This window comes from Camelina sativa, chromosome 8 (genome assembly GCF_030686135.1).
Source record: "Camelina sativa cultivar CO46 ecotype springtype chromosome 8, ASM3068613v1".
In the NCBI taxonomy this organism is placed as follows: domain Eukaryota; kingdom Viridiplantae; phylum Streptophyta; class Magnoliopsida; order Brassicales; family Brassicaceae; genus Camelina; species Camelina sativa.
In genome coordinates, this window is record NC_141887.1 from 22,463,302 (window position 1) to 22,530,912 (window position 67,611).

Sequence of the window (67,611 nt, forward strand, 5' to 3'; positions counted from 1 at the left end):
CATTGATATTTTTTCTTTTATTTTAATATTATTTTTAAAATTGTGATCAAGTGTGGATTAAAATTTGTTTTTTATTTCTGGCCCAATGACAATCGAAAAGGACACGAGACAATTGTATATTTCAACTAAATTATCGGGAGTTTAGATTATGAATTGTTAACAAATATTATGAAGTGTGGACCATGTTGTTTTGGAAACAAATTATATTCTATGAAAACCGAAGCATCAGAATGTAATTGGTTATTTGAATTAAATCTTTACCCATCCCAATATTTCGGGTCAACTTTCAAAAAGATATATGTACACCAAAAGTTCAACTTCGTTCTCACTCAATCATTTAACTATTATTATCTATGTGGTGTATTATCTATGTGGTGTAGCCTAAGATTTCAGATTATATCCATATATATGTATACTGACATAATATAACGACCGTTACCTTTTGGTAACTCTACGTTTTTTTTACGGATAAGAGTTGCAAAAGGAAGTCTTCGAGTAAATCATTTCCTCTTTGTGGATGATACAATGTTTTTGGCCGATCAGATCCAAAATTTTGCAGAACTCTACAAATTTTTCTACAGAAATATGAGAAAGCATCAGATCAAACAGCTTCTACGGATCGAGAAAGAAGGAGGAGAAGGGAAATATTTGGGTTTACCAGAATTATTTAACCCGAAGAAAAATGACTTATTCAATATAATTGTTGACTGGATCAAACAGAGAGCTTTGAGTTGGTCTTCTCGTTTCCTCTCCTCAAGTAGGGAAGATCACTATGTTGAAATAAGTTCTAGCAGCAATATCTACCTACACTATGTCTTGCTTCCATCTCCGAAGCTCTCTTTGCAAATGTATTCAAGCTGCTCTCACTAGGTTTTGGTGGGAATCCAATACTTGGAAGAAAAAAAATGAGTTCAATTTCTTGGAAGAAAATGACTGAATCGTTTAAGACAAGGGGACTGGGTGTCAGATATATCCATACCTTTAATAGAGCATTGTTAGCAAAAATTAGTTTGGAGATCCTTCTATACCAAACTATCTTCCGGCTAAAGTCCTATTGGGTGTCAGATATATCCATACCTATAATTCAAATTCTACTGTTAAACATCTTCACTTCTTGACTATATGGTTCTCAACTCAGCGTCACATGAGTGGAGGAGCATTTATATGGGAAGAGTCCTCAGGAAACCTAGCAAAACTCATTGGTATGGGATCAACCACCCCGATCTGTAGAATTTCTGCCCTTTATCACCTATGGGTTCCCCTACTGAAGTCTCCCAAAACCTTACAGTTGCTAGTCTCCTACTCTCGGGCTGTAGAGAATAGAACAAAGATCTCATCCATCTCTTTCTTCTAGCTTATGCAAAAGAAATTTTATCCCTAAAACCAAGATACAAATGAGCTCTGGACATCTGGGCTTGGCTTCCTACATTAAATGGGATATATTCAGCTAAATCAGCCTACTATGAAGCTTTAAAACTCACAAAAATAGAGGATACACTTACAGTAGCCCCTTCCGTGAGTTCCTACAACTAGAAGAAAAACATCTAGTCCATCAGGAGTTTTCCTAAGACAAAGTTGCTACTTTGGAAAGCAGCTCAAAATGCTCTACCGGTTGGCGACAACCTATTCCACAAACAGGTGAGTGATTATGTAAGATGCCCTCATTTTAAAGTGATATAAGACTCGGTGGTGAGACTTGTACGGGGATTGAGATAGTGGCTTCACAAGCTGGCGGTCGCTTTTCTCTTGTTAAGAAAGATGGTCGATGACGAAGATGTGACACGATGGTGGTCGCTTCTCTATTGTGGGATCCTTAAAAGGGGAACTATTAGCGGAATGAAATACACCACGGAGATGTGATTGGTCTCTGATATAGCATACGAACATCGCACACAAAAGACAAAGAACAAGTTTATTCTTTCAAGAACACTCGAAGAGAAAAAGTAAGAAAATTCGACATTTTTATTTATTATCAAAGGTGAAAAATCGTACAACTGCTGTAGGGAGACTTTATAATAGTCATTCAGCTAGCCCTGAGGCCGGAAATAAATGCAAAAATAACGCAACAAAGGAAAAAAATAAAATCAAACATAAAACCATTTTTTTTGGTAAGAAAATAAACCAAATAGAGAAAATATTAAACATACTTCAACTCTCGTGATGCGTCTTACCTAGATGCGATCTAGGTCCAATAGATGTCCTCTTAGTCATTTCTTGTACTACTCTTTGAACTACTTCACAGCTCTTGTCTTGATCTTTACTATCTTGATTGCTCTTGAAGGTTAAACTTGTTTCGCAAGTCTGTTGCGGCTCCAATGTCTTCTTTTGACTTCTAGGGATTCCTCGACCTGCCAAAAGAGGTTTCATACCGGGGGACTGGTTTGTTCAAGGCTCATTTGGTAAAAGCCTTCAGCAAGCTCTTCCTTGAAAATGTGATCATATCCGTTGTGGTGGCATGAAGCTGGTACAGACCAGTTGACATCCTTCAGTTCTAGGGAGCTTACAATATCTTGCACAACTAAGGTAAACCTCTTTTTGAGCTGTTTAGGCTATGATCGTATCATGGACCCTTCTCGTACTTCTGGTACAAGATATTGTACAAAATCTGGTTTGGCGGTTTGGATGCTAGGATCGATGTCCACATCATGAAGGTGATGAATCTGTCCTAGAACTCCTCTTCCACTGTATTTTTTTCAAAGGAAGTCTGGAAATTAGCCCCCTCAAATCTGACTTTGATACATAAGCGGTTTCCTTTGTGCAGGTTGGTATATCTGCTGCAATTAACGCGATCTGCCTCCCTCCCACCAGAATAGGAGAAGGATCCCTTGCTCCCTGGATCTTCTGGTCCATTTAGACATCACAAAATCAAAAGATCTTCAATGAAAAACAGATCTCAGCTAGTGAGGCTGTCCTGATTGCTGATATATCATGGTTTTTAAGTGTTTTTAGCCATGATATAAGTCTTATTTATAGAGTCTTTTTGGTATTTTTAGAGTCTTTGGAGTCTTTATAAGATTTAGCATGGATGTGAGCATAATGGAGCTAAATAGGAGGATTTGGAGTATAATCAAGCATTGAGGCTGAGCTAAAAAGTTGGCAGACCAGTTCAAGAGTAAGCATCGATCGATGCTTCATATGTGTCGATCGATGCAGTGTCCACAAGACAAATCGGAAGCTTTCCCACAAGTTTTGAAAATTTACAGAACCGCCCCAATGTATTCCATATTTGCATCATTAGTCCCTAGACGTGTTTTAGGAAAATATATAGGATTTTTATGGTCATTGTTTAGACCTAAGCTTTATTTTTTCTCTGCAACTTTTGAGAGAAAACCCTGAGAGATTTTTAGAGAACTCTTGGAGAGAAGAATACGACTCCTTCAGAGAAGATTCAGAACTCCTTTTTCTTCTTCCTTTAATCTCTTAATTCTATCTATTTTATTCATAATTGATGTTCTTACAATTATGTCTGTGTAGATCTGCTTGTTAGGTTTAGGGTTTCTCATTAGGGATTTCATGGATTAGTAGATTGATTAATTGTTTGGATTCATTATCTTCCTTGTTCAGCACCATAGGTTGTTCTTAATGCTAGATCTTTGATTATTCATATGGATTTAGATCTTAGGATTATTGATTGATATGAGAATATAATTGATTTTCCTGACAAAAACCTTTGGTGAGCAAAATTACATTTTGCAAAGAGATTTGAATTAGTGATTTTTTGAACTTATCTAAACTTGATTTTATTGCTAGTTTTTAACTTGAATTTTGCAAAGAGATTTGGATTTTCGGGTTTTAAAACTTAGATAATATTTGCAGTGAGAACTGATTTATTTTACAATTGTGTTTTTTAGAGTTCAAGAACGGTGCTTAGTTATTGAATCTTGCTTGCTAAATTAATTGATCTGATTTTCCATGATTTCCTGAGAATTTCCCTAAGCCTAGCGTTTCATCCATCTGAATTTACATCTCTTTTATATTCTGTTTAATCTTGCAATTTAATTACAATATTTATGTTTAGCATAATTAAAAGATTATTAAATCTATTGTGTGAATCTGGAGTCTTTGTGGATTTGATCCCTAAGTACTACAATTGATTTCGCCATTGCCGGGGACTCTTTTGATTCACCATTAGATTAAAGTCTTTGATTTTGTCTAAATTTTTATTTTTCTATTTTACTCACACACTTTTGTTTCTTTTCTCTTGTGTGTTTCAGGTACATGCCTAAGCCTAGCACCAGAAAAAATGCTACTGGTCCAGTTGTTAAGCTTACAAACCAAGAGTTAGGACAACTAGAGCGTCATAACACAAAAGCAGCCAAGTCAGCGAAGATGGCCAATACAATCATATTGAGACCTGATGAGGCTGGAGTTTTGAGGGATCAAGAGGGTAATGTGCGCAATGAGCAAGACCAGAAACTTGATGCTGAAGGACAGTTATTCAGGAATAACTCGTCGTGACCGATGAGAATGCACATTGCGTCGACCGATGCAACGACGGCATCGATCGACGCAACCAAGAAGGCATCGACCGACGCAATGCCAGAGCCGATTTGGAAGGTCACAACCAGCAGATCCTTCAGGGCAGACGGGACAACAATGGAGAACTTTTCAAGACTCTTGTGGACTTCAACAGACCACACTTATTCTATGAGAACCGCTCCGCAATTGTCCCTCCTCCATTCCCAAGGAATGATTTTGAGTTGAAGTCTGCCTACTTTGCTCTTGTTAGACAAAGGCCATTCCAGAACTTGCCGCATGAGAAGTCTCTAGACCATATTGAGCATTTTGAGGATATAGTCACAAGCATCAAGGCTAATGGAGTCACAGAGGACTATATCTACTGCAAGCTTTTTCCCTACTCTCTTGCTGGGGAAGCATCTCATTGGCTAAGGCACTTGAAACCAGGATCTCTGAAGACCTGGAATGACATAAAGGTGGCATTCTTGAACTACTTCTATGATGATGCAATGTCAGATGAGCTGAGGATTAAGCTTTCCACCTTTAGACAAGGCCCAGCTAAATCTTACAAAGTTGCTTGGGTGAGGTTCAAAGCATACTAGAGGGATCGTCCGCATCATGGGTTCTCGGAGGTGCAGTTGATCAGTATCTTCTTCAGCGGTATTGACTGGAGGTATCAGATGGCTTTGGATGCAGCTAGTGATGGGAACTTCAAGACAAGGTATCCGGATGAAGTTGTACAATTGATTGAAAGGCTAGCATCAAGCAATAGCACCAAGAATGCAGACTTAGAGTGGAAAAGAGCACATGAAGGTCATGCTTCAAATCAGTTTTCTACGGTGAATGCTAAGCTGGATACAGTGCACAATCTTCTTGTGAGAAAGAAGTCTGCCCATTTTGCTGAAGATGTTGAGACTTTTGAGCCAAATTAATTGATCTGATTTTCCATGATTTCCTTAGAAATTCCCTAGGCCTAGCGTTTCATCCATCTGAATTTACATCTCTTTTATTTTCTGTTTAATCTTGCAATTTAATTACAATATTTATGTTTATCATAATTAAAAGATAATTAGATCTATTGTGTAAATCTGGAGTCTTTGTGGATTTGATCCCTAAGTACTACAATTGATCTCTTAATTTGAGATAGTTGCTCAGGGTTAAATTTGAGCATATCAATTGCCATCACTAGGGCAAAAGAATGGCAATCGACTCAACTCCCCCGATCTCACCTCCGGACGCCTTCTCAATCCCCATTGCAACCCCAAATCCTCCTAGATTTAGTGACTTGTTTTGCCGATGCGGCTTGAAAGCAAGATGGTAGAGCTGGATCGGGTTGGATTTTCAAAAACAAGTACAATCTCACAATCTGGAGAGGTTCATCCACGGTGTTGGATGTGGGATCGCCCCTGATGGCCAAAGCTTTAGCAACTTTAGCAGCGGTTGGTGCCATCGAATCAGATCGAAAGGTTGTCTCTCTTGCTTCGGACTCGCTCAACCTTGTCCAAGAACTCAATCGGAAGCTCCACATCAAGAAACTTCATGTGATTCTCCACGATCTCCTAGCTATCTCAAACTTTTTCGGTGTTTGCACTTTTAATTTTGCTCCCCGCAACTAAAATCACGATGCAGATGCATTAGCAAAAGAAGCTCTTTGGTTGTTTTGTACGGAAACCTAACTTAACCCATTAATAGCTTTGTCCAAAAAAGAAGCTTTCGGTTTGCTATGTTCCAAAGACTTTAAAAACTTGTTTATACATCAACAAAACGATGATCACCCAACATATTATTTGAACCATACCAATTTCTTTTCTTTTTTCAGTTTTTATAGAAATATTGTCGTTAAGTAAAGGTTAATTCATTATCAGTTAAAAAAAGAATATAATTTACAAATCGAGTACTAATTCTCGATCTCTCCTATAGCCGCACTACCCATGCCGTCAACCACGTATTGGCATGTTCGACCTTTTTATAATCCGAAATATGATCAAATAGATACAACTAATACACGAAATTTTATGTTATTTATTCAGCCAAAGGACATAAGTAGTATGACTCGCGCATACATCTCAATTCAATATAGAAACATATTATCCGAAAGAGAAATAACAACGTTGATTTTCTCATATATTGGATCTAATTCTTGCAATTTTTTTCTTGTAACAATTCATATGGGACAGGGCTGTCCTTCCGTATTTGAAAACCTGCAAATTGGCCAAATTAGTATTCACAATTTTTTTTCTTTTAAGTTCGACGAATTTGGATTTTTTTTCCACACTATCAAATTGACTTTAGATCTCAAGTTTGTGTTAAAAGTTTAAAACGATCTCATTAATTAACCAATTTTTCTGTTTTTTTAGACATATAATTTCTTACCACCAAGGCACCAAGTTGTACGTTCTTTAAAATTATAACCATATACTTTTAGAGAGAACCAGCTAATTTGAACAATTGAATCATATTTTAAAAGAAAAATTAGTCAACTCATCGGAACCTTCACATTTGTCTCCTAGTGCAAACCTTCACATTTATCTCCTAATGGAAACCCTATAAATACCCACTAAACACTTAACATTTCTCTCCACCAATCTCATACAAACTTAAACTCACTAATACTTCTTAAGCCTTTTCAACTCCCAAAACAAATGGCTCCAAGAACCTCCCTTGCACTCTTCCTTTCCCTCAACCTCCTCTTCTTCACTTACACCACTGCGACCACAGGGACTTGTCCTAATGATACCCTTAAGGTCGCTCTGTGCGCAAATGTTCTCAAGATAGTGAACATAACAGTGGGAAGCCCACCTGTACAGCCATGCTGCACTCTCATCCAAGGCTTGGCTGACCTTGAGGCCGCAGCCTGCCTCTGCACTTTGGTCAAGGCTAACGTTCTTGGAATCAACCTTAACCTTCCCATCGATCTCACCGTACTCCTCAATGTTTGCGGTAGAACAGCTCCAGCGAACTACCAGTGCTTGTAAGTTGAACACTTATAACTTACCTATAAAATGAATGAATCATACAGTTGATGTTTCGTTTTATTGACGTTGTCATGCAATAATAATGGATAGTGGGGTTGTGTGTGTGTAATCGGCAAGTTTGCACTCCTTTGCTTCATTGTTCCTCCATTTCTTCTTTGTAACTTTGTCTTCCGGATATGATTAATAAAGTATGAACCGATGTCGTTGTCTATATGCCTATCTTAAAAACCAAGGTGACATTATACTGTAATACTATATATATCACTACAAAACATGCCCTTATTAGTATTCCGTTGTAAACATTAAGACATGTACAAACAGACCATTGCTGGCAAAAACGAATCTGATTAATAAAAGTATCAAACTAGAGAAGATATTTCTGCAGAACTGGATATAAGAACTATATATATTGTGATGTTAAAGAAGTATACATAGAACATAGTATTCAAAAATATATTAGAAGTTAAAGTATTAAAGTAACTATACTAAAAGCGAAAAATCATAAATCATACGGTAATCGACTTTTGGCTTGACTTGGGACATAATCATTCAATCTTTGCAGAAATCAAAAAAATTTGTAAAATGAAATTGATACCTTTGCGAGACAAGCCGTCCTATCAACTAAACCTTTCGAGTGATGAATGATGGATAAAGAACCATCTTTTTGAAACATGATTTACCCGTTGTCAATAGAAAGAACACAGACAATCTTTTGATACTTTCCTGGCTAAGTACTTAGCCACGAAGACAGATGTATGAATTGTATTTGTATGGTGAAGTCTAGAGATTCCAACTACATATTTGGACGCAGAACACAATTTTGCTTCGTTGATATTGCAATTTCCCATTTACAAAATAAAATATTAAACTATACGAAAGTTACTATGAAATTGTTGTCACATCTCCCTTCATCTTCTTCTATTATAACAATTTAACTAATTTTTACTATGACACAAAATTAAAATTAAAATTGTCATTATATGTAAGCAAAAAGGAACTGTGAAATTTGTCTATTAATTATGGTTTATGGGTCGGCAAATACAGAAACCATTTTGAAAGTTTAAAATAGCAAATTATGTAAATAATTATAAAATTTTAAAAATTAGATAAATTGAAATGAAATTGTAACTAATTTTAATGAGATTTCCCAAACATATAAAAGACAAAAATATTTTATTTTAAAAATACCATAAGGATTCGTTAATCTGGTCCGTGAGTATTGGATTTGTTAATGCACACGTACGTACACGTGAACTATACATACATACACTAATCAGAGATTAATTAAATCTGCATCAAATTTCAAAAAGCCATGTATGGGCTAGAGTTGTTATAGAATCGTCACAAAAAGTTATTAACTATAAATAGTAAGCGTTATTTGAAATCAGCTATGTACTCTGAACTCTAAACTTCGTTAATAGAGTTTACAAAATTGCAAATCTAACTGTTTTCCGTTCGAATCTTGATTTTTACCCAAGAACAAGAGTATGTTAATTTTAGAATATTATAGCTGTAGCGAGTTTAGATTATAAGATTCATAATCAAAAGTAATTTGTAATGAGAAAATTGACGATCCTTATTTTTGATATAAAATTTTAGAAGTCATTTTTTTTTGGGTAAATCATTCCTTTTCTCATTTCACTAAGATAGGGTTCATTACAACAATAAGATCATCTTTAGCCAGATCATTAACAAAAAAAGAAAAGAAAATTAGTATATCATGTAGAATCTCTTGGATCTCCCAATTGAGTGATTAGACTAAAGTCAACGAGTCTGAAGCAAAGAAGATGTTGGTGAATTTGGATTCACTCACAACTCTCATTGTCGTCAGAGTTGCTAGAGCTTTGTTTGTTTGAAGATGTGAGATTTTCAACACATATGACTTTTTATTCTGATTAAATTTCTTTATAAATTAACTTTTGTCATAATTCCATAAAAATCTCACATAAAATTAATACTAATATTTTTGAGTTGGCGGACTATATATTGGTTTTATTTCAGTTAGCCTGTGTTAGACTATAACACTATATTAAAATGCATAGATTTCCGACTCAAAACCAATTGACAGTTATTAGATTACACATCTATGTTTTTATATATTAATGTAAGTCTTTGTCTCAACTGATATTAGATTTACTAAAACGTCAATTTTCTTTCTTAATTTATCTGTAATTTCAGTATTTATCCTATGAATCTTGATTTTTTTCTTGATTTTTCTGATTGTTATATCTGTTAATTCTTTTTCTTGAAGATTAAAATTTGTTATTTTTTAGTTTATCTTTAATTTTACGGATTTTGAATTTCTTTTTTTTTGTTTTGAATTTTTTTCTGACTCGATAAACTCGTTGATATTTTTTTCTCTTATTTTAATATTATTTTAAAAATTCTGATCAAGTGTGGATTAAAATATGTTTTTTTTTTAATTTCTGGCCTAATGAAAATCGATAAGGACACGAGACAATTGTATATTTCAACTAAATTCTTGGGAGTTTAGATTGTGAATTGTAAACAAATATTATGAAGTGTGGACCATGTTCTTTTGGTAACAAATTATATTCTATGAAAACCTTTACCCGTCCCCAATATTTCGGGTCAAACTTTCAAAAAGAAATATATGTACACCAAAAGTTCAACTTCGTTCTCACTCAATCACTTAACTATTATTAATTATGTGGTGTAGCCTAATTTGTTTGCCACGAGACCGTGAAGGTTAACTCGCCGGACCAACTCACTTTTGGGGACAGAGATCATTCGCTAGTCCGATCATATTCTATGAGAACTAGCTATTAAGTACTAAATTCTAAGCTAACATGCACAAATAATTTAAGTACTTCTATGACAAACAATTTATTTTCAAGCTATAAATTTCAAGAAAATTCAAGCAAGAAAATCCACACAATCCTTGTGAAGCAAGAAAGTTATTCAAGCAACTTAGGATTATTTTTACATGCATGCAATCATTTTTAACCCCCAAAAATCTTAGTGAAATTATTCTGAAGAATATTCACCTTTTCTTGTATTTTTACTCCATTTTTCATCATTTCTTTTTCGTGCATGTCATCCATTTTCATCAAGAAATTTATGCAAGAAAATTACTGCATTTTATCTCATCAAGTGAACATAATCTTTCATCATGTTCACCGATTATAACTCCCAAAAAATTTGCATGCACACCCATCTTCTCAAAAATTAAACATGCAAGCTCACACAACCAAAAATTATGCAAGATTAGTTTTGCATCTCAAGAACTCATGATTTTCTGATTTCATCGTTAGATCTATGCATGCATGTTCAATTTGAACCTTCTCAAGACCACATGCATTCAACTAGGTTAATGCATGTCGATCTACTCAAGTTATTAAGCTTGTTATCATGAATCTATCAAAGAAAACATGCATCAAAGAAGCAAACAATACACAAGGATGGATACATGAGCTTTAGAGCTCATGCATCATCTGAAACACACAACCACAACTCACAGTTATTTTAGCAGCACTTGATTGTCTTGGACTTCACCACACCGTAGATCTGACAGCTCCTCTTCTCCTCCTTAGCCTCTTGCTTGAATCACCCTTCTCCTTGTCTCTCCTTAGATCAAAATCTGTTAGACTCTTTCTCTAAAGAATCAATCGAAATTTTGAGAGAGTTTTGGTATATTTTTGGAGTTCTAGGGTCGCAAATGAGAGATAAAAGGGGGTATTTATAAGCCTTTTAGCCGATTCTCAAGTGGGACAAATGTCCACTTTGTTGCATTGATTTTGACAAGTGAAAAAATCTTGGCTGCATGTGGCGCGTGCATTCCACTCACCGGCAGAAGAGGCTTAAGATTTTGACACGTGGCATCGCGGCTAAGGATGGACCCTTCAGTTTCCCTTCGTCCTTCCCGCGTCCGAAGCTCTCGTCCGGAGTCCACGTTTCCATCCCCTTTGTTCGTATCAACCAAACCCTCGTCCATGATCGGTCCCCTCGTCCAAGACGTACGGTCCTCTCGTCCGTAGTCTATCCCAGCGTCCGAGACGTACGGTCCTTTCGTCCATAGTCCGTCTCCGCATCCGTGACATACGGTATGTCCCGCGGTGACTCCCAACCATCCTTTGGTCCGCTGGCCGGTACGTTGGTACACGGCCATTACGTTCTTATGGTCCATTTCTCGTCCTTTCCTTATTATTTTCTTGGCTATTCTCTCCTTTCCTTCATTTTTAACCTTTCCATTACCATTCCCCAACGTCCGTCGTCTAATTTCCTTGATGGCCCGATGGTCCACGTCCGTCTTTTGGCCATTGGCCGTTCCCGCGTCCAAATGACTTCTCCCACAAGTTACTCGGTCGTTTGTCGAGGTTTTTCTTTCTTTATCTCCCTGGGTTCGTCACGTGTCCTTTTAAGTGTTTTTCTTGTCCGGTTTGTATCCCTTGATGAGGGTCACTACAGGGTCCCCCTACTGAAGTCTCCCAAAACCCTACAGTTGCTAGTCTCCTAGTCACGGGCTCTAGAGAATAGAACAAAGATCTCATCCTTCTATTTCTTCTAGCTTATGCAAAGGAAATCTTATCCCTAAAACCAAGCAACAAATGGGCTCCGAACATCTGGTTTGGCTTCCTTCATTAAATGGGATATATTAAGCTAAATCAGGCTACTATGAAGCTTTAAAACTCACAGAAATAAAGGATACACTTACACTAGCCCCTTCCCTGAGTTCCTACAACCCAGAAGAAAAACATCTGGTCCATCAAGAGTTCGCCTAAGACAAAGTTGCTACTTTTGAAAAGCAGCTCAAAATGCTCTACCGGTTGGCGACAACCTATTCCACAAACAGGTGAGTGATTCTGTAAGATGCCCTCATTTTAATGTGATACAAGATTCAGTGGTGAGACTTGTACCGGAATTGAGATAATGGCTTCACAAGCTAGTGTTTGCTTCTCTCTTGTTAAGAAAGATGGTCGATGATGAAGATCTAACACGATCGCGGTCGCTTTTCTATTGTGGGATCGTTAAAAGGGGAACTATTAGCGGAATGAAGTACACCACGGAGATGTGATTGGTCTCTGATATGATATAGGAAACGAACTCAGCCTTGTGGAATCACACACAGAAAACAAAGAACAAGCTTATCCTCTCAAAAACACTCTAAGAGAAGAAGTAGTAACATTTAAGCAAACATATAACTGCTGTAGGGAGACTTTATAATAGTCCTTCAACTAGCCCTATAAGTATCGATCCATAGCTAATTCCTACTACACGGGATAAAGTGATTTAATGGAGTCGAATTCTGGTAGGATCGGTGGAAGAGGCTGTAAATAGTAACATTTAAGCAAACATATAAAAGATAAAATTAATTTTTTTTTAAATACCATATATATGGTGTAGGGCGGATTTTTATCTAGGTGATTCTTTAATCTGGTCCGTTGGGTATTGGATTTGTTAATGAGAGATTAATTAATTCTGCCTCAAATTTCAAAAAGCCATGTGTGATTAGCTATGTTAATTATAAAATAATCACAAAAAAAGTTATTAACTATAAATAGTAAGCGTTATTTAAAATTAGCTTTGTACTCTGAACTCTAAACTTGGTTAATAGAGTTTACAAGATTGCAAATCTAACTGTTTTCCGTTCGAATGTTGAGTTATACCCAAGAACCGGTTCATCCTCAAACGATGAACGAACATGAGTATGTTAATTTTAGAATATTAATGTGTTATATGTGAACTGTTATGTATAGCTGTAGGAGTTTAGATTATATATATTTATATATTAGGTTTTATAAGATTCATAACCAAAAGTAATTTGTAATGATCATTGTTTTTGATATAAAATTTTAGAAGTCGTTTATTTGTTTTTTCTTCTTTTGGGTAAACATTATTTTTCTCATTTTATTTAGATAGGGGTCATTACAACAAAAATGGCATCTTTAGACAGAGCATTAGTTTGGCGATTGAGATCTTTCGGGAGAAAATTGAAAGAGGAAAAAAAGAATTAGAATATAGGGGAAAGATGTCGTGTAGAATTCAATGAATTTTTTTTAACTTTCATCTTACGATTGAGTGATTTGCTAGGGTTAACGAGTCTCAAGCAAAGAAGATGTTGATAAATTTCAATTCAATCACAACTCTCACTATCACTAGAGTTGCTAGAGCTTCGTTTGTTTGTGGATGTTAGATTAACACATATAACTTTTCTAACTATTTATTCTGATTAAATTTCATCACAAAATAAATTTTAATACAGTTGAGTAAAAATTTCACATCAAAATTGATACTATTATTTTGAGTTGGCATGTTTTATTTCAGTTAGCATGCGATAGACTATATCACTATGGGTCTGAATGGTGACTACAGTTGGGGCGGTCAAATCTATCAGCGATTTAGTCCGCTGCGTACCAACTTTATTTATACATAAAAATAGTTCACAGTTGGTCCGCAACAGTTTCCTTTCTGTATCTTTTAATCGCATTATTGTAGACTAAACTTGTGAATGGTAAATAAAAAGCGGTTTAATCCGCTGACGGATTTGTGCGCCTTGACCGGTGCAACCATTCACGCCCTATATTAAAATATTCGGATTTTTAATTCAAAACTAATTAACAGTTAATTGATTGAATCTCTATATTACATTTAGTCTTGTCTCGACTGATATTAGATTACTAAAACGTCAATTTTTTTAGTTTATCTTAATTTCAACAATTATTCTATGAATCTGAAATTTTTTCTTGACTTTTAATTTCTGACTCGATAAACCTGTTGATTTTGTTTTCTTGTTTTTAAATCATTTTAAAATTCTCACTAAGTGAGGATTAAAATTTGTTTTCTTTCATTTTTTAGTTCTGGCTCAATGAGAATCGGAAAGACACCGAAACCTTCATATATTTGAACTAAATTCTTGGGAGTTCAGATTCTAAACTGTTAACGTGTTAATTAAATCTTCACCCATCCCAACTATTTCGGGTCAACTTTCAAAAAGAAATATATGTACCCCAACATTTCAACTTCGTTTATACTCAATCACTTGATTATTATTATTATCTAGATATGTAGTGTAGCCTAAGATTTCAGATGAAACCATATAATATCCATATAAGCATGTAGTGACATGAAATATTTTATCAATTCGAAAGATTTCAGATGAAAATATATATACATTATAATCTCCTATAATCAAATGGTGACATATAAAGTGGGAGAGGTGCATGAATTTTCTTGGACTGTAGGTAAAAGTAATTGGTCTTCCACATAGAAGAGTGTGAATACGCAATTTGAGTTAGGTTTTGGGGATGGTGAAGAAATCCAGTTCTGGACCGATAAATGGTTGACTACCACACCCTTGGTAATATGTCATATATTGGAAGTTGATGGGGAGGTTTGAGCCCGATCGAGACTTATGGAGAGATGAGACGAGCTGAGAGCTAGCACGTATTCTGCCATATATATCAGAGAACACATAGTTACAGTTTGTAGCAAAAGTGTTAGAACATGTCACAGGGGCTAAGGACTTAATATCGTGGGGGAAATGTTCAGATGGGGATTCACGGTGACGTTAGCCTACTCATTTATAACACGTGATAGCTAACCTAGGCAGGAGATGGGGAAGTTTTTTCATCGAGTATGCAGAGTTGTGGCTCCAAAGTGAGTGAGACTGTTTCTTTGGTTGGTGGTTCACCAATGACTAATGTGGAGAGACATAAAAGACACTTATGTGACACAATGTGACGTCTGTAAAAGTGGGACTTAATTGCATGTGTTACGAGATTGCCCGACTATGGAAGGGATATGGACCAGACTTATGCGTGCGAAAAACTGAAACGATCGGACCTATTTTTTTGTTTTTAATATAATATTATATTTGTAATTTCATATTCACTAACAACCTAATCCCAATCGACATAACAACAAAAATAAACAACAACATTAAACCAGAAACTCCAATAGAAACAAGAACCAATAAACCAATAACAAAAATCCAGCATTACTATAATAACGTTATCAAGTCACAGAACAATGAAAACAGCAGCTTAAACAACTGTTCTATTCTAGACTGTACATTATATTCTAGCAACCTAACATCAGCATAGAACAAACAACCGAGCCTTTAAAATATCCTGCTCTTCATTGTTTTGATTTCAGAAAAAATTTGAATACATACCTTAAGTTTAGTAGGAAATTTAAAATCTATACAAAAAAATTTAAGTCTTTGAAATGTACTTTATATATTGCACAAAATTACTATTTTGTCTTTAATTAAAAATTAATTAAATAATTAAAAATAAATATAATATAACTAAATTAATTCATTTGACAAAATTATTTCTAAAAACATTATGAAAACTAGATATTCAAAATTTTGCTAAATTTTTTTAGAAAATGATGAATAAATTCATTATATATAATATTATTCAATAACTAAAAGATTAAAATTCAGATAAAATAAATAAAATATTCCCTTAAGTAATAACTAAAACATCTGGTATTATTTAAATTATTATATAAATTAAAATAAAATTAATTAAAATTATTCTTTTTGGATTTGTATTTAGTAAAATTTCAGATAATATTAGTTTTCAATATATATATATATATATAATTCACTAATAATTATTAAGTTTTTGTCATTCAATAAAAAATTTTGAAAAATAAATAAATATATTTCGATATAATAAATATTTTACTGAGAATTTGAATATAAGTTACATATTTTAATTTATTTTCAAAAATATTAAGTTTAATAACGTAATCAAATATGTGAGCTTTCAGAAAATAAATCAACAAGTCAAAAAAATCGACTATGTAACAAATCAATTAATAAAAAAAAAGTCGGCTTTTTACTATAAGTCAATAAAGAAAAAACATAAATCAGCAGGAATAAAATATAAGTCGAGAGTTCAAAAAGTCAAACATATTGATAAGTCAACGTAAAATGAAATAAGTCAACAAAAATTAAACTTCAATCAACAATTCAAAATATCAACATTATTAATAAATCAGTGTAAAATGTAATAAGTCAACAATGAATAAACAAATAAACAGAAAAAAAATATATAAATCCATGAACAAAAAAATAAGTCAACAGTTAAAAAAATCGACTATGTTATAAATCCACTATCCATAACATAAGTCAACTGTTTTAATATAAGTCGATGACAAAGATAATTAAGCCAACAGAAAAAAAAAACGATTGTTCAAAAATTCGACATTATAAATAAATCAACATTGATTAAAATAACTATAAGACATTAATATATATATATATATATATATATTAATTATAAATTGTATAATCTTGAATTATTTATTTTTAAATAAATTTAGATCTAAATAATATCAACAAAAATATTTAAATTCTTTTTTTTATTCAAAATTTTAAGATCAAAAATTGATTTATGTAATCATTATTTAAAATACAATAAATACATTTTTCTTATAATTTATATTTATTAATCATTTATCCCGAATTTAACAATTTTAAAAAGTAATTTATTTTTATATTTGAATTATCTTAAAATTTATATTTAGTTTTTATTTTTTTATTTTTTTATTTAATTGTTAAAAATATTTTTTAATAACAGGGTATATCTGTCCATTTTCATTTCAAAATGTGTAGTTTTCATATAACTATAGTATTGAGTATAATTTTCAAATTTCTTTAAGAATTTAGTATATTCTTAAAAATGTCCTTTGATTTCACGATCATATTTTGTCTATCTGAACCAAAAGCACAAATGAGATGTGTGAGTATTATCATAAATACTTTGTAAGGTGATCCACCCATCTATTAGGCTATATACACAAGCGAAAATACAAGCACAAATAATACACAAAGGAAAACAAGCAAATAAGAGAACTCTGCACTCGTACGTCGACTCTGTGCACTTGCGTCGACCGATGCAACATCCTTGCGTTGAACGATGCAACATCCTTGCGTCAACCGATGCACTCCTTGCATCGACCGATGTAATTCTTCCAAAGCCCTAGATGCATCGACCGATGCACTTCTTGCATCAACCGATGCAACGCCTCCTGCATCACCGTTAAATCTCTAACTGCGTTGGCCAATGCACTCCTTTCATCAATCAATGATGTCACGCGGAGCGTAACCGAAAAATTATCTACTTTGTCTCCTCTTGGCTCGGTGAAGCCAGAAACGATCTCCAAAAGCCACAAAACTCATGACAAACACTCACACACAAGCACATAAGCATTGGTCACAAACCAAGCATCTAATCGCTTAGATCAGTCATGATCACAAACTCACCTTTGAGAATGTCGAATCTGATCCATAAACCCACGAAATCTGCCTCCTAGTAAGCTCCACTCACTTCCTTTGCCTCAGTTCTCCACTCACAGGGGCAGATATCTCCAAAAACGGCTTAGAACTCACCAAGAAAGCTCTCAGGAACTATTAGAAGTTTTTCTCTCTTTTTTTTCCTCTTGGGAACGACAAAAGTGGACAAAACCCCTCTAAATGTCGAGCTCCTCCTTTTATATTCATCCTTAGGGTTTTCCAAACCTAAAATGCAATAAAACGAGAATTTTAACTTAAGTCGTCCCGCATAAGTGAACCTTGCATCGACCGATGCACAACCTGCATTGAACGATGCACATCGCAAACCAGGATATTTGGTTCACGGGCGTTACAATTCTTCTCCACCAATACAGATTCGTCCCCGAATCTCAAAAAACCATCAGGCAAAGACTCCTGTGAACCGTCTTTACAGCCTGCACTCTATTCGACCGATCTACGAAGGTTACCTCTAGGCGATAGACTCACGTTTCAGGCATTATTTGCCCTCGACTTTTAGATTTTCCTCTACTCATAGATCTCAACCTTGAGTTTTTATAGGCTCCTCATCAGGCCTTAGCCTGCATGCCATAATATATAAGGGAAGTTCAATATTCGTCTCTCGGGTTGTCATCCTATAGCGCGCCCCCAGATCGTCATCTAAAGTCGATATACCAACCATACTCTCAACCCACAAAGTCTTAGACTATGATGGTAGTAGGAGAACAAAAGCTCTCCAAAGAGTCGTTCAGGATGATCGACATAGCACGAAAGCCCTAGGTTTTACGCGCCGTCCTCGCACTTGCATCGACCGACGTACAAAGTGCATCGACCGATGCACATGCCGAGCATCTTTTTTCCCCAAAGCTTCTCGCCGGATCTTTGTTCCTACAACCACAAAACTCGATCCCAAGCCACAAGAAAGCTTCCTAACATCCCAAATAACATTCTAACAAGCCAAACAACACATAAACAAGCAGATCAGAGAAATCTCCAGCTTAGATGAGACGGCCCGACCCGTTTTTTTTTTAATAATAGATAATAGTAATAATAAATATTCTACAACTAGTGGTCCCATACCCACTAGCCACCTAACCACAATCACACCAAACAGCATAAATCATAAACAATATCAATATCCAATAAATAACCCATAAATAATAACCAGTAATAATTCCAATCATCAACTAATGATCCAATCAACATAGACCAGAGAACCAGCAATCCTAAACAACATTCTAGGACTCAACTCTAGCAATCTAACAGAAGCCAGACAACCAAGCGAGCCACTAGAACATCCTCCTCTTCATTGCCTTGATTCGACGATCACACTTTGCCTTTACCTGCACCATAAACACAAATCGAAAATGCACGAGTATTTTATAAACACTTAGTAAGGCAATTCTCCCATCTACTGGGCTATACACACAAGCAATAGAGACATCTCTAACCATCAACCAACAATCAACAATCAACAATAACAAACCAGGACTCTGCATCGACCGATACCAGATGGGGTTGCATCGACCAACACAAGGTTGCATTGACCGATGAAAGTTACACGCACACTGCATTGACCGACACATGCTCGACATAGCACGAAACCCCTAGGTTTTACGCGCTGTCCTCGCACTTGCATCGACCGACGCACAAAGTGCATCGACCGATGCATATGCCGGACATCGTTTTTCCCCGAAGCTTCTCGTCGGATCTTCGTTCCTACAACCACAAAACTCGATCCCAAGCCACAAGAAAGCTTCCTAACGTCCCAAATAACATTCTAACAAGCCAAACAACACATGAACAAGCAGATCTGAGAATTCTCCAGCTTAGATAAGCCATGGTCATTCACTTACCTTTGCCAAGACGATTCTGAACCTCAAACAAGCAAGCAAACACTTCCAGGAAGCTCCTACAACGATCCCAGCTACAGATCTCTACAGTAACAGCTTCCAATCTCCAGAAATCCTCAAGAACACTCAAGAACATTTTTCTCTCTACTTTTACTCCCAAAAACGGCTAAACACGACTAATGAGACAAATATTCGAGTTAAGGGTTTTTCCCTAACCCCAAAATGCAGCGTTTTACTTAATTCGAACCGCACAAAACCGACCATGCATCGACCGATGCATCACCAGCATCGACCAATGCACATCCCAAACCGGGATTCCGGTTTGCGGATGTTACAATTCTCCCCCACAAACATAGATTCGTCCTCGAATCTCGAACAACCATCAGTCAAGGACTCCTGTGCAACCGTCTCCACGGCCCGCACTCCTCCGACCGATTTATGAAAGGTCACCTCTAGGCGATAGACTCACGTTCCATACATTATTTGCTCTCGACTTTTGGACTTTCCTTTACTCATAGGCCTAAACCTTGAGTTTTTATTGGCTCCTCATCTGACCTATGTTTGCATGCCATAATGTTGGCTCCTCATCGGGCCTAAGCCCTCATGCCATATATATAAGGAAGTCCAATACTCGTCTCTCGGGTTGCCACCCTACAGCGCGCCCCCGGATCGTCATCCGAGACCGATATACCAATCATACTCTCAAGCCACAAAGTCTCAGAATATGGTAGTACTAGGAGAACTAACGTTCCCCAAGAATCGCGAGCAAAAAATTCTGAACACGTCTGAGTCCTATCCCTAACCAGGTTCCCCTTCTGTGGCTCGCGTAAAACAACACAATGTCCTACCAACCACATATCCCCTCACTGGAATACGTCATGACCACACATGGATCATCTAAATGCCACTAGGGCCGCCACGAAGGCCAAACAAATGTCCTAAACAGGACCGCCACCATGGCCAAACAAATATCCTAAACAAGACCGCCACCAAGGCCAAACAAATGTCCTTAACAGGACCGTCACAAAGACCACTTGTCCCGAAGGACCGTCACAAAGACCACTCGTCCCGAAGGACCGTCACGAAGACCACTTGCCCCGAAGGACCGTCACAAAGACCACTCATCCCAAAAGATTGCCTCAACAGGCCACTTGTCCTGAAGGACCATCACGAAGACCATTCATCCCGAAGGATTGCCTCAACAGGCCACACATCCTGAAGGACCGTCACGAAGACCACATATCTCAAAGGGCCGCCTAAACGGGCACATTGGCTAAACAGCCCGCCACAAAGGCCACATAATTGGCAAAATAGCCCGCCACAAAGGCCATATATTTGGCTAAACAGACCGCCACAAAGGCCACATAATTGGCTAAACAGCCCGCCAAAAAGGCCACACAATGTCTCAAAAGACTGCCACAAAGGCCACACAAGCCCCTCCAAGGCTCATAACCCCTAAAAATGGATAAATTCTAACTCCCATAGAACTTTCCATTTTCATAACTTTCCACTTCTGGATACTTTCCACTTTTAGAAACTTTCTAATTCAGGAAACTTGAACCACCGCCTCATGGAAATTTCGTACCCCGAACACCACCTCATCCTATTACTTAGTTGCACACCTGTTACTTAGTCGCACAAACAATCAACCCTAAGCGACCAAGTAAACAAGAAAGATGGACTACTCTAATACTCCATTCCCGCTCCAACCACGGACTACAGTTGGGACCATACAAGACAAGTTCAACTCGCGGCTTGCTTCTCATACCACTTCTTAAACCTTGCCTTCATCCTCGTCTTTGGCTCCCAAGTCTGCTCCTCAACACCATCACAGTCCCAAAGGAATATCATTAAAGGAACCTTCTTCTTCTGAAGTTCCTTGATTCTCCTCTCGAGAACCCTCACTGCTCTCGCTTCTAAAGTCATGTTAGGCTGAAGATCCTCAGAAATCTTAGCCAACAACTGATCATCCTCACGGAGACACTTCCGCAACATAGACACATGAAAAACCTTGTGGAACGCACGCATAACCTCAAGCAATTCCAGCCTATATGCTACCGGTCCCACCCGCTCAATCACCCTGAACGGACCCATATACCTTGGACTCAACTAAGTCTCTGTCAATGACCTGTTCGGACCCTGCAACATGGCCATCTTGAGGTATACTCTGTCTCTTACCTAAAACTCAAGATCTCTCTTCCTCTAATCGGCATAGCTCCTCTGCCTATCCTGAGCTTCCTTCATGTTCAGCTTGGGAACTCTAATCTTCTCTGAGGTCTCCTGAACTAGCACCATACATGCTCCTCTCCCCCACCTGAGTCCAGCATAACAGTGTACGACATGGCCTCCCATACAAAGCCTCATAAGGAGCCATCCCAATGCTCGCCTGGTAGCAGTTGTTGTAAGCAAACTCTACCAGGTTCAAATGATCTGCCCAATGGCCACCCCAATCCAACACACACATCCTCAGCAAATCCTCCAACGTCTGGATCGTCCTCTCTGACTGTCGATCTGTCTGGGGATGATAAGTTGTACTCATATGCACCTTAGTGCCCATCTCCGCCTGAAATGCTCTCCAAAACACCGAAGTGAACTTAGAATCCCTATCAGACACAATGCTCGTTGGCACCCCATGCAACCTAACTATCTCCTTCACATACTTCTTAGCCAAGACCGATGCTCCATCAGTCTTCTTAATGGCCAGAAAATGTGCCGACTTAGTCAACCGGTCCACAATGACCCAAATAACATCAAAGGTCCGAGACACTGGCAAACCAACCACGAAGTCCATAGTAATCATATCCCACTTCCACTATGGAATGGGAAGACTCTTCAGTAACCCATCTGGGACATGATGTTCAGCCTTCACTAGCTGACACACATCGCACCTCACGATCCAACTAGCTACATCCTTCTTCTTCCCGACCTAGTGATAGTACCTCTTAAGGTCACGATACATCTCAGTCGCTCCTGGATGAATAGAGAACTTGCTCGCATGAGCCTCTCTCAGAATCTCCTGCCTCAACTCCTCATTCTTGGGAACACAAATCCGCCCGTGCACCAAAATAGTACCATTAGCTGAGCCCTGATACTCTGAATCCACATCCTTAGAGGCATTCACAAGCCCCACATCCTTCTTATGAGCCAACTGCACCCTGCTTAGAAGGTTTGCTCTATCAACCGCCTCCAAACCCAGCGGCTCGTGAGAAACAGCACACAACATCAATGCTCTAATCTCCCCTACTAGAGCCTCCAAAACCTGCTCCTGAGCTGAAGCTGCCCTCTTCCGACTCAGAGTATCTGCAACCAAGTTAGCCTTACCATGGTGATAAGCTATCTCCAAATCATAATTTGTCACAAGCTCCATCCACCGCCTCTGCCTCAAGTTCAGCTCGGGCTAAATGAATATGTACTTCAGGCTATTATGATCTGTAAACACCTGTACATTTGCACCATAAAGATAAATCTCCAAATCTTCAGGGCAAAAACTACAGCAGCCATCTCCAAGTCATGAGTAGGATAGTTGTCCTCATGCTTCCGTAACTGCCGCGAAGCGTAGGCAATCACCTTCCATTGTTGCATTAACACACACCCCAAATCAACTCTGTATGCATCTATGTAAACCACATAGGGTTCTCCCTGCTTAGGCAAAGCCAATACTGACGTAGTAGTCAACATCTCCTTGAAGCTTGCAAAGCCTTCCTCACACTCCTGTGACCAAACAAAAGGAACATCCTTCCCTGTCAACTTGGTCATCGGACGTGCCTTGCTTGCAAAGCCCTGCACAAATCTCCTGTAGTAACCTGCCATACCAAGGAAACTCCTGATCTATGTGGCATTTTGCGGTCTAGGCCAATCTCTGATAGCCTGAATCTTTTCTGGATCTACAGAAACCCCCACTGCAGAAACAATATGATCGATAAAACCCATCTCACGCTGCCAAAAACTGTACTTGCTCAACTTAGCAAACAGCTTATGCTCCCGTAGCTTCTCCAAAACTGCCCTCAAATGCATTGCATGTTCCTCAGGACACTTACAATATACTAGGCTGTCGTCGATGAAAATGATGACCGACATATCCAGAAACTCATGAAACACGCTGTTCATCGATCTCATAAACGTTGTTGGCGCGTTAGTCAACCCAAAAGGCATCACCACAAACTCATAATGCCCATACCTCATCCTGAACGCAGTCTTCCTCACATCTGCCTTATATATGGGAATCTGATGATAACCCGACGCTAGATCTATCTTTGAGAACCAAGTAGCACCCCTCAACTGATCCAACAACTCATCGATCCTGGGAAGAGGGTACTTGTTCTTCACAATGACACGGTTCAAACCCCAATAATCAATACACAAGCGGAAACTTTCATCCTTCTTCTTAACGAATAACACCGGCGCTCCCCACGATGATACACTAGGACGGATGAATCCCTTGCTCAACAAACCCTCCAACTGCTTCTTCAGTTCTGCCATCTCTGCTGGAGCCATCCTGTAAGGAGCCTTGGATAACGGTGTCGTCCCCGGTTCCAGTTCAATCGTGAAAGGATCAGACCGAGATGGTGGTAACCCCTGCAACGACTGGAACACATCTTCAAATTCCTCAACAACTTGAATATCGCTAACCATAGACTGCCCCACTGACTCTAGCAAAGATATAGTAACCAAATAAGCCTCACGGCCCTTTTCGATCATCTTCCCAGCTTGCATGGCCGAGATCACGAGACTCCCTAGAGTCGGTCTAATACCCTGAATAACCAACTTCCCTCCTGGACGCTCAAACTCCACTCCACCCCGATGCCAATCAAGATGTACCATATGCCGATGCAACCAATCCATCCCGAGAATAGTATCATACAACTCCACTGGACTGATAAGCAAATCCACTGGCCACGACTCTCCTGCGACATGAATATCAACTCCCCTAGCTTGTCCAATGACCCTCAAAAACTTGCCTCCCGCAACTCTGAACACTCCTGTACCCTCCCCGGAATCACCTCTGATATCATCACTCTCTGCACACTCCGGAGTAATGAAGCTATGAGAAGCTACATAATCAAATATAACATGGGACTTAAACCCGCCCACCAACAAGGTCCCTACACAAACCTCATGTGTTGAGAACCTAACACTTTATCACAGGTAAAAACACAAAATCTGAACCTACTGAAATTCACAAAGTTTAAGTACCTGAAATTATACTTGTGATCGCCTCGACACTGGTTCCACTAGTCTCGACCGTCGTGTACACCCGTGGCGCCTGCTCAATCTGTGCTACCTGTTGCACTCCAGGCTTCACCACATGTTGCACCACTACCAAAGCCATCTGCTGCAACTTGGGACACTTAGGCTTGATGTGCCCAGGCTCCCTGCAATGATAGCATACAAAAACCGCTGCCGTCATAGCATTCCCCTGGGGACAGCTAGCTACCTTGTGAACCATGCTCCCACAACCAAAGCATCCCGCACCACTCTGCGTAGCCTCCCACTTCCTCTTGGTTCCCTGCGAAGGCTTGCCGCCCTTGCTAGAACCTCCCTGATGATGAGCCTTCCTAGGCTGCACCGCTGGACTAACCGTCACTAACTGTGCCCGGATATCCTCCTCAAACTCTGCTGCAGCCTTAACCAGCTCTACACGCGTAGCATAACTCCGTCCTCTACAATGGACCCTCAAGTCATCACGAAGAGCACCCATAAACCTCCTGATATGGGCCTCCTCATACTCCATAGCACGACTCCCATAAGATAGTAGTCGACTGAACTCCAATACCAGCTCCTGCACTGACCGTGACCCCTGCGACAACTGAAAGAACTGCACCTCCAACCGGTCAAATGCCTCTCTCGGAAATTACTTGTGGTTGAACTCCTCCACGAAGTCAGCCGAAGTCATATCCCTTTGCACCCTCCTAGCAGCCACTGATCTCCACCACACCTGAGCATCACCAATCAAATTGTGGACCCCTATGTCCACCAAAAACTCCTCAGGACTTCTCAGAGTCTGGAAGTTACGTTCCACACTCGTCCTCCACGCATCTGCAATAGTAGGATCCGTACCACCCGAAAACCATGCAGTATCAATGCCATGCATCTCTCTCAACATAGACACATAACGGAGATGAGCTCCTGCATCCGTAGCCACTGGAGTACCAACACCGCCCCCTCCGGCCACACTCATGGAATCCTCCTGGACACCCTGCGACTCGCCAACACCCTCGACTGTCACACTCTGGTCCGTAGTCTCACTAACTGCTGGGACTCTGCCCCTACCACGACCACGTCCGCGTCCACGACCATGACCAGCAACAACATCCTCACTAACTATCTGCACTACCATGAACAGAAGGCTAAGAAACCAATATAAATTAACATAACAAAACATAAACTCACCATGGAATCACACAGTAGGCTCGAAGAGGATGTTCTAGGAATCCATGTCACACACAGTTGACTAACTCACATAATCAATCACAGCATGCAAATCCCAAACATCTACAACACAAAGCCTAGTAAACTCAAACCTAGAACCGTAAGGGCTTTGATACCACTTGTAACGCTCCGACCGCCACCTCTTAGTGGGCCCCATGTTCAATCCCAGTCCATGGGCCCACCTTCCTTAATGGGCCTCACGTCTTCTCACTAGGCCGGTGAGCCCACTCATATCCGACGTCCGGGAGGCTTTAAAGACTTGTTACCGTCCCATCAAATCACCACATGATCTTTCCCTGTGTTTTGTCCTCACTCGCACAGTTCCGACAGTCACTTCACGGAAGGTCACCCATCCTGAGACTACTCCAGCATAAGCACACTTAACTGTGGAGTTCTCTCAGGACCTTTGACCGAAAAGATAAGTGCACTTTGGTGACATAGGTGGGCAAATCAATTCTTTTAAACCTCTCAACAAGTCTCTGAAACCGGGGTGTCACATTAGATAAACCATGGTCATGCACTTACCTTTACCAAGACGATTCTGAACCTCAAACAAACAAGAAAACACTTCCAGGAAGCTCCTACAACGATCCCAACTACAGATCTCTACAGGAAAAGCTTCCAATCTCCAGAAATCCTCAATAACACTCAAGAACACTTTTCTCTCTTCCTTTACTCTCAAAGACGGCTAAACACGACTAATGAGACAAAAATTCGAGTTAAGGGTTTTTCCCTAACCCCAAAACGCAGCGTTTTACTTAACTCGAACCGCACAAAACCGACCATGCATCGATTGATGCACATCCCAAACCGGGATTCTGGTTCGTGGATGTTACAATAATCCCATAGGACTCTCATCAATGAAACTTTCTTCTTCCATAATTCCTTGACTCTCCTCTCGAAAACCCTACTGGTTTCACTTCCAAAGCATGTTGGACCTTTATGCTAATGGTCCCACCCACTCAACCACTCTGAACGGATCCATGTCCCTTGGACTCAACTTAGTCTCGAACAATGACCTGTTTAGATCCCGCAACATAGCCATCTTGAGGTACACTCTGTCTCCAACCTGAAACTCAAGATCCTTCCTCCTCTTATCAACATAGCTGCTCTACCGATCCTGAGCCTCTTTCATGTTCATCTTTGAAACCCGGAACTTCTCTGAGGTCTCCTTAACAAAACTCGCACCATATATTCTCCTCTCCCCCCCCCCAGAAGAGTTCAACATAACAATGTACGACATGGCCTCCCATACAACGCCTCAGAAGGAGCTATCCTGATCGCCTGATAGCTGTTGTTGGACGCATACTATACAAAGCTCTGGTGAACCGTCCAATGGCTACCCCAATCCAGCAGATACATCCTCAGCAAATTCTCCAAAGTCTGGATTGTTCTCTCCAACTGCCCGTCTGTCTGAGGATGGTAGACTGTATTCATATGCACTTTCGTTCCCATCTCTACCTCAAACGCCCTCCAAAACACCAAAGTGAATTTGGAATCTTTATCAGACATGATACTCGCTGGCACTCTGTGCAGTTAGACTATCTTCTTCACATACTTCTTAGCCAAGACCGATGTTCCATTGGTCTTCTTGATGGTCAGAAAATGTGCAGACTTAGTCAACCGGTCCACTATGACCCAAATCGCATCAAAGGTCTGAAACATTGACAATCCTACCACGAAGTCCATCGTGATCACTCCAGAATGAGCAAACTCTACAACAAGCCGCTCATAATCTTATGCTCGGCCTTCACTAGCTGGCAAACATCGCACTTTGCGTCCCAACTAACTACATCCTTCTTCATAGTGATCCAATGATAATATCGCTTGAGGTCACGATACATCTTTGTCGCTCCAAGGTGAATAGAGAACATGCTCACATGAACCTCCCTCATAATCTCCTTGCTCAACTCCTCATCCTTGGGCACACATATCCTACCGTGCACAAGAATGGTACCATGGCAGAGACTTGATACTTAGAATCAACATCTCTAGAGGCATTCACCAGCCCCACGTCCTTCTTGCATGCCAACCGCACTCTACTCAGAAGATCTACTCGATCAGCCGCCTCCAAATCCAATGGCTCATGAGAAACAACACATAACCTCAATGCACTAATTTCTACAACCAGAGACTCCATATCCTGCTCATGAGCCGAAGACCCCCCGCTTCCGACTTAGAGCATCTACAACCAAATTAGCTTTACCAGGATGGAAAGCTATCGAGACCATAGTCTGCCACTAGATCCATCCACCTCCTCTGCCTCCAATTCAGCTCACGCTGAGTGAATATGTACTTCAGGCTATTATAATCTATAAACATTTGTACCTTCGCGCCATAAAGATATGACCTACAAATCTTCAGGGCAAAAACCACAGCACCCATCGCCAAGTCATGAGTAGGATAGTTGTCCTCATGCTTTCACAGCTGCCGCAAAGCGTAGGCAATAACTTTCCCATGCTGCATCAACACACATCCCAAGCCAACTCTAGACGCATCTGTATAAATCAAATAAGGCTCACCCTGCTCTGGCAATTCCAACACTGGCGTAGTAGTCAACATCACCTTCAGGCTTGCAAAACCCTCCTCACCCTCCCTTGACCAAACAAACAGAACATCCTTCTCTGTCAACTTAGTCATCAAGCATGCCTTACCCGCAAACCTCTTAACAAACCTCTTCTAGTAACCCACCAACCCAAGGAAACTCATGATCTATGTCGCATTCTACGGTCTAGGCCAATCTCTGATAGCCTGAATCTTCTCTGGATCCACAGATATTCCCTCCACCAGGATGTGACCCATAAATTCCATCTCCCTTTGCCAGAAACTACACTTGCTCAATTTAGCATACAACTTCTGCTCCCACAGCTTCTCCAACACTGCTCTCAGATGCATTGCATGCTCATCAGAACTCTTAAAAAAACCAAGATATCGTCGATGAAAATGATGACAGACACATCCAGAAACTCCTGAAACATGTTGTTCATCAATCTCATAAACGCTGCTGGCGCGTTGGTCAAACCAAACAGCATCATCACGAACTCATAATACCCATACCTCATCATGAAAGTTGTCTTCCTCACATCTACCTCATCTATCGAGATCTGATGGTAACCCGACACCAGATCAATCTTGGAGAACCAAGTAGCACCTCTCAACTGATCCAACAACTCATCGATCATGGGAAGAGGGGTACTTGCTCTTTACAATAACCCGGTTTAGACCCCAATATTCAATGCACAAGCGGAAAATCCATCTTTCTTCTTAACAAACAACATCGGCGCTACCCACGAGACGCTAGGACGAATGAATCCCTTGGCCAAAAGATCCTCCTGCTGCTTTTTCAGGTCTTCAATCTCTGCTAGAGCCATCCTGTAAGGAGCCTTGGATAGTGGCGTAGTCCCCAATTCTAGCTCGATCGTGATAGCATCAGACCGAGATGGTGGTAACCCCTGCAACGACTGGAACACATCTTTGAACTGCTCAAAAACCTGAATACCTCTAACTGTAGAATGCCCCTAAGTTTCATAAACATTTTTAGTGCTATGTCGCATCACCTATCATAATAGAATTTCCGACCATGTCAAGAATGCTTAGATGGTGAAACTATTAAACCCGACAATGAATATTCGTTCACTAATCCAAATTACATATTTGTCTAAAACCTCATACGTTAATTTCAGATGTTAATTTTGTGATTCAAGAACAACATCGTCTTCTCAACAAAAACATGATGTACTTTAAATATGTCGTTTCTGTCAATGTTTTCGGTTAAAAGCATTTTTTAAAATTGATGAAATCTCAAACTTATTATATATATATATATATATATATGTATATATATATTTCATGTTATAGAATTGTAGTTGTAGTTGATAATATGCCTTCTGAGATATGTTATACAAATCACATATCATTTTTTTGGAAAGACTTACATATCATTTTTTCTATATTTTGTGACCATTGATTTTGGTTTTTTAGATGGATTATTTTTGCAAGATTCTTTTATCATAGTTTTCCCAAAAAAAGTGTGGCCTTTACAATATCTTTGTTTTAGATCAAAATTTTAAAGTTGAGTTGAGTAATTAATCTTTTATTTTTCTATAAGTGAAATTTCATAAGAAATCTTTGTAATATATGTTTCTTAGAAACTAATGTTTCACTTCAATTTTATTTTTATGTTGAGAATTTTATAAATACAATTACATAAAAAATTTTGTTTACTCCACCATGCATTAAAATCTTACTTCTTTTCTAAAACTCATTAACCCATTCTAAATTTTGATATGATCATTTTTTGTTTAAAATTTGAATATATCATTATTACTAAATAAATTCATCCTAATTTTTTTACTATTTTCAAATATTCATTTTTTTTACTTAATTCATTTTTATATAGTTATTATTTTATAATTTACTAAAAAATTATATTATTGTTTTAACTATTTTAAAATTTAGTTAATTTTAGTTAATTTGTTTTTTATTTATTTTTTACTATTATTTATTAATAAATATGCAATGAATGAATATTCAAATTAGAATTTTAATGCAAATATATATATATATATATATATATATATATAGATATAATATTGTTTAGATAGATGCTCAGGTAGAGAAAGGAGTTTAGAGAAAAGTTAACTTTATATATATATATATATATATATATAACAAAAATAATTTGTAGTTTGATTGTAGATATGAATTTTTCAACACAAATGACTTTTCCAACTATTTATCCCGATTAAATTTTATTATAAAATAAATTTCGTCATAGTTTGGTAAAAGTTTCACATAAAATCAATACAATTATTTTTGAGTTGGCTGAATATTGGTTTTATTTCAGTTAGCATGTGTTAGAGTGTCAGACTATAATACTATATTAAAATGCTTTGATTTCTAACTCAAAACCAATTAACAGTTACTAGATTGAATGTTAGACATCTATGGCTTTATACAGTAATCTGCCTCTTTTCTTAACTGATATTAGATTTATTACGACATCCATTTTCTTTATTAGTTTATCTTTAATTTCAAATATTTCTTCTATGAATCTTGAATCTTTTTTCTTGATTTTTCCCATCAAATTTGTTAATTCTTTTTTTTCTTCTTTTTAAAATCATTTTAAAATTATGATCAAGTGCGGATTAAAATTTATTTTTTATTTTAATTTTAATTTTAATATTTCTTTTACGAATCTTGAATTTTTTTTTTTTTGATTTGTTTCTGACTCTGTAAACACGTTGATATCTTTTCTCTTATTTTTAAAGCCATTTAAAATTCTGATCAAATAAGGATTAAAATATGTTTTATATTTTTAAATTCTGTCCCAATGTGAATCGAAGAGGACACGAAACATTTGTATATTTCAACTAAATTCTTGGGAGTTTAGATTATGAATTGTTAACAAATATTATGAAGTGTGGACCATGTTCTTTTGGTAACAAATTATATTCTATGAAAACCGAACATCAGAATGTAATTGGTTATTTAAATTAAATCTTTACCCATCCCAAATATTTCGGGTCAACTTTCAAAAAGAAATTGATGTACTGATGTACACCAAAAGTTCAACTTCGTTCTCACTCAATCGATTATCATTATCTTTGTGGTGTAACCTAAGATTTCCAGATGAAACAATATAATATCGAAATCTATGTATATGGTGACATAATCTATGTATATATCGAAATCTATGTATATGGTGACCAAGGTGATTTGATTTCACCTTGGTCCATTAATAAAGTAAGGCAAGTCCTGTCACCAAGGTCAACTAACATTGGCTATAGAAATTTGAAATTTAACATAATATCTTTGGTCTCAGAAAATTGGTGTTTGGATTTAGGAAGTCTTTACAATAACTCCTGCTCATTTACAAAATTAAGTCTGTCTTCATCAACAAAACAATGATAACCACAACATATTACTTGGTTGAAACTATTTGAACCATACCAACTTCTTTCATTATTAATAAAAAAGAATATAATTTACAAATATCAGTTGATCAATATTAGTACTAATTCTCGATCTGTCCTACCCATGCCGTGAACCACGTTTTCGCATGTTCGACCTTATTTATAATCCTAAATATAGCTGGGCAAAATATCCGAACCCGAAAATTTAACCCAAACCCGATTAAAAATATCCTATCCGAAACCGAATCCGAACTTTAAAAATATCCAACTGGATGTTTTTAGTAAATGAAATGGGTACTCGAACCCGATTGGGTATATCCGAACACCCGAACAAATACCCGAAACTATCCAAAGTTATATATATCTTTAACAATAGGTTGAGTTCATTTACAAGTTTCAGAAGTAATTTTATAATCACTATTACAACTTACAAGATAAATTAGTTTTCAAATATGTCAATTTTCATATGTTAATTTAGATAGATTATATAGTTTTAACTTTGAATTTGATGTCATTTGATGTTTTAAGAAGTCAAAAATTATTGGCTTGTGAATTTGGTATTTTGTTATTTAGAATTGTCCTTTTCTTTTCATGAATTCAATTTGGTTTGATGACTTTGGTTTTTTTAAAAATTTATGATTATAATCAATTTTAATGAATTTGGATTGATTTCGGGTTCTTTTACTTTGGTTTGGATTAAAATATTACAAATCCGATCCGAACCCGAAATATAATTTAATTGAGATTTTGGGTGAAACCCGAAAATACCTAAACTGATGGGTGTTTACCCGAACCCGACCCGAAATTTAAAAATATCTGAATGGATCTTATGTTTCTAAACCCGAAAACCCAAAAACCCGAAATACCCGACCCGAAACCTAAAAGGGTACCCGAACGCCCACTCCTAATCCCAAATATGATCAAATAGATACAACTAATACACGAAAATATATGTTATTAATTCAGCAAAAGGATATAAGTAGTATGAACTCGCGCACATCTCAATTCAATCATCCGAAAGAGAAATAACAACGATGATTTTGTCATATATTATATGTAACTCTTGCAATATTTTTTTGTAACAATTCATATAGGACAAGGCTGACCTTCCGTAGTTGCAAAGCTGCTAATTGGCCAAATTCGTATTCATAATTTTTTTTTTTAAGTTCGACGAATTTGAATTTTTTTTTTCCACATTATCAAATTGACTTTAGATCTCAAGTTTGTGTTAAAAGTTTAAAACGATCTCATCAATTAACCAATTTGTTTTTATGGACGTATAATTTCTTACCACCAAGGCACCAACTAAGTTGTACGTTCGTTAAAATTATAACCATATACTGTTAGATCGGACTTCCCGTTATCTAGCCTGCTCTGTTCTGCAAGTTACAGTTTATACACTATGGCAGGAGCGGAACCGAAGGAATCATGGGGAGACACCTGTTTCGGCACCTTCTCTCATTCAAACAATCGACCGGCAGATGCGTGACCAACTCTTATCCATTGCACTCAAGGGGGATCGACGTTATGATAATGTTTTACTCAAGTGGCTAGGCACTAGATTCTGATCTCAACAAACATTTTCAGTTTTTCAAATTCATTTCAGTCTTTCAAAAACTGATCACTAGTTGTAACAAAGCTTTTCTTTTGAATATAATTTAACATTAAATTCAAAAAAAAAAAATTATATTAAGTTTTATTAATAATCGAATCTTATCTAAAAAAAAGTTTAGTCAACTTATCGGAACTAGAGGTGTCAAGCAGGCTCCATGCCTGCGGTCCTACCCCAATTAATAGTTCAGCAAGGCGGGTATAGGAACTAAATATTAGATCCATTAAAAAGCATATCTTGAAGGGCTAGCCCAAACGGATTGCAGGTTTTAGCAGGTTATACCCGCGGGTTGGCGGACCGGCCTGCGGTCTTCAAATATTAAATAAAAATAAATATTAAATATAAATATATAACTATTTTTATATAATTTAAAATATAGATCTTTTAAAAGTATATGGTAACATAAATAAGTTTAATGTAAAAATTAAAACATCTATAAAATTAATATAAATATTGATTTTATTTAATTTTTTTTAATTATTATTTATTAATTTTACTTTATTTTGATATATTATTTATTAATTTTACTTTATTTTGATATATTATTTATTAATTTTATTTTATCTTTTAATATATTATTTAGGCACGCGAGCCAGTCCACTAATCCGCTGTGCTTAGCAGGACGGATTTGGACATAACTTTTATGTCCACGAGCTTAGCGGGCCGGCCCATTGCGGTCCAGAAGATAAAAATTGCCCGTTGTGTACGGGCCAATTGGACACGGACCAGCCCGTTTGTCTCCTAGTGAAATCCTTCACATTTATCTCCTAATGAAAACCCTATAAATACCCACTAAACATTAAACATTTCTCTCCACCAATCTCCGCAAATGCATAAACCATTTTGAGAGTTTTAAATAGCAAAATTATCTAATTAATTATAAAATTTCAAAAATTAGAAAATTTAAAATGAAATTGTCAAAAAAATTAATGAGAATTCCCAAAACAAAAACTACTAACATTTTATCAAACATATAAAAGATAAAATCAGTTTTAAAAAAAATTCCATATGGTGTAGCGCGGATTTTTATCTATTAGAGGATTTTTAATCTTGTCCGTGAGTATTGGATTTGTTAATGCACACGTACACGTGAACTGTATATACAAACACTAGTCAGAGATTAATGAATTCTGCATCAAATTTCAAAAAGCCTTCTATGGGCTAGAATTGATATAGAATAGTCACAAAAAGTTATTAACTATAAATAGTATGCCTTATTATTATTATTTTTTTAAACCACACATAGATTACTGAAACTCAAACTCCAGAAATGGAGGAGGACGTACAAGATAGGAGGCCGGATTTAGCTAAAGCATCTGCCTCAGTATTATCAGTTCTTGGAATAAAGAAAAAGGAAACAGAGATAAACGAACACTTCAGAAGCTGGATATCCGCTAGAATACCGTCGATATCATTTGCATGGCCTTCAGAGTTGAGAAGAGGAATAAGCACTTGACAATCCGAGGAACATACCAGCCGTGAAACACCCATCGCTAAGGCTGCAGTGATTGCCACCTTTAAAGCTAGTGGCTCTGCTGCAAGAGCAGAAGAAACAAAGGGTCGTGAAGAACAACCTTGATTAATCGTAACATTTGTTGGATTCTTTATAACCCATCCTAGTCCACAGCGGTTAGTGGCCTCAACCCAGGCCGCGTCAGAGAAACAAAAACAAGACTCTGGGTGAGGCTCTTTCGCTGCCCTGTTGCTACACCTCCTTCGCTGCTGGGGTTGATCCAGTTTTGCCTTCTGCCAGAACAAGGCTTCAGAGAGAGCTTTCCTCACTGTGTCCATTTCCGACCACACTCTATCTTCAAAGATCATCTGATTTCGAGCTTTCCACAGGAACCAAAGAATCCAAGGATGCAGTGGAGCGAGCCCTAATCCTGTTGGGGGTAAAACAAGCATCTACCCAACCTTGACAAGCAACTCCTTCATTGACTCCCTGCCTGTCACCAATGGCTTCCTGGTAGCTGGTACTAAATTCCAAACCTGTTTCGCAAAGGGACACAAAAAGAATAAGTGAGTTGCGCTTTCCTCAGCTCCACATCTCTTGCAATTCCCAGCGGCACCCAATCCTCTGGTTTGCAAAGCTTGTCCCACTGGGAGAGCATCACTTGCAACCTTCCACAAAAACATTTTCAGCTTCGGAGAGGTGACCACTTTCCAAACATTGGGGCCCCATCTAAAGTCGTCAGAACGTTTGGTAGCGAGGCTGTCTCTGCTCGTACAGTAGCTTGAGCTAGAAGAATACTTTCCAGATTTAAGCGGGAGCCACCGCAGCTTATCAGGTCTTGGTTTATCACTCAAAATAAGCTTGTGTATATCCTCCTCATGATGAGGTAAATGCTTTCTTATAGCTTTCAGATTCCACCTGGTAGAGTTACCTGTCAGGTCATGGGATACAAGCGTAGGGGGACCCATTGGTCCCAACGGACATTCGGTAGACAACCAGGGTGAATACCAAACGCTTATGTCCTCACCATTACCCACAATCCAACCTAGCCTTTTCCTAAGTACTTCTCTTCCTTCTAGAATACTTCTCCAGCCATGGGATGCGTTAGAGGGAGCTTTAAACTCCATAAAGGAGGAAGAATGACGATATTTGCCCAATAAGACTTGAGTGAACAAGCACTCTGGTTGCTGTACCAGTTTCCACCCAATTTTTGCTAAGAGGGAATCATTAAAGGAGGCTATGTCGCGGAATCCCAAGCCACCCTCATCTTTCGCTAACATAAACTTTTCCCAAGCTACTCAACTTATCTTCCTTTTGTCTGCCTTATCATCCCACCAAAAACGAGTTAAGGTGGATTGAAGCCGCTTGCAAAGGGACATTGGGAGTTTGGAACACGACATGACATAGGACGGCATCGCCGACAAAACAGACTTCAAAATCACTTGCTTCCCAGCCCCCGAGAGAAATTTATTGGGACGTGATAAGGATCTCTGTCTAAATTTGTCCACAATTTCAGTAAAGATATCCTTCTTTCTTCTACCAAAGTGCTCGGGTAGCCCTAGGTATTTACCAACACCCCCTTCATTGGAAATACCTAGAACCTGCTTAACTCTCAATCTGACGTCTGGTGGTGTCTTAGACGAGAAGGTAATGCCGGATTTAGCCACATTGATGCACTGGCCCGAGGCTTCCTCATACCTCTTCAGGATTAGCTTTAGCGTGTCACAGCTCCTTACACTTGTCTTGCTAAAAAACATCGCGTCATCCGCAAATAGGAGGTGATTAATCAAGGGACTCTTTCTAGCAACTCTCACCCTGGTAGAGTACCTTTCCTTTTTGCGCTTTCACACAGTCCCGAGAGAAGTTCCGTGCAGAGAATGAACAAATACGGCAAGAGGGGGTCACCTTGTCGAAGGCCGCGGGATGGAAGCACTTTACCTTGAGGGGAGCCATTGATGAGGAAGGAATAGTTGACTGAGGAGACACAATCCATAATCCACTTGATCCACTTGTCGTGAAAACCCAACCTTTGGATCACCGTAACTAGGAACGACCATTCGATGCGGTCGTACGCCTTACTCATATCCGTTTTGACCGCCATAGAGCAATGGATTTTTGCTTCAGAGGTACGGAGGAAGTGTAATACCTCATGTGTAATCAACACATTGTCTGAGATGACTCGTCCTGGGACAAATGCGGATTGATACTTGGAGATGAGGTTGGAAAGGATTGGTTGAAGTCTGTTTGAAAAAATCTTAGCGATGATCTTGTAGTGCACATTACAGAGCGCAATTGGTCTATAGTCTGCAACCTTCTTCGGGCCTGGGATCTTCGAAATTAACCTAATGTGTGTTTCATTATGGCGTTGGTGAATTCCTCTCCCTTCAAAGAAAATTCGTATCTCCATAATGACTGCCTTCCCAATTATCTCCTAGAAGGAATGGTAAAACCCAGCTGAGAATCCATCAGGACCGGGTGCCTTATCGGCATGAATATCTAGGACTGCAGCATGTATCTCCTTGTCAGATGGGATACTGATCAGCTTAGCATTCAGTGAGGTTGAAATTTGAGGCTTGAGAGCTTCCTCTACGACTTCTAGCTGGCAGCTTAATGCCGACTAAAAGAGCTTATCATAGTAGTCTGCTAGCCCTTTTGCAATTTGGCTTTCTTCAAACAACTCGATCCCTAGATCTGTTTCAATGCCTTATTTATAGTTAGCTATGTACTGTGAACTCTAAACTTGGTTAATAGAGTTTACAAAATTGCAAATCTAACTGTTTTACGTTCGACTCTTGATTTATATATACCCAAGAACCGATTAAACCTCAAATGAACAACGTATGTCAATTTTAGAATATTACTGTGTTATATGTGAACTGTTATGTATAGCTGTAGCGAGTTTAGATTATATATATTAGGTTTTATAAGATTCATAACCAAAAGTAATTTGTAATGAGCAAATTGAGGATCATTGCTTTTTTTTTTTTTTTTGACTTGGTATAAAATTTCAAAAGTTGTTTGTTTTATTTGTTTTTATGGGTAAACATTCTTTTTCTGGTTTCGCTTAGATAGCATTTTCATTACAACAAAAATGACATTTTTAGCTAGAGCATTAGTTCGGTGATTGAGATCCCTCAGAAGAAAACTGAAAGAGCAAGAAACGAAATTAGAAGATAGGCTAAAGCACTCAGTCAGGAGATAGGACAAAGATTGAGATCCCTCGGTGATTGACTCGATAAATCTTTTGTAAACCATTGAAGATGGATCTCCATAACCGGCACATACATGTCCAAGTCCAAAAGGCCCATCATCCTACCTCTTATTATTCAATGTCGGTTTAGGATTCCTAATGTACTTAGGGATTTGTGTACTACCATATATATGTACACTTATTCGATTGATAAAGATATACAATACAACACAAGAGAATACAACCTCTAGTTTCTCTACTTTTATAACACGTTATCAGCACGAGTTTGTTCTAAACTCCACTGAGAAAATTCCCTAAACCTAAACCGCCTCACATCACCCTTTGTTCGTTCAAAGCTCTCAACCAGATCAAGTTCTTTCTTCGTGATCAATCCGCGTTCATGATCAGTTCGTGTTCGTATTTCGTGATCAAGCTCGAGGTATATCCAAGGTCTTTAGCTCCCAGATCAATTCCATTCAACCCCATCGGTGTTTAAGGTAAACAATCGAACTTATCAGACACATATATCGAATCTGATCCAAAATTATATTAGAACCCTAAAATCTACAATTACACAATCAACAAATCAAAACCCTAAAGCTTTAAACCCTAAAATTCTAAAATATTAAAATCCGATTGTTTTGAGGTTAAGAATTGCATAGAATAGATTGATTGTTATTGTTTGATTGATTCTATATTCTTGCATGAAACCCTAAAATTAAGATCTTAAAATCGGAACCCTAGAAAAAAAAATTATTTCCCTAAAACCTCTTGTCGTAATCCTAACTAAAGAAAAAGGAAAACTTAAAAGAGAAATTCTAAAACCCTGAAATTATTTGCATATTTCCTTATCCATATTAGATTAATTTGTCTAGGACTGTTTCATGCATAGAATTAACCACGTGATCATATAATTATTTACTAGAACTGGCATGGTTCGGTCTTAAATACCGTATGGCCTAAAAAATGATTGCATGGTTCGGTCTTAAATACCGCATGATATAACCGGGTGCATGTTTTATTTTATAGATGTCAAAGATCAACAATCTCCAATATGCTGCACTTAATGTCTCTGGGGACAACTATTTACAATGGGCATTGGATACTAAGATTACCCTGAAATCAAAGGACCTATGTGAATGCATTGAGGATGATAATGATTGCACTGAAAAGAATACATATAAGGTGATTTTTCTCATACGCCATCATCTTGCTGAGAGTCTCAAGAACCAGTACCTTACCATTGATAATCCACTTGACCTTTGGACAGAGTTGAAAAATAGATATGGTCACCAAAAGACTGTGCTCCTACCAAAGGCTCAGTTCGATTTGAAAGATCTAAGGATCCAGGATTTTAAATCCGTGGATGAGTATAATTCAGAACTATTTAAGATAGTCTCAATCTTGAAACTATGTAGTAAGGAGGTTACTGAGGAAGACTTGCTAGAGAAAACATTCTCAACCTTTCACACCAATAACATACTGCTTCAGCAACAGTATCGTGAAAAAGGTGTTAAGACATATGCAAGTCTAATCTCTTGTTTGCTACTTGCTGAGCAGAACAATGAGTTACTACTAATGAACAGTGAAATGAGACCTCCTGGTTCTGCCCCATTACTAGAAGCCCACAAAGTTGATATGACCAAGAAAGAGCCTAAAGAGACTAAATAGTCCAACTACGTCCAGAGAGACAAGTATTACGGCCGTGGCCGTGGTGGTCGTGGCAATTACCAAGGAAACCATTATGATGGTTATGGCCGTGGGAACCGATCCGACTTTGGTCGTGGTCGAGGTAGAGGCCGTGGAATTTTCAAACCGCAACACAAAACAAAATCAGTTTGCCACCGATGTGGTATGGGGAACCATTGGGCTAAGATGTGCAGGACACCTAAGCACCTTATTGATCTCTATCAAGAGAGTTTGAAAAAGAATCTAGAAACTAATTTGGTTCATCTCGATGGTGAAGGAGATTTCGACCATGAGAAATATGATTTATTGGATTATGAGACTTCAGATTGTCTAAGAGATGATAATTAAATTTATACACCTATTGTTTGGATTTATTTTATTTTTATTTTTATTTTCCATGATTTAGGATTTTGGATTTTGTTGAATTATTATTTTGGTTTAAATTCAATTATTTTATTACCTTCAAATACATATACATTTGTTTGTTTAATTCTTTTATGTATAAAACATAATTCTTGTCCATATTAAGAAATGGCTGAGGACAAGAACATATTTATGGTGGATAGTGGATCAAGCCACACAATTTTGAAGGATAAGAGATATTTTGTAAATCTAATTTTGAAAAATGTCAATATTAGCACAATAGCGGGTATAGGAAGTCTAATTAAAGGCTACGGCCAGGCCCATGTTCTTATACCTAAGGGCACATATTTATTGAGTTTCAAAGATATTTGTTTGAATGGTTTCCATGTTGAAACTAAGGGTGAAGGGAACCAAGAGTTCCTACAGATTACTGAAATCACCCAAGGATTTAAGAAAGTCCTAGAGACTATACCCGCATTATCTACTGGTCTTTACCATCCCAAAATAAATATGATAGAAGCTAATATGGCAATGAACAAGATGTTCAATGAACAATTCACTTTATGGCATGACCGACTTGGCCATCCCGGTTGTAACATGATGCGTAAGCTAATTTTGAATTCAAATAGGCACACTCTAAAAGAGAGACGAGTTATCCCTAAGAATCTCATGTGCACAAGGGAAACTAATTGTAAGGCCATCACCAGTCAAAGTAACTAAAGAGACTTTAAATTTTCTGGAAAGGATACAAGGAGATATATGTGGACCAATACACCCACATTGTGGGACGTTTAGATATTTTATGGTCCTCATTGATGCATCGACCAGATGTTCGCAATTTTGTTTATTATACGTCTGCGAGATTTCTGGCCCAGATCATACGTCTGCGAGCCCACTTTCCAGATTTTCCACTTAAGACTATACGTCTAGACAATGCTGGTGAATTTATGTCTCAAGCGTTTAATGATTATTGTATGTCCATGGGGGTAAGTGTGGAACATCCCGTGGAACATTTACATACACATAATGGATTAGCTGAATCCTTCATTAAACGAATTCAATTGATTGCTCGACCATTACTCATGAGGTCGAAGCTTCCTGTGTCAGCTTGGGGACACGCAGTATTACATGAAGCAGAGCTTATACGCATCAGGCCATCTAGTGAGCATAAATATTCGTCATCCCAATTACTTACAGGTCATGAGCCAGACATATCCTATCTAAAGACATTCGGGTGTGTCGTTTATGTACCCATTGCACCACCACAGAGAACAAAAATGGGACCTCAAAGGAGGATGAGAATATACGTTGGATATGATTCTCCCACCATTATTAACTATCTAGAGCCAACCACGGTGATTTATTCAAGGCTAGATATGTGGATTGTCAGTTTGTTGAATCTGAATTCCATACATTGGGTGGAGAGACAAAGAAGCTGGTCAAAAAAATATCATGGAATCAAACATCCTTAAATTGGCAAGATCCTCGGACTCTAGCATGTGAAGCAGAGGTCCAAAAGATTATACATTTACAAAAGCTAGCTAATCAATTGCCAGATTCCTTTGTTGACCCAAAAAAAGTTACATAATCGTACATACCAGCTTGTAATGCACGAGAACATATTGATGTTCAAAAGGGACACAATCAATTTTCTACAGAGTCTAAGGCACGATTGAAACATGGTAGACCAATAGGTTCCAAAGATAAGAATCCTCGGAAATCAAAGATAGGTGCAAAGCAAACCGAGGTTAAGGAACCATAGACATGGCCGCGGTAGAACCTAAGGTACCGATCAATGACATTTGGGACGCTGAACCTCAAGGTCCTGAAGGTATTGATAATAATGAGATCTCAATAAATTATATCATGTCTCGAATTCAATGGTACCGGAAAGATGTCGACATTGATGAAATATTTGCATACAAGGTAGCACTTGAAATAAATGAGGATCATGAACCCACGTCCATATTATAGTGCACTCAAAGATCAGATTGGTTAAAATGGAAAGAAGCCATAGACGTGGAGTTGAATTCATTAAAGAAAAGGAATGTGTTTGGTCCAATTATTAGGACACCATTCGATATAAAGCCAGTGGGACACAAGTGGGTCTTTGTAAGGAAGAGAAATGAGAATAATTAAATCGTGAGATATAAGGCACGGCTTGTAGCACAAGGATTCACACAAAGACCAGGAATAGATGATGAGGAGACATACTCCCCCACATGTATGCAACGACTTTTAGATTTTTGATAAGTCTGGCTATAAGAGAAAAACATGACTTGCGGCTAATGGATGTAGTGACCACATATTTATATGGTCCACTGGTTAATTAAATATATATGAGATTATCAAAGGTTATTGAGCTCAAAGATAAGAAAGGTTCTCGAGAACAGCACTGCATAAAGCTGAACAAATCCCTTTAAGGACTGAAACAAAGTGGGCGTATATGGTACAATAGACTAAGTGAGTACCTAGCCAAAGAAGGCTATAAGAATGATCTCATCAGTCCATGTATTTTTATAAAGAAGTTTGCAAACAAAGGATTTGTAATCATAGCAGTATATTTGGATGATTTGAACATCCTAGGAACCTTTGGGGAAATTGCCCAAACAGTTGAATATCTCAAGAAAGAGTTTGAAATGAAAGACCTAGGTAAAACTAAGTTCAGTTTGGGATTGCAGCTTGAGTACATAAATAATGGAATCCTTGTGCATCAAATGACACATACTGAAAAGGTACTCAAGAGATTCAATATGGACCAGGCTCACCCATTGACCAGCCCAATGGTTGTGAGAAGCCTCAATTTGGACAATGATCTATTTGGTCCAAAGAAGGACGATGAAGAAGTTCTCGGTCCTGAAGTGCCATACCTCAGTGCTATAGGAGCTATAATGTTTTTGGCTAGCCACACTAGACCAGACATTTGTTTTGCCGTAAACCTCCTATCAAGATTTAGTTCTTGTCCGACCCAAAGGCACTAGAACGGTATCAAACGTATATTGCGTTACCTACAAGGAACGATGGACTTGGGTTTATTTTATACTAACCATCACAAAGAAGGTTTAGTTGGTTTTGCTGACGCAGGTTATCTATCGGATCCACATAATGCTAGATCTCAAACCGGCTATGTGTTTACACACGGTGGTACAGCAATTTCATTGCGTTCAATGAAGCAGACCATTGCGGCCATATCATCTAATCATGCAGAAATTCTGGCTATGCATGAGGCTAGTCGTGAGTGTGTTTGGTTGAGATCAATGACTCAACACATCAGGTCAGATTGTGGCATGGCCGATGACAAGGAACCAACTATCATATATGAAGACATAATTTTTTAAAGTATGTCTCCCCTCTCTCTTCCTTTCAGTACTTAAAAAAAAAAAAAAAAAAAAAGAGAATAAAGATGAGATGATTTTGATCAGTTTAGAGAGGTAGGTAAATTACTTGTGACCTCATTATTCTACTCTTGAGTCAAATGATCACACAAAGCTTGGAAGCGAGGGGTAGGTAAATTACCGATGACCCCGGTATTCGCTTACACTTTTGCATGTTAAAAAAAATAAACAAATAAAAAAATAAAAATAAAAATAAAAATTTGGGAGAAATCAACTCCTTTGAAGTGATAAAAGGGAGAGGAAAGGAGATGTATGAAGAATGTCTTGGCTTGAAGAGAGTCTATATGCCACTGATCGATACACCAATGTAAGAACTCACTTGTACTTGCTTTAATTTATGTAATGAGATGACAATGGAGATTTCAGAGATTCCAAAGGATTGTGGGATTTGAATAAGGAATGTTGATGCTTATCATGGTTAAGTATAAGAAGTAAGTTCTTGAGTCAGGTAAATGAAGAGTGTGAATAAGAATCATCATGCAATTGAGTGAGTTCACAGTTTTCAAACCTCTTTCACAGGTCTAAGTTTCTGTTTTGCTTGAGGGCAAGCAAAGGCTAAGTCTGGGGGAGTTGATATATCATGGTTTTTGTGGTTTTTAACCATGGTATAAGGAGTCTTTTAGAGTCTTTTAATGTGTTTTTAGGTTCTTTGAAAGTCTTTACAGGTTTTATAGGAATTTGGCATGAAAGGAGAAAAATAGAGCAATTAGAGAGATTTTGGAGCAATTCATCAAGGAAGAGAACTTGGAATCGATGAAGAGTGATGGTGTCGACACCCTGTTTTGTCTGCGAGAGAAGCCAAGTTTTGGAAGTTTTACAAATTCAGCCAAAGTTTTTCATATTTGCAACATAAGCTCCTGGACGTGTTTTAGGACATATTTATAATGTTTTTGGGTTTTGTAAAGCCCTTAAGTTTTATTCTAGAAGTTATTTTCTAGCAAGTTTTATTTTTCTGCAACCCTTTGAGATTTTTTGAGAGCTTTTGGGAGAGAGATCTGAACTGCATTGAGAGAAGAATTCTTGAACTCCCTCTTTACTCTTTTAATTTCAATTGCTTATTATTCAGAATTATGTCTTGTTCTTCATTCAACATGTCAGAGTAGTTTGCTTGTTAGGTTCAGGGTTTTTCACAGGGATTTTATGATTTATTAGATCTGTTTATTTATGATTCATTATCTTTCTAGATCTTCATTTTAGGTTGTTCTTCACATTAATTCTTGATTGATCACCTAGATTTAATACTTTAGGAAAATAAATTGATATGAGAATATAATTGATTTTCCTGATAAAACCTTTTGATGAGCAAAATTACTTCTTGCAAAGAGATTTGATTTAGTAATTTTGTGAACAATCTAAACCTGTTTTCAAAACTGATTTTTAACCTAGAATTTTACAAAGAAATTTGGATTTTCTGGTTTTAAATTTAGATAATATTTGCAGTGAGAACTGATTTATTCTACAAAAGTGTTTAGAGTTCTAGATCTGTTCTTAATTGCTTGAATCCTATTTATTTCTTGATTTAATAATTTGTAATCTCCTGAGAAATTCCCTAGGCCTAACTTTTTGATCCTTGAATTTACAACAGCTTTTATTTATTATTTTGCATTGTTTATTTTAATTCAAATTAATTTGTTTAGCTTAATTACAAAACTCTATAATTTATTGTGTAATCTAGAGTCCTTGTGGAATTCGACCCCTAAGTATTACAATGACCTCTTAATTTGAGAGAGTAGCTCTAGGGTAAATTTGAGCATATCACCTGCTATGATTTCCGAGTAGTGTAGTAAATTTTCTAGGGATGGGATAGATGATTTTGTGTTCTTGATCGGTTAGGATGTCTTAGTTGATTGTATATGTTAAATAGATTTCCTTCTAGATTGGTATTCTTAATACTGTCAACAAACCGAGAGGGTGAGATTAGATCTAAGGTGTTTTACCACCGAGAGGTGTAGATGAGATGCTTGAATCAACCAATGCTAGAGGTTTACTCACTTAGCCTAAGAGATTAGATGAGTAAGGGGTTTACTGACAATAATGAATCGGTTCTTAATGCCTGCTTGGTCATGTTTCTCCAACGAGAGTTGGGTAGGGGAGTGATCAAGGTTGATTGTTTCTATCACGAGAGTGTTTTAACAAGATTTTAGAGACTCATTGTCTAGGAAATATTTGCTTGAGGCATGTAAGACATCTGTACTGGTTAGGAATACTTAGGATTCGATTACCCCATCCTTAGAAGCTTTCGTATTTTAATTGCTTGCATTTATATTCATCACTCAATCCCTTACCCGAACAGGTACACGATCACCTGCTTCGAGTAACCCCTCGAGTTGTTCATACCTTCTTTGCTTACTCGATCACCCCACCCGATCATGTACTCGAATGCTTGCATCGAGTGCTTAGGTCGTGTGGTTCCTTGTTTATATTCTTTTCTTTTATTATTTTAGGATTGTTAGACAAAACCCCATTATTGCTTGGCTTGACTTGCATTGTTCTGATTGCATCCTTCCTGCTAGCATAAACAACCATTTGGATTGATAACCCTTTGTACTACAACTGCATAGGGAATTGATACCCTGGGTGAAAAACCTGTTATCAGTTACATCAAGGGAGATCGGACGAAACATATATTGCCTAAGTTCTTCTTCACACATGTACTACAAAAGGCCGGAGAAGTTTAAGTGGTGCAAGTTCCATCCTGCGACAATTCAGCCGATCTCTTCACCAAGTCATTACCGACATCAACTTTCAGGAAGCTCAAGCATCAGATTGGGATGCGCAGACTTAAGGACTTTTAGTGATGCTTAGAACAGGGGGTGTAATACGTGTTGTACTCTTTTTCCTTCACCATGGTGTTGTCCCAATGGGTTTTCCTGGTAAGTTTTTAATGAGGCAGCATCCCAAAGCGTATTATGATGATCTCTTAGCATTTGAACGGTTATGTCATCCAAGGGGGAGTGTTGTAAACCATTGAAGATGAATCTCCATAACTGGCCCATACATGTCCAAATCCACAAGGTCCAACATCCTATCTCTTCTTATTTAATGTCGGTTTAGGGCTTTGTGTACTACTATATATATGTACTCTTATTCGATTGATAAAGATATATAATACAACACAAGAGAATACAACCTCTAGTTTCTCTATTTTCATAACAATTGATTTTTTTTTTAATCATTTTTAAATTCTCACTAAGTGAGGATTAAAATTTGTTTTCTTTTATTTTTTTTTAATCCTGGCCCAATGGGAATCGTAAAGACACCAAGACATTTCACATTTATATATTTGAACTAAATTCTTGGGAGTTCAGATTATAAATTGTTAACGAATATTATGAAGTGTGTGAATTAAATCTTTAACCATCCCAATTATTTCGGGTCAACTTTCAAAAAGAAATATATGTACACCAAAAGTTCAACTTCGTTTACTTGATTATTATTATCTGTGTAGTGTAGCCTAAGATTTCAGATGAAACATCAATTTCTTTTTGCATGTGGTGACATGAAATCTTTTATTAACCGAAAGATTTCAGATGAAAACATATATACATTATATTAATCTCCTATAATCAGATGTGCATGACTTTTCTTAGACTATAGTCAAAAGTAATTGGTCTTCCACATGGACTAGTGTGAGTACGTAATTTGAGTTGGGTTGCTGGGGATGGTGAAGAAATCCAGTTCTGGACCGATAAATGGTTGACTACCAAACCCTTGGTAATATGTGATATACATTACAAGAAAACACTACGATTTTCTACGAATTTTCCTACGAAAATATTAGGAGGAATATTTTCCTTCGGAAAGCCTTCTAAATGTTTAGAAAAAAAACCGGTCGAAGGAAATATGAAAGAACGTTCTTACGCAAAAAGGCATGAGTAACGAGAAGGTTATTTCCTTCGAAAATCCGCCGACAACTAATTTTGAAGGGCAATTCGAAGGAAAAGCAAAAGAATGTTAAAGGATAATTAGGGGAAGGAATTCAGAAAGATTATTACCTTTAATTTTCCTACGCAACTTCTCACGAAGGAAGAGTCGAAGGAAATATGAAGGAAAACGTATAGTTTCCTTCAAATTTTCTACGATATTAAATGTCGGCATAAGGATAAGGAGAAGAAGGATTGCGATAGGATAGTTGATAATGTCGGCATGCAAAAACAAAACCTAGTGGGCAATCAATTGGGATGGTGGTTGGAATAGAAACTTTTCGGTAGGAAAGTGGAATGAAACTGATAGGAAATTTTTCCTATAAAAGTCATTCACTGCCTATCTAAAATCCCACACATATTAAGCATTCTCGATCCTAGCTATTATTATTAAAAAAAATTTGGTTCTACGCATCAAACTTTTCCCATTTTTTTCCAAAAAATGAATACTTTTCGCACGTGATTGGACAACGAAAGATATTATCCGAACGGAATGCTTACGAGGGAATATGCAGCAGGACTCACCAAATTTATGGACGTCGCTATGAATCAGGATAGCTGCTTAAGAAGTAGTAAGATGTTATGCCCATGTCCATCTTGTAATAATAATAATAACTTCATTGACAAAGATTTAGTTTGGGGACATATTTATAGTCTTGGAATTATGTCGGGTTACAAAGCATGGTTTTATCATGGGGAAACTGATGCTTACAATGTGGGTAGTGCAAGAGAAAATGTGTCGGAAAGGGTAGAAGAACCTAGATTGGGGGAAGAAGATGTAGGAACGGTTCAAATGGTTCATGATGCACATAGAGAAAATGTCCATGAATTTGTAGAACCTGGAAATAGAGTAGAAGAACCAAATATAGAAGCAAAAAGATTTTACGATATGCTAGATGCATCAAAGAGTCAATTATATGAAGGTTGTAAGGAAGGACATTCTCCATTATACGCCGCAACTAGGATGATGAATATAAAGACGGACTATAATTTGTCAGAAGATTGTGTAGATGCTTGGGCAGATTTTGTTAAAGATATTTTGCAAGAAGACAACATCTCGTCGGCTTCTTATAATGAAATTGAGAAGCTTGTTGCTGATCTTATTTTGCCATATCAGATGATCGATGTTTGTATCAACAACTGTATGATTTATTGGCAATCAGACGCAAACTATTTAGCTTGCACTTTTGTGGAAAACCTCGGTTTCATAATACTAGTGGAAGGTCTCGAGTAGCGTTTAAGCGTATGTGGTAATTGCCAGTAGCCGATCGGTTGAAAAGATTATATCAAGCAGAGCAGACAGCTGCCGCTATGAGATGGCACCAAGAGCATTCAACCAAAGACGAGATTGCACATCCCTCAGACGCAGAGGCATGGAAACATTTCCAGAGACTTTATCCCAGTTTTTCAGAAGAAAGTAAGAATATCTACCTTGGTTTCAACCCGTTTGGAAAGCATGGACGACAATATTCCTTGTGGCCAGTTATTCTCACACCTTATAATTTGCCTCCGTCTTTGTGCATGAAGAGAGAGTTTCTATTTCTGTCTATTCTTGTTCCTGGTCCAGAACACCCAAAGAGATCCCTTGATGTCTTCTTACAACCTTTGATTCATGAGCTACAGGTTCTATGGGAGCACGGAGTTCAAGCCTATGATGTCTCCTGGCAGCAAAATTTTACGATGCATGTGGTGCTAATGTGAACTATTAGCGATTTTCCAGCATACGGAATGTTATCAGGATGGACAACGCATGGGCGATTATCATGCCCGTACTATCAAGATAGTACATATGCATTTCAGTTAAAACATGGAAGGAAGAAAAGGTTGTTTTGACTGTCACAGACGTTTCCTACATAGGTCACATCCTTACCGCCGTAACAAAATGTTCAAGAAAAATCGAGTAGTTTCAGATGGTCCACCGCCTGAGCCAGATGGTGAAAATATATTGATGCGACTTAGGGATTTTGGAGTGGAAAAGAGAACATATTGCGGTGGGAGTGTGCATAATCCAGTAGATGGTTATGGAGAGTTTCACAATTGGCACAAACATCGTATTTTTTGGGAGTTGCCTTATTGGAAAAATCTCTTGTTGAGACACAATCTAGATGTCATGCACATTGAGAAGAATGTCTTTGACAACTTGATGAATACAGTTTTAAATGTCCCAGGGAAGTCAAAAGACAATGTGAAATGGAGACTAGACTTGCCTTCAATATCCAATCGGCCTCATTTACATGTCTTACCAAGTGGAAGAGGTCCAATCCCAAGATTCAGATTAGATGGAGATGCTAAGGATGCTTTTTTAGGTGGATTATTCAGAAAGTAAAATTTCCTGATGGATATGCTTCCAACCTACGAAACTATGTTGACAACCAAGAAGGTAGATTATCAGGGATGAAAAGTCATGATTGCCATGTATTTATGCAATGGTTATTACCTTTTGCATTTGTCAACCTCCTCCCCAAGAACGAACATGAAGCTATCGCAGGTACAATTATTTTCTTTTTATATTAAATTTTTTGATAACACAACTATATATACATATATTGATGTATTGGTTTTTTTATAACGTAGGGATTAGTGCTTTTTCAGAGACCGTTGTACAAGATCACCTACGCCAGCTGGTATCCGACAATTATCTGAAAACATACATGTTCTTATATTTAATCTGGAAAAAATATTTCCAACGTCTTTCTTCGATGTAGTGGATTATCTTCCAATACATCGTCCCAGAGTGGCGGAACTGGGGGGCCCTGTTCAGTATAGGTGGATGTACCCATTCGAAAGATTCATGTTTCACTTGAAAAAGAAGGTGAAGAATTTAAGCAAAGTGGAAGGTTCTATTATTGATCAAAGCATCAATGAAGAAAGATCTAACTTTGCTGCCCACTACTTTCCACCAAGTGTTCAAACAAAGAGTAGAAAACCAAACTGTTACGATGACGGTGGAGAAAAACCACATTACATAACCAAAGTTCCAGATATATTCTCACAAATTGGGCGGTTAAGTGGGAAACCAACTAAGCGGTGGCTTACTGAAATTGAAGTAAAACACTTGCATACCTACATTTTGTTGAACTGTGAGGAACTATGGTCATATGAGAGGTATTTTTAAGTTAGAAAATTTAACTTACTTGTTTAATTATTTGTATTTATTTTATATATATTGTATGTCCAGGATTTATCTCCAGCAGTTGCGAACAGCTTATCCACATTATGATGAGGATACTATTGCCACCAAAAAAAACAGAATGAGTTTGTACAGTGGATGAAATTTTATGTGAGTATTTTGAATAAGTAAGTAACTTCTTGTTGAGTGACATGATACTTAATGGACTACTTTTGATACAGGTGCACACATGCAACAATAGAGGTGAACGATTACACACCTGGTTAGAAGAGTTGGTAGATGGTCCATTACCGCTTGCACAAATTTCACCGACTTACTATACACGTGGATATGCATTCAAAGTGTTCTGCGAGAGAGAGAGCAGAACAACGATCAACTCCGGGATTAGTACCCAAGCTGGTAATATAATATATTACGGTGTTTTGCAGGAGATTTTGGAGATTGAGTTCCGAGGAGTACTTAATTTGAAATACATAGTTTTCATGTGTGATTGGTATGATCCATCGATCGGGAGGGGAGTACGTTTAGATAAATTTGGGGTAACTGCAGTAAGAACGTCAAGGAAAATTGATAGATATGACCCTTTCATTCTCGCATCCCAAGGAGACCAAGTATGTTACATCCCCTATCCTCGCATTACCAAAAAACAATATTTGTGGGTTACTGTTACGCAAATAAGCCCAATAGGAAGTACGCGGAGTAATAGATAATGGCCCTTTGCAACAAACATATGTAGGGAACATATTTTCTGTTGAACATAATCATGATGATACGGTCCCAGGAGAATTAGAAGAAGAGATCATCATTGATGATATTTTGGAAGTTTCTGAAGAAGAGGTTGGCGAGTTTGATGACGAGTTTGATTCCGCTTCATCTGAATATTCATCCGATTCGGAGTAAACCAAAGTGAATGTAAGTAAAAAAAAAATTGTACTTACATTCTTTAATTTAATTGGAATTTTATAATTCAATATATATATATATAACTTACAAAAGATTACACACATAAAAATTTTACTTTACTACTTAATTAAAATGGAAATTTTTTATTTTTTTGTGATAGAAATATCACTAAAAAATAACGAAGAAGACAATTTTGGGAATTGGGCATTTAAAGAAACAATTTTGTAATGGAGTTTTATCAAAACCGATTTTTGATAATGGGCTTTAACAAAAAGAATTTTTGTTAATGGGCTATATGCCAACTTTAGCAAAAAATGATGGAAGTAAAAACCCTAGATACTCAGTCTTGATTTTCACTTATTCACCTCCTACACAGAGCCGCAGTGAGTTCCCTTGCGACTTCGCTTTGTTTCTCATTGATTTTAACTCCAAAAATTTACATTTCACTGCTCAAACACCATAATTCCTTCTGCCCTAGATCATGGTTACCCGCAAAGCACCGAGTGAAAGGATGACTGGCAGCCTCTCGTGGTCTCCGCCGAGAGATCCACAGTTTACGGTAAGTATTTCTAATCAACTACTTGAACAGCAACTGTAATTTTCAAGTTTTACAATGTTGGTAACTTTGCTTACATTTTTTTTTCAAGAGCATTCTACGGCCTCAGTTTTGTTGCAGAACTAAACAACTATATTATAATTGATAGATAATTTTTCATTCTAGGGGAAAGCTCTTGATTTTTAATTTGTTAATGGGCAGAACTTGTAGTTTTCGACCTGGATGCTCATAGTCATACTCATTGTTTATGTTTTCGGCTAATTTGTGTTCTCTCTTATTGGTTTTTTTTTTGAGTCAATTGTACTAAAAACTTTCTATTGTTCGATGTTTCGAAAGCATGTCCAGATACTTTATTTGGTGAGTCAATTAATATTTGGAGTCAATTCATCTTACAATTATATTTTGTGTTATAAATTTTCAGGAGAATACTTGACAGCACTACGAACGTTTCATGGCAGAACAGCAGCACCGTTATGATAGCAACACACCAAGCTACTCCTTAAACGATTCCCCAATTTTTATGCAAAGTCGCCGCAATCAACACACCGGTAACGGTAGTGAACCAAATGAGTCAAATTCACCACCAGATGAGAATGAAGAAGCTGTTGTCCCTATTCTTGCGGATGTAAACGATTTGCTAAGTGCTCCAGGACGCACACACCTCCCAGTTCTATGTCCAGACCGTCAAGGAACAACAACATGGTAACCGTTTACAACTTGTACTTGCCTTCAGATTTTGGAAGATATCAAACAGTTTATGACTCAATTGTTGGTCAATTACATTGCAGGTTTAGACATCACAAGACCGGTAAGATTATGAAGCAGATCCTAAAGATGCTGAAATCTGATCTCCCAAAGTCATATCCAACCTATCGGTCTCTCCCACCAGAAATTAAAAACCGATGGTTCCGAGCATTTGCGGTAAGTATATGCTTTCTTTGTATACGTTTTAAGTAATATAATTGGTACATGCTTTCTAATTAATCATTCGACTTGATACTGCAAGAGTTCAACTGGGACCCAAGCACTACAGATTATGTTCGCACACACTACACTAAGCAAGCAAAAGCATCTTTTAAAGAAAATGTCCGAGACTTGAAGGTATCATGGAAGGAAAAAGGTGCTGACAACTTACCAGAATGGATGAAGGCAAAGAAAAATCTATTTGATGGTTACATCAAGATGTGGACAGATGAAAAGGCCATTGAGGTTGCAGCACAAAACTCTACAAATCGGGGAAGTAAAATAGGTGGTTTAGGGGTTGCTAAACACAACAACGGTGCAAAAACATATGAACGACGTTGGGATGAGATGGTAAGTAATTCTGTTAATATTTTTCAAGTTTCATTGTCTTGATCGGTTGTGATTTATCAAATGCATAGTACACGCCTCTGGTTTTATAATTGTGTGTGCTCATTTTTGAATTCACTTCAGTTCAGTTTTACAATTTGATCATCACCTATTGCTTATGCTTCTATTACTAAATAATGTTTCTGTTTTGTAAGACAATTGAACTAGGAACAGAGCCTAATATGATTCATTTCATGGAACACACACTTAGACAAGAAGACCAGAACCATAAGCGATATGAAAACAAAACATTATCTTGATTTGGCTTCGACTCAGATGGAGCTTATCCAATCTCAGCGCCAACCTGATGGTGATGCTTCGGTTCAGCCAGTGCCTCTTACACGAGAGGAGATTAACTCTATTATGCGTAGTGTAAGTTACTCTTACACAACTACTTATTAACTCTTTCATTTTCAGATAATGCTCGGCTTCTACAATCTCTATCCAATGAGATTAATTTACATGTTTTGGCTTTTATTTATAGGTTGTACCGAAGGTTAGAGGAAAACATTATGGCTTTGGTAACCTGGTTGATGATGAATGCCCTTCTTTGTCTTCAGCTCCACAACAGATTCCTAAATTACAAGAGGAGATTCAAACTTTGAAGGCTTGCAATGAGGAGAAAGACGCTCAGATCAAATATCTCATGGAATGCAACAAACGGATCCTAGACCGGTTTCCTGATATACGACCACCTACCTACATGGTACCACCAACCGTCGAAGATGATGATGACACGACCCAACCTTGATCGTCTCTTTATTAATCTAGTGAAAAGTTGTAAATTGTATGGATTGTATGTATTGTAATACTGTTTTTTGGAGGCATGAAGTATCTTTTGGTAACATTTTATTTCTAAATTTGAATTTATAAAAATGCAAAACAAATTGGAAACAGGAAAAAAATAATTAGTTGGGGGTTTGATACAGGAACAAGTTTTGGTAGAAAAATAATGAAGTTTTTGAAGGAAAATAGAATTACATTTTCGAAGGTATCTAGACAGAAAATTTCGAAGAAAAATATAATGAAAAGTTTGGTAGGAAAAATGTGAGAACATTTCATAGGAAAAAACGAAGGACACTTATTCCTTCCAATATATTGAAGGAAAATGGATGCAACTGCCCTTCCCCTTTCTTTCATCTTTCCTACGAGTTTCCCTTCGATAGTTGTTTGGTAGGGATTTCGAAAGATATTTCCTTCCAAATACTCACTAATATTGATTTCCTTCGGGCTATTACCTCCTTCCTTTTTCGTAGGAAAATAGTGAGAAAAAAACTGTTTCCTACGAAGATCTTTCGATTTTTTCGGTAGGAAAACGTATTGTTTTCTTGTAGTGATACCGGAAGTTGATGGGGAGGCTGGAACCCAAGACTTATAGAGAGATGGAACAAGCTGAGAGCTAGCACGTACTCCGCCATATATATCAGAGAACAGTTGCAGCTTGTAGCAAAAGTATTAGATCATGTTATGGGCAAGGGTGATGCAGACATATATTTATTCTGGGGTATTATTGAGACTAATAATTAAGTTAGGGGTATCTAAATAAATTTTACACTATTTATTTAAGAAAATAAAAAAAAAATTAGAGTGGAGCACGCGCTACACCCAAACTCTACGTGCGTCCGCCACTGATCCAAGGGGCTAAGGACTTAATATTGTGGGAAAAATGTTCAGGTGAGGATTTACAATGAAGATAGCCTACTCGTTTTTAACACGTGATAGCTCACCTAGGAAGGAGATGGGTGTAGAAACTGGGTTTCACACAATGAATTTGTTTGAAGGCAGAAACAAATTCAATAAAACTTTCCTTCTAAAAAATCGGATCAAAGCTAAGAAGCAAAATGAATTGAAATCTCTTGAGGAAGAAGTTAGGGTTTTCTCTCAAGAAAACTGAAGAATTAGGGTTTTTGTATTAATTGTTGGATACCTTACAAGGAGGGGATACCTCTATATTTATATGAATGCATTGATTACAAGATAATTCTATTTTTCTTAAATTTAGGAGGCGGTCTCGGAGGTCGATCGAGTGACTTTGTTGGGCTTCTGTTTATAGGTCCCTTTAGTTGGCCCAAAGGGGGGAGTTCCTCGGTTTAGTTGTGCAGAGTTACTCGGTTTACCTTTGGTTTAGGTTGGTATTGCGTTGGTGCTAAATCATGCACTAACAATGGAGAAGTTTTTTCATCGAGTATGCAAAGTTATGGCACCGGAGCTAGTGAGACTGTTTCTTTGGTTGGTGGTGCACTAAGTGATAATGACGAATGTTTTGAGCACAAAAGATACTTATGTGACACAATGTCACGTCTGTAAAGGTGGGACTATAGGGTATCTACTATGGTTTATATATAGTTTAGGAGAGAGGAGTTCAACGAAGTTAGAAATTGAATCGAAAATAATAGTTAGATATTTCAAAACAGGGATTAGTAATTCTCGTCCGCTGTTTTTGGTAATACGTTTGTGCTATAATTTTTTATCACAAGACTCCGTTGTCCGTATTTTTCATTTGTACAAAGAAAACTATGCATTCTCGTTACCTTTAAATTTTAATATGTTTTATTCTAACCTAGAGTCGGTGAACTCGATTATCTTAGAAAATATTAGAGGGTATGTGTACCCATGAAATGTTCTTGTTGAACTTGAATATTTCTAATAAGAAAAAAGAATATAATTTACAAATCGATTGATTAATATTAGTACTAATTATCGATCTCTCCTATAGCCGCACTACCCATGCCGTGAACCACGTTTTGGCATGCTCGACTTTATTTGTAACCGAAATATATGATAAAATAGATGCCACTAATACACGAAAATATATGTTATTTATTCAGCAAAAGGATATAAGTAGTATGATCTCGCGCACAGCTCAATTCAATATAGAAACATATATATTATCCGAAAGAGAAATAACAACGATGATTTTGTCATATATTAGATCTAACTCTTGCAAAACAAATTTTTGTAACAATTCATATTGGACAAGGCTGTTTTTCCGTAGTTGAAAAGCTGCAAATTGGCCAAATAATAGTATTCATAAACTTTTCTTTTAAGTTCGACGAATTTGGATTCTTTTTTAAACAAACGATCTCATCAATTAATTAATTTTTTTTTTATGGACAGATAATTTCTTACCACCAAGGCGCCAACTAAGTTGTACGTTCGTAAGTTATAACCATATACTTTTAGATATTACCAGCTAATTTGAACAATGATGAAAATTAAGTTTTATTAATAATCGAATCTTATCTATAAAAAACAATTAGTCAACTCATCGGAACCTACATATTTCTCTCCTATTGAAAACCTTCAGATTTCTCTCCTAATGAAAACCCTATAAATACCCACTAAACACTTAACATTTCTCTCCACCAATCTCAAACAAACTTAAACTCACTAATACTTCTTAAGCCTTTTCAACTCCACAAACAAATGGCTCCAAGAACCTCCCTTGCACTCTTCCTTTCCCTCAACCTCCTCTTCTTCACTTACACCACTGCGACTACAGGGACTTGTCCTAATGATACCCTTAAGGTCGCTCTTTGCGCAAATGTTCTCAAGCTAGTGGACATAACAGTGGGAACCCCACCTGTACAGCCATGCTGCACTCTCATCCAAGGCTTGGCTGACCTTGAGGCCGCAGCCTGCCTCTGCACTTTGGTCAAGGTTAACGTTCTTGGAATCAACCTTAACCTTCCCATCGATCTCACCGTACTCCTCAATGTTTGCGGTAGAACAGCTCCAGCGAACTACCAGTGCTTGTAAGTTGAATAGTTATAAACATACCTATAAACTGAACGAATAATACAGTTGATGTTTTGTTTTATTTACGTTCTCATGCAATAATAATGGATAATGGGGTTGTCTGTGTGTAATCGGCAAGTTTGCACTCCTTTGTTTCATTGTTCCTCCATTTCTTCTTTGTAACTTTGTCTTCCGGATATGATTAATAAAAGTATGAATCGATGTCGTCGTCTATATGCCTATCTTAAAAACTATGGTGACATTATACTATATCACTACAAAAACATGTCCTTATTAAGTATTTCGTTGTAAACATTAAGACATGTAACATCAGTCCATTGCTGCCAAAAAGGAATCTGATTAATAAAAGTATCAAACTAGAAAAGGTATTTCTGCAAAATTGGATCTAGGAACTATATTCTGATGTTATAGAAGTATACTTAGAACATAGTACTCAAAATATATTTTGGCACAGAAATTAGACTTTGCCAAATACCAAAGTATTTAAAGTAATCAAGTAACTACTAAAAGGGAGAAATCATAAAGCAATCGACTTTTGGCTTGACTTGGGACGTAATCATTCAATCTTTACTGAAATCAAAACAATTTGTACAATGAAATTGATACATTCGCGACTCAAGCCGTCTCATCAACTAAATCTTTAGAGTGACGGCTTGAGTCGCCAATGTCAATAACTTGAACACAAACAATCTTTTAATACTTTCCTGGCTAAGCACTTGCCACAGAGACAAATGTATGAATTGTATTTGTATGGTAACATCTAGAGTTTCCAACTACAAATTGGGACTCAGAACACAGTTTTGCTTGGCTAACTAGAAAATTTCGAGTAAAATAACCGCTAGACAAGTTCAACTTCAACTCCACCTATTACAAGGAATTCAATATTTTCAAGTAATCACATTATGTATTCATTCATCAGCTAAAACAGAGAAAAAAACAAACAAATTGAAACTTAACTACCGCTCCCGTGAAAAAAAAAAACTACCACTCGCTTTGCTAAATCAACTCTGTCATGTAAAGTTCACCGGAAATCAAATCTATATCAAGATTTAATAAGTGATTGATTATGCAAATATTGGAAATCAAAACTCTATCAAGATTTAATTTGATGTTATATAGTGAAGTTAAACAATATTTATAAACTAACAGTAGTATCATCTTTCATCTAGAGATGGCGCATCATCTAGAAATTAAAACTTAAAAGTAGTAACAAACCAAATATTTTTTTTTCTAAATTATTACGTGAAGAAACAATATATATCAGATGAAGTGATAAATCATTTTTTTTTTCGTTTTCAACACTAATCACGCGTTGTGTTCTAATTAAATAGTCTTCACATATAAACATGTACTTCTTTCTTAGTTACAAACCTGTACTTCTTGAGTAAGTTTCTGCGTTTGAGCTCCGCATAAGCATCGACAAGAGAAACATCCTTCTCAAGAAGATGCTGAAAATCTAAGATGACTTTCCTCGGTGAATCTTCCACTTCTTTACTGAGCTTATCGACTAGATCCACCAATGCAGTGATCCTGAAGATCGTAGCGTCGAGACGGTCCAAGATGCATCTTGTTTTTAAAGATGTATCTTTTGCTCTTATGATAGCATCGTGAAGAACTTGCATCCAAGAGCAGCCCCTTTCACAACCTCACTAATTGGCATTCTTTTTAGACTAATGAATAGTGACTAGGAGGAAATTAGCAATTTAGCTCTCGGGATTAATGTATGAAGGAATTATGTACATGCATGGATTCTTTTGTCAACAAAGCGAGTTGTTTTGAAAGAACTGTACGAAAGATTGAAGACTAGAGACGTTGACTTAATTAGACTAAGAGGTATGGGTCGACGACTCTCTTTCTTTCTAGGTAAAAGCCGATTTTGAATTTTACTGTATATACATAATCCAAGTGTTTTTGTTATATAACAGTAAATATCATTAAAAACGAATTGTTTAGGAATTACATCAAGTTAAAGTTAAACCTATGGCTTTTGTAACCTTGCCAAAAAAAAAAAAAGAGAGTAAAAAACAAGAGTTACAAATAATATGAAGACACAGCTTGTAGTCATTAAATCATGAAGGATAAGGAAATAATTTTATCGTTGACTTGCACGAAAATATCCAGAAAAGCTCTTAACCATGATTCCATGAAGGAGAAGGAATAACACACAACTAAGCATGCATCTTAATTAAGTGGAAACCATTATTGAAAACTTGTATGTTTAAGTGGAAACCATTATATAAATATACTAGATCTGAACCGCGGGGCTATTTTTTATTTTTTAATTAATATTTTTAAAATTTAATGTTATTCTATATTTTTAAAAATAGGAAATATTAATATATTTTGTTTTTGATATTATGGGTTCGTCGTATTTCGATCGTTAATTAGTTAGTGTAAGATTGTATTATTTTTTATACATCAAATTTATCGTCCGTGAGTTTAAGTTATAATATTTATCAAAGTGAATTAGTAAGTTTTTGTTTTTTCGTGATGTTGTTTTTTTTTAAAACAAAGTAAGTAGAACTTATATGTATAAGAAACTAATCTATATATATATATATATATATATATATTTATTTATACTTTGTGCTTTTTTATATTATCGTATCCTTTTTTAATTTATAAAGTATATAGCTAATCTGAATACTAAATTATTTAACATATTAATAATAAAGATTATATAATTTTAGTAATAAATAATAATAAACCTGCAAATTTTATTAAAAGCTTATGATTTATAAAATTCTACCTTGCTAAATCTATTTTCTTTAGATTGAAATGAAATATTTATACCCACCCCCACCCGCAAACTTTAAGTTAACCAACAAACAATTGACAAAAATAGGGACAATCCCCTTTATAATAAAACGGAAGTACACAACATTGTTTTGTAGACTATATAATTTTAATAAGTTAGTTACAAATAAGTTATACATTAATGATAGATTAATTGTTTACAAATAGGTTATACCGAAAATCTTAAAGAGAATTTTTCTAAAGAATCATATCATCTAACTTAACATATTCATTTCCTTTAATAAATTATTCATCAAATGAAATCTTTTGATATCTAACTTAACATATTAATTTGTTAATTATCCTTATACTTCACCTCTCATTTTTAAATTAATAATTATTAAATTATGAAGAGATTTTCATTTTCATAGTTTTGAATATTTTATAATTCACACTTTTATATTTCTTAATTTATAATTTTGGCTATCGGAATATGATTGATGTCAATAGTTTACTAGATTATCAAAGTGAAAATGATAAATGTTTAAAAGTTCATAGTTTAGAAGAAACTGTTGTTACTATTCTTCATGATGAAGTCAAAGAAGATATTATGGTATTTTTATAACCAATTACACGTAAAGAAGTAACTATCACGTGTAAGACGCTCTACAATTTTTTAATACAATTTGAGAAAAAAAAACACAAAAAGTTTTTGATGCAATGAAAAAGATTATAGAAGAGTTTTAACAAGAATGCAAATTCAAAAATAGGCAAACAACAATAGAGCCATATTTCACTAAATTTTATATATATATATATATATATATATTTAGTTTATATCATTATTAATTTATGATATTGATGGGACTATATTTTTACATAGGATTTCAAAAAAAAGTATTATCTTATCATTTTATCGAATTATGTCTTTTTTTACACCGGTCCAACTCAGGACTGGAAAAATTTATTAATTTATAGCGAGTATTAATTTAAAGAGTATTAATTTTTAGAGATTCTACTGTAGATTTTGACCAAATTATCTCTTTCAATTTTTATAAACCCTCTCCTTTATGCTTAATTGAAGGGCATACTCGGAAATTTTGTGCAATTTTCGAATTTGTACTTCTCTTATATATATATATATATAGATGTTTTTTCCCGTAAGCAAATTTATGAGTTTCATTTTACATTCATACAAAAAAAATTGTGTCTTTCATTTACCATTTTTCTATGTAAGGTTTTGACATTTTAAAGTCAGAATGACAGATTAATTAACGGATCTAAGCTGAGTGAGGATTCATTGATCAGTCGAGGTTACATAATGGGCCAAAAACTTTCTTTCGTAAAATGACCTTAATTTTTATGTGGATGGACCTTTTAGGAGCCCAAGTTCACAAAAAGTTTATAATAATCTATACTAGTATTTTTGCAACATTTTTTGCTCAAAAATCCTACTATATTAATTGGAAAAAACAAATATGAAACTAACCGTAAAAAATTGCATTCAATTGCCATTTGAAAAATTTAATCAAGATTAATTAATTAAATATAATTAATTAAAAATAGAAAACACTAACAGATCAAAAAAAATCTAAAAAGGTAAAAAAAAAATCTATTCAAATCAAAACTAATTTGTACATAAAAAAAATAATAAATAAAAATTAACAGTTAAGATTTTCTAAAAATACAGATAATTATTAGTTAAAAAAATTATTTTCTCTCTCTAATAAAATTATGGACGAAAGTTAATAATATTTTTTTAAAAAATATAAACCAGTCAGAATTTCAAAAACTAAGATTTTATATCCAAGTAACAATGAAAATATTTTAAATAACTAGATTTAGAAGATTTTATTAAGATTTCAAATTATGATTCTCCTATCATTTTTCTTTTATTTTATTTATAAATTGTTTGGAATTTTCATATAATACTTATGATTAATAAATATGCAGAATTTTTTCTGCATTTGTTGTGACAGTTGAGACATATGAGCCAGAACCTGATCAAGGAAATTATGAGGAAGAGGATGTGAACTATGTCTATGGGAATCAAGGACACCGGTTTGGAAATCAGCATAGTAGCAGACCTTACAGTGGAAACAGCCAGCGTAGTAACTTTCAGGGCAACTCTTCTGGTTTTACACCCAAGCCTGACTATCAAAGGCAGCAACAAAGCAGTGGATACACAAGGACTTATGGCAACAATTCATATCAGTCTCCTCCTCCGAAGACAGCAGAAAATAGTAAGATGGAAGCTATGCTTGAGCAGCTTTTGCAAGGTCAGGAGCAGATGACAGTGACTTTCAATGGGAAGCATGACAATGTCTACACTGAACTTAATGGGAAGTTTGAAGCATTGAATATTCATGTCAAGAAGCTAGAAAGTCAGGTTGCACAAATAGCTGGATCCGTCAAAAGGCAAGAGGGATTTCTCCTTGGGAGAACTGAATCAAATCCCAAGCATTCATGCAATGCAGTGACTTTGAGAAGTGGTAAACAACTCCATCCTATACCCCAGAAGATTCACACTGATGATACACAGGAGTTGATTGACATAGATGAAAATGAGAATGTCTCGGTTGAGCCAGGGTCGACCGACACACAAGAGCATCGGTCGACACCATGTCCACCCGAAGCCACGGTTTCTACACCAGAGGACGGTATTGATCGACACCACCTGGGTGTCGATCATCACCCGTTACAAACAGAGACTCCGAACGCCACTTCTTCCACTCCAGTTGCTGAAAGAGTTTACAAACCCAAGGTTCCTTTCCCCAAGAGTCCAAAGAAGTCCAAACAAGAGTTAGATGATGTTAAATGCAAAGCAGTGATGGATAAGCTTATTGTTGAGCTACCTTTGATTGATGTTGTTAGGACTTCTCCAATGCTAAGGAGATATGTCAAGAGAATGGTAGCCAAGAATTTGAATGCTGAGCAAGGAGTCATGATGATATCAGCTCAAGTGAGTGATATTATTCAGAACAAGATCCCAAAAAAACTTTCTGATCCAGGTAGTTTTGTTCTTGATTGTACCATCTTCACTGACAGATTTGCTAGATCTTTGTGTGATCTTGGTTATAGTGTCAACTTAATGCCAAGATCAGTAGCTCTCAGCTTGGGAATGACAGACTTCAAGCCTACCAAGATCACTCTAATCCTTGTGGATCGGTCAATTCATATTCCTGATGGTGTTCTTGAGGATGTTCCAATTAAGATTGGAGAATGCTTGATACCAACTGATTTTGTAGTACTCAAGTATGAAGAAGAACCTAAGGACCCTCTTATTCTGGGAATATCATTTTTAGCCACTGTTGGAGCTATTATTGATGTCAAGAAGGGTCAGATTGGTCTTAATGTGGGTGATCTACAAATGCGCTTTGACATGGATAAGCTGGTTAAGAGGCCAACCATTGATGGACAGACATTCGATGTGGACACATTGTCTAACCTTGCTGAAGAGATATTCCAGGAGATGCATCCTGAGGATCCGCTAGAGAGAGCATTGGTTGCTTCTGCTGAAGAGGTTGAGCATCTAGATGACATTGTTGCTGGCTATGTCAAGCTACTTGATGCTAATGAACAAGTGAAGAAGCTGGTTGCACAAGAGGAATTGGTTAGTACTTCTTCACAAGCTGAAAAATTTTATAATTGGAGTTTTGAGAAAGCTTCAAAGCTTGATCTCAAGCCACTTCCTGTTGGTTTAAGGTATGCATTTCTAGGTGAGAATTCTTCCTATCCTGTTATTGTTAGTGTTTCCTTGAACAATGCAGAGCTCACTTTATTGCTAAGCAAGCTGCGCAAGTTTCACAAAGCTCTTGGCTATTCTCTTGATGATATTGTAGGAATCTCTCCAGACTTGTGTATGCATAAGATTCATCTTGAAGAAGGAGCTAAGACATCTATTGAGCATCAGAGGAGGCTGAATCCGAATTTGCAAGATGTTGTCAAGAAAGAGATCATGAAGCTGCTGAATGATGGGATCATCTATCTGATATCTGACAGCAATTGGGTTAGTCCGGTACATGTTGTTCCTAAGAAAGGTGGAGTAACAGTGGTGAAGAATGACAAGAATGAGTTGATCCCTACAAGGACAATTACTGGTCATCGGATGTGCATAGACTACAGAAAACTGAATGCTGCAACCCGAAAAGATCACTTCCCGCTTCCTTTCATTGATCAGATGTTGGAGAGGTTAGCTAATCATCCATACTACTGTTTTTTGGATGGCTATTCCGGGTTCTTTCAAATTCCAATTCATCCTGATGATCAAGAGAAGACCACTTTCACTTGCCCATATGGTACCTTTGCTTACCGAAGAATGCCTTTTGGTCTCTGTAATGCTCCTGCAACATTTCAGAGATGCATGATGTCTATCTTTACTGATATGATTGAAGACTTTATGGAGGTATTCATGGACGACTTTTCAGTTTATGGGTCTTCATTCAAGAACTGTTTAGACAATTTATGCAAGGTGCTAGCAAGGTTGTGAAGAGAAGCATCTGGTGCTTAATTGGGAAAAATGTCATTTTATGGTTAGAGATGGCATAGTGCTTGGCCACAGGGTTTCAGAAGCTGGAATAGAGGTTGACCGCGCTAAGATAGAGGTGATGACAGGTCTTCAATTGCCAGAAAATGTGAAGGCAGTAAGGAGTTTTCTTGGGCATGCAGGGTTCTATAGGAGGTACATCAAGGATTTCAGCAAGATAGCTAGACCACTTTCTGCTTTGTTGTGCAAAGATGTCAAGTTTGAATTCACTGGTGAGTGCAGGATAGCCTTTGAAAGGATTAAGCAAGAGCTTGTGAGTGCTCCTATTGTTCAGCTGCTAGATTGGGATCTACCATTTGAGGTTATGTGTGATGCTAGTGACTATGCAGTGGGAGCAGTGCTGGGACAGAGAAGAGACAAGAAGCTTCATGTCATCTACTATGCAAGCAGAACACTTGATGATGCACAAAGAAATTACGCAACAACAAAGAAAGAGTTGTTGGCGGTTGTGTTTGCTTTTGAAAAGTTCCGGTCTTATCTAGTTGGATCCAAAGTCATTGTTCATACTGATCATGCTGCATTAAAATATTTGATGCAGAAGAAGGATGTTAAGCCTAGACTTTTAAGATGGATTCTTCTTCTACAAGAGTTTGACATTGAAGTGAGGGATAAGAAGGGAATTGAGAATGGTGTTGCTGACCAATTTTCCAGGATTAGAATTGATGATGATGTCCCAATACAAGACTGTTTGCCTGAAGAACATGTCTACTTTGTGGATACAAGGTTTCAGAGTGATGAAACAAAGAATCTGTTCTCGGATACAGATGGTGTCGATCGACACCACACTGGCATCGGTCGACACCCATATTTTCCTGAGACAGATTGGTCGTATGAAGGAGATTTAGCTGTTGTGGCTAGCTCCAACCAATCTTGGTATGCTGATATTGCCAATTATCTTGCTGTAGAGGTAGAACCAGAGAATTTCACTGGCTAAGAAGAGGTTCACGAGAGAGCTTAGGAGATACTATTGGGATGAACCTTACTTGTATAAGCATTGTAGTGATGGAGTTTACAGAAGATGCTTAGCAGAGACTGAGGTACCTGACGTTTTGTTTCATTGTCATGGATCTGACTATGCAGGACATTTTGGTACATTCAAGACAGTGTCCAAGGTTCTCCAAGCATGCTTTTGGTGTCCAACGATGTTCAAAGACGCTCATGAATTTGTCTCAAGATGCGATGCTTGTCAAAGGAAAGGTCAAATCAGTAAGAGGAATGAGATGCCACAAAACTTCATTCTTGAAGTTGAAGTGTTTGATTGTTGGGGTATTGACTTTATGGGACCGTTTCCATCTTCTTATAAGAACAACTACATCCTGGTTGCTGTTGATTATGTCTCAAAGTGGGTTAAAGCGATGGATATCCAAAGAATGATTCTGCAGTAGTTCTTAAGTTGTTTAAGACCATTATCTTTCCAAGGTTTGGGGTGCCTCGAATTGTTATCAGTGATGGAGGTAAGCACTTTATCAATAAAGTGTTTGATAAGCTGCTGAAAAAGTATGGTGTTCAGCATAGGGTGGCTACTCCATATCACCCTCAGACTAGTGGTCAAGTAGAGGTTTCCAACAGGCAGATTAAGGAGATTTTTGAAAAGACAGTTGGTGTTACAAAGAAGGACTGGGCTATGAAGCTTGATGATGCACTTTGGGCATATAGAACTGCTTATAAAACACCACTTGGCACCACACCTTTCCACCTGCTTTATGGGAAAGCATGTCATCTTCCAGTGGAGTTAGAGCACAAGGCAGCTTGGACAGTTACGTTGATTAATTTTGATGCCAAGACAGCTTCAGAGAGAAGGTTAGTGCAGTTGAATCAGTTAGATGAGCTGAGATTTCATGCATTTGAGAATTCCAAGTTGTACAAGGAGAGAACCAAGGCATATCATGAAAAGAAGATCATCTCCAGACACTTTGAGCCTAATGACTAGGTACTCCTCTATAATTCTCGTTTGAAACTGTTTCCTGGAAAACTCCATTCCCGTTGGTTTGGTCCTTTTACTGTCCAAGAAGTTAGACCATATGGAGCCATTGTGTTGCTGAATTCCAAAGGAGAGAAGTTCACTGTTAATGGCCAAAGGGTGATTATTGGGCTCAAGCCGAGATAGCATACGGACACATTCTGCGTTTGGACGAAGCACCCTCTGCCTAATATGTTGCCAAGTCAAGCTAATGACTTAAAACAAGCGCTGAGTGGGAGGCAACCCACTGGTAGGAACTATTTATTTTTCAATTTTCTTTTAGGATTACTAACATATTGATTTTTGATTTTGAGTTTTGTTTGTTTCAGAAAAAAAAAAAAAAAAAAAAAAAAAAAAGGAAAAAACAAGACAAAAAGTTTCGGATACCATTGATTAAGCATCAGCATCGATCGATACTACCTGGGTATCGGTCGGCACCGCTATTGGATCGCAGAAAGGTTGATGGGTTTAAGGATTAGATTTGCGAGAATTGGGCCTGAATTTGCAACTGGGCCGGGTCCGACAAAAGTAGCATCGATCGATACCACTTAATGGGCATCAGTCGACACCGTTCAAACCGAGGAACACCCGATTAAATCCCTGAGTCTTCTTCTTCTACCTCCATTCGCCATTAACTCGAGATAAACCCTCAAATCTTCATATCTTCTCCAATTTTGATCCGTTTTGAGTGATTCCAAGTGCTATTTCACTCGCTTTTCTCTCCTCTACCCGGATCCAGTGTCGATTTCGTATTTTGGAGTGATGGCACCCAACAAGAAGGCAAGAACCACCGACGCTGGAGCTTCTTCTTCTCGCCCAACTCGCCAATCCAGCTGCCATCCTCCGTCAGCTCCGGCCGCTGCTGCTCCGCCTCCCCAACCCCCAGTGAGACCTCCTTAACCTTTGGGTAACCTCTCTCCTCCTCAATCTCCCATTCAACCTAGTTTCCCATGGCCAAAGAAGGAAGGTCAACCAATTCCAACAGAAATGGTTTGGGCTGCTAAGCCTCTTGTTGAGCTTGGGAAACCTGAATTCATCAACAGGCCATTACAAGTTTGGGGAGATTATGAGACTATGTTGTATAATGCTTGGTTAGATGTTGTCACTGAGCCTACAAAGTTTGTTGATCCTGCTGTTCTTCGTAGAATG

General features: G+C 37.1%; 1 protein-coding gene, 1 long non-coding RNA gene and 4 pseudogenes across 5 annotated transcripts; 4 read left to right on the plus strand and 2 right to left on the minus strand.

The window, feature by feature from the left end:
- The first annotated feature begins 7,025 nt into the window (after nt 1-7,025).
- On the plus strand, nt 7,026-7,644 carry LOC109126089 (putative lipid-binding protein AIR1B pseudogene; annotated as a pseudogene). Its single transcript, XR_015564591.1, has one exon. The product of XR_015564591.1 is annotated as a putative lipid-binding protein AIR1B pseudogene (transcript).
- Nucleotides 7,645-14,513: 6,869 nt separating this feature from the next.
- On the minus strand, nt 14,514-15,590 carry LOC147940329 (uncharacterized). Its single transcript, XR_015563720.1, has 2 exons — nt 14,996-15,590; nt 14,514-14,842 (listed from the first exon to the last, which is right to left on the minus strand). It is a non-coding gene; the product is annotated as an uncharacterized LOC147940329 (long non-coding RNA).
- Nucleotides 15,591-27,697: 12,107 nt separating this feature from the next.
- Nucleotides 27,698-28,367, minus strand: LOC147940330 (uncharacterized). Its single transcript, XM_087461263.1, has 2 exons — nt 28,189-28,367; nt 27,698-27,917 (listed from the first exon to the last, which is right to left on the minus strand). The coding sequence occupies exons 1-2, from the start codon at nt 28,365-28,367 to the stop codon at nt 27,698-27,700; spliced, it is 399 nt and encodes a 132-aa protein (XP_087317389.1).
- Nucleotides 28,368-39,181: 10,814 nt separating this feature from the next.
- LOC147940331 (uncharacterized) lies at nt 39,182-40,189 on the plus strand (annotated as a pseudogene).
- A 7,693-nt stretch (nt 40,190-47,882) lies between these two features.
- LOC147940332 (uncharacterized) lies at nt 47,883-51,552 on the plus strand (annotated as a pseudogene). Its single transcript, XR_015563210.1, has 4 exons — nt 47,883-50,016; nt 50,102-50,627; nt 50,701-50,802; nt 50,874-51,552. The product of XR_015563210.1 is annotated as an uncharacterized LOC147940332 (transcript).
- A 5,259-nt stretch (nt 51,553-56,811) lies between these two features.
- LOC109126038 (putative lipid-binding protein AIR1B pseudogene) lies at nt 56,812-57,433 on the plus strand (annotated as a pseudogene). The gene has a single exon (XR_015563209.1). The product of XR_015563209.1 is annotated as a putative lipid-binding protein AIR1B pseudogene (transcript).
- Nucleotides 57,434-67,611: the final 10,178 nt, after the last annotated feature.

Bases quoted from the DNA above. Each gene is read 5' to 3' on its own strand.
- LOC147940330 (XM_087461263.1), bottom strand. From the start codon at position 28,367: ATGGGTGCTGTGGTTTTTGCCCTGAAGATTTGTAGGTCATATCTTTAT. The intron at 27,918-28,188 runs GTAAAGCTAATT...TGTGCACGGTAG, and splicing joins CTCGATAGCTTTCCATCCTG to GATATGTGTGCCCAAGGATG.